Here is a 62,075-nt window from a genome sequence, read left to right on the forward strand (position 1 = left end):
GTTACAGCCTGAATTCAAAATGGATTGTATTCTTGTTCTCACTCATCTACACATAATAACAAAGTAAAAACATGGTTTTTGTGCCCATTTAGTGAAAATTAAATACAGAAATATCACATTTACATAAGCATTCACACCCTTGAGTCAACATATGTTAGAATCACCTCTGGCAGCCATTACAGCTGTGAATCTTTCTGGGTAAGTCTCTAAGAGCTTTGCACACCTGGGTTGTACAATATTTGCACATTATAATGTTTTTAATTCTTCAAGCTCTGTCAAGTTGGTTGTTGATCATTGTATATTTGGCCTTGTGTGTTAGATTGTTGTCCTGCTGAAAGGTGATTTTGTCTCCTAGTGTCTGTTGGAAAGCAGAATGAACCAGGTTTCCCACTCGGATTTTGACTGTGCTTAGCTCTATTCCGTTTATTTTTAGCCTAAAGAACTCCCTAGTCCTTGCCAATGACAAGCATATCCGTAACATGATGCAGCCACCACCATGCTTGAAAAAATGAAGAGTAGTACTCAATGATGTGTTGTTATTTGCCCCAAACATAATGTTTTGTATTCATGACATGTAGTTAGTTTATTTGGCCAATTTTTTACAGTTTTACTTTAGTGCCTTATTGCAAACAGGATGCATGTTTTGGAATATGTTTATTCTGTACAGGCTTCCTTCTGTCATTTATGTTAGCATTACGGTTTCCTTCCTCTCCGGCAACAAGAGTTAGGAAGGACGCCTGTATCTTTGTAGTGACTAGGTGTATTTATACACCAACCTCATTATGTTGAAAGGGATATTCAATGTCTGCTTTTTTTATTTTGACGAATCTACCAGTAGGTGCCCTTCTTTGTGGGGCAATGGAAAACCTCCCTGGTCTTTGTGGTTGAATCTGTGTTTGAAATTCGCTGCTTGACTGAGGGACCGTACAGATAATTCATTGTATGTGTGGGATACAGAAATTACGTGTCATTAAAAAAATCATGTTAAACACTATTATTGCACACAGAGTGAGTCTATGCAACTTATTATGTGACTTGTTAAGCAAATGTTTACTCCTGAAATTATTTAGGTCATAACAAAAGGTTTGAATTGACTCAAGACATTACAGCTTTTCAATTTTAATTAATTTATAACACAATTCTAAAAACATAACTCCACCTTGACATTATGGGGTATTGTGTGTCACGCCAGAGACAAAAAATCTCAATTTCATTCATTTTAATTTCAGGCTATAACAACAAAATATGAAAAAGTCAAGGGGAGTGAACAATGTTCCCTTTAAACTGCGCATGGGCATCCCGCTGATCCGGCACTGCGAAGCAGAAGAACCACCACCCTACGCAGAGAAGGACGAGATTGAACTTCACTTAACTTTCTACAGTTTTTCCCCTTAGTTAACATTTCCCTTTACTGTGGGAAAGTAATTTATTGCATTGAACTACTGTGGGAGTTCAATGCAACATACCGAAACAAAATTAACTATGCAAGACTTAAACGCGTCGGAGTACACCAGTCAGAGCTGCAGATAGCACCAATCAGAGCACCAATCAGCACCAATCAGAGCTGCAGATAGACCAGTGCCATATACGGATCTGTGCCATTCTCTTTAAACTGGACTGTGTTTATAGCATGAGTGGTCGTGAGTGGATGCTCAGTTATAGATACACTATACAGTGCATTCAGAAAGAATTCAGACCCCTTGACTTTTCCACATGTTACAATATTTTTGCAAATGTATAAAAAATAGAAAACTGAAATAACACATTGACATAAGTATTCTGACCCTTTACTCAGTACTTTGTTGAAGCACCTTTGGCAGCGATTACAGGCTCGAGTTTCAGTGGGTATGACGCTACAAGCTTCGCACACCTGCATTTGGGGAGGTTCACTCATTCTTCTCTGCAAATCCTCTCGAGCTCTGTCAGGTTGGATGGGGAGCGTTGCTGCACAGCTATTTTCAGGTCTCTCTAGATATGTTCTCTCGGGTTCAAGTCCAGGCTCTGGCTGAGCCACTCAAGGACATTCATAGACTTGTCCCGAAGCCACTCCTGTGTTGTCTTGGCTGTGTTTTTTGGGTTGTTGTCCTGTTGCAAGGTGAACCTTTGTCCCAGTCTGAGGTCCTGAGCGCTCTGGAGCAGATTTTCATCAAGGATCTCTCTGTACTTTGCTCCATTCATCTATGCCTCGATCCTGACTAGTCTCCCAGGACCTGCCTCTGAAAAACATCCCCTTCACCCTACGGTGAAGCATGGTGCCAGGTTTCCTCCAGACAAAATAGTTATTGGTTTCATCAGACCAGAGAATCTTGTTTCTCATGGTCTGAGAGTCTTTAGGGACCTTTTGGCAAACTTCAAGCGGGCTGTCATGTGCCTTTTACTGAGGAGTGGCTTCCGTCTGGCCACTCTACAGTAAAGGCCTGATTGGTGGAGTGCTGCAGAGATGGTTGTGCTTCTGGAAGGTTCTCCCATCTCCACAGAGTAATTCTAGAGCTCTGTCAGAGTGACCATCAGATTCTTGATCACCTCTCTGACCAAGGCCCTTCTCCTCCGATTGGCTGGGCGGCCAGCTCTAGGAAGAGTCTTGGTGGTTACAAACGTCTTCCATTTAATAATGATGGAGGCCACTGTGTTCTTGGGGACCTCCAATAATGCAGAAATATTTTGGTACCCTTCCCCAGATCTGTGCCTCTACACAATCCTGTCTCGGAGCTCTACGGATATTTCCTTCAACCTCATGGCTTGGTTTTTGCTCTGACATGCACTGTCAACTATATAGACAGGTCTATGCTTTTCCAAACCATGTCCAATCAATTGAATTTACCACAGGTGGACTCCAATCAAGTTGTAGTAACAGCTCAAGGATGATCAATGGAATCAGGATGCACCTGAGCTCAATTTTGAGTCTCATAGCAAAGGGTCTAAATACTAATGTAAATAAGGTATTTCTGTGTTTTATAAATTTGCAAAAAATTCTAAAAAGCCTGTTTTCGCTTTGTCATTGTGGGTTATTGTGTGTAGATTGCTGAGGAATTTATATTTATTTAATCAATTTTACAATAAGTCTGTAACGTCAAGGGGTCTGAACAGTTTCCGAAGGCAAACAACATTTTCAGTCACCTCCTTGTCTGAAGGACAGGTGGATAAACAGGTTAATGTCAAGCCCTGCATGTTTTTTTCAAACGTGTCATGGACTGTAGGCCTACATTGAACACCGCACATTGGCTGCTACTGTAGGCTGAATAGAACAGCTATTTCCATGTTAAAATGTTATGGGATGCATTTTCTCCATTGTTTTTAATGGTAGGGAACTCTGGTAGGCCTACATATGATCAAATAGCTACAGTAGCCTATTTGACCACTGTCTGAAACTGTAACTTAAAGCTGGTACAACTTCAGTGCTTCACAGTAAATGCACGCTGGAAGTTGCATAGAATTTTCACAACGTTCAAGTTTGCTCTCAGCAGACCTGAAAGTTGCTGTGATGAAAGAAATTGAAGGACCATTGGGTTTGAATACCATCTGAGGCACTGTATATCCAATCCTCTCAGATCTCCAAAAGTTCCTAGGGGATAGGGACAAGGGTCTGAATTGTGATTCAGGGTCTCACTTGTAGGTGAGGTTGAAATGCCTCCACTTGTGTCCCAGTGGGTTGATGGCGTAGCGTCTGGAGCGGCTCAGTGACGCTCCAGTCACAGGATGATGCTTCACAGAGCTCAGGGACTCCACAGACCGCCCACCAGCTTCCTGAGAGAGAGGGACAGAAAGAGAGAGATTGTTTGTTTGTTTACTTCACTCTTTAAAAAAAAATTTTTTTAAATCTATTTCACTTGCTTTGGCAATGTTACCATATGTTTCCCATGCCAATAATGCCCTTTGAATTGAAATGGGAGAGAGAGAGATTTTTAGAGATGACAAGAAGAGCATGACATGTCCATGAACAGGTGAAAACAGTGTATGTGTGTGTAGGAGAGAGAGAGAGAGAGAAGCTTTGCACAGTCCGTATGTTGCAGTAGAGAATGGTACAGGGCCTGAAACAAACAACAAATTAGCAGTAGCCTGTAAAACAAGACAGGACTAAAATCCCTTCAATGATGACAAAATGTACAATCTGCAACTGGGAGAGGATTTCAACTCAAAATAGTTAGTCGTTCATTCTATTTCTCCACTTTTTCAGTACTATTTCTTCCACTAGGAGTTAAAAAGGAATAAATGAAAGTCAAGCCATTGCATTTTTCAGGCTTCCTGCCAAAGGGAGCATGTCTGGCCTCTAGGAAAACACACGTGGCACAAGTGCAAAAAGGAACCGAATCACAACTTAATCCTACACAGATGTGGAATCCACCTCTGCTATCATCCCTTGACAGCCCCTGTCCATCTATCAATCTCTCTGTGCTAAAATATCTGTCACCCACATGTGAGCAGAAGCATACTCCTCCAGCCTTCCCCTCACCAGCACCAACACCTTTCTTTTCTTCTTTCCCTCGTGTATCCCCGTTCTCAGCTATTGTAACACTGATCAATGCATTAGTATAGACGGCTATATATATCACTCATCAACAAATAAACATGCACAAATATACATTAGGATCCAAACAGAACTATTTTATAATATGTGTAGCCTACTTAAAACACTTATTTCTTCTGTTAAAAACTATACCAGAATACAATAAATTAATGCGCGCGCGCAGACACGCACACCCTGAATAAAAAAGATAAATAATATATAATTACCGTTTTCCTCCTACACGTCCGGAGTCCTCCGACCTCATCCAACCCTACCAACATCAGCACTAGTAGAACAAGTATTGGACGAGTTCTGCGTATCTCGAACACAGCCACGAAGCCCTTGGGCGAACTCATTAACTTCTGCGTCCTGTGCTCCATTGGAACCTGTAGTAGTTTTACAATTGACAGTCAATGGTAGCCTGCAATCAATGTTGAGAGCACATGGTTCAGCTAAAAGGCAAAGATTGAATACTTGGTATAAAAAGAGATTGATCAGCTCGGATAGGCTTCTTTATTCAGGTGTTTTCATGCAGAAAGCATGAGTAGGCTATCCTTCCTCTGAACCAGAACACGGTGCGTATCACAACGTGGAAACCACATTCTGCAGAGTTGGGATTTGTGCACGGCGCTCCAAATGATCCCTTACCATCAAACTCATATCATTCAGAATCCTGCGCTTTTCCCCTAGGATATAACTGTAAACTCCTACTTTTCCGCCGAGTCCTTCGTTAATTGCATCGCATTTGTATGTTTATTGGATAACTTTGGTACTTCCCTGCCTAGTCCTTGGAGTGACGGAACGGGTCAGCTGTCGGACATCAGTCGAGTGTTGGGGCAGAGAGAGAGAGCACCGCCCAGTCCTAAAACAACCATTTGGCTCTCAGCCTCTGCTCTCCCATTCACTAACGTGCTTTCAAACTTCACCTAGTTATCACCCGGGCGAATAGAGCGTAAAATGGTCAACTGTTTTCAATGAAAGTAAAGTCTTCAAACTATTGTTGAGCTGTAAACTCTTACTAGGCCTAAACAACGACTCGTGCAATGTAATAGTTTATCTAATAGGTTGAGGCCTCAAACCGCTATGGCTAAAACAAATTTTGTAAGTAAGTCATAGACTATTGGCTAAAGCCCCCAAAAAATTAAGGAAAATGTTTTCACATGTATTATAAAGTGTTATTTTACCCCAAAAACGTGACTTCGACACCGGCAACCCTCAAAAATACACCGCAGCAGAGCCGGGGGTTTCTTCACGGTCAGTGCCATCCGGAATCATTGGGATAACAGCTAGACCATAACCTGAACCCCTACCTTCAATGGGGGGTAGGTAAGTCCCAAGGATCCCGCATTGCACGGACCGTTTATTCACCTGTTGACGCGTGTAGCGCGCAGTTCCAACTGTCAGCGCGGGGACCCATTTTCCAATCCATCTGTTAAAACAGGCTCCATTAGTCCACTTCCTGGCAAGTGGCAACTCAAAACGACTAACAAGCATGTAAAAAAAAAGGTTAACTAACTGAAATCATTATTGAAAGCTAGGCATACATCTAGCCTATCTCAACTCTCCCTGAGCCCCATCTAGGTGTGATAGCTCCTCAGCAAATGATGGATCATCCATTGAAGAGGAAGGCTATCATGACTAGCCCACAGTATGCCCCATCCTAGGCTACAGCAATGTGTCACATCTGCAATGCTTTAGGCTTCACCAGGGATTCTTTTCTAGCCTACCTCCCTTCAGTCACCTTCAGAAAGAGCCCACAGTGTCAAATCGAAACTCAACTGCATGTGAAGTGTGCTCTCATAAAAAAACATCCATTGTGCAGAATGAGGTAAAATATTTTTCAATGGAACTTTTTGGCATTGCCCATGGTCTGGCTGGCCAAGTGGTCCACAGTTTCCCCCTATCCCCATCACTCGGGCTGACCTTAGGAAGACCCTGAGACAGCCTATGGTTTTCAATAGAAGAGGACCCCTGTGACTCTTAAGAACATATAGAAAGAATTTGGGGGTTATGTTGCATGATATTTATGGATCAGGCCCAACAAAAATGATTTTGGTGTCCCGTCGTTCCTCCAATAAATTCCCTTACAAAAAAATATTTCCGTTTTGAAACTGCAGTAAAAGTGCAGTAACTGCAATTGGCTGGTATCTTGGACGCACTAATTGCAGAATAATTGCAGTAAAAAAAGTTATTTTTGGCAGTTTTTTGCAGCACTCTAAATGCAGTTATACTGCACTCTGACTGCAATCTTTTTTTCAGAAGAGTTATGATCAATGAATCACTTTTTAACTGAGAAAGTTAGCTAGTTGCAGGCCTACGATTAACTTAAAATTGCCCTGACATAATACCAGAAATGAGAGATGAGGAATACTGAAAGAACCATCAGAGAATATCACACATTTTTAAATGTTGTAAAACTACTTCTCTTTAACACATATCTAAACTATTAACACATTAAAGGTATATATTTTTATTAGTGTTTATATATTGTATGATATCACATTTTCTATACATGTCTGTATGTATCAAGATGTTCAAATTAACCTAAACCTAAAGAGTGTAGCCTTTAGACGTCCACTTTGATTCACATGAGGTAAAAAAAGGAAAAAAATGCTTTCTAGAGACAGACTTTTTAATAAAGGGCACCTGAATGGCAGTCTCATAACTTTCGCCCCTCACTGGACTTGGCCCTGTGCCCAGGGTCTGGCTGCACTCCAGGTGACTGTGGAACTCGGGGCGGCCTGACCCGACGATGTCACCCACCCTGGGAAGGAGCAGAGAGAAAATAGGGAAGGGGTAGTTGAAAAGAGAAGCTGGACAGGAGATCTTTCATTGGGGCCCTGAAAGATGAGAATTTAATTACACATCTCTTTATTCATCTGTCCATCCACACCAACACTGCACAAGCTAACTTTTCTAAACAGCCACCTTCCACACATTTTTCCAGTTAACCCCCTCCCTTTACAACCCATTCAAAGCTTATCCCCACATAGTTTTACTTAAAGCCTTTGCTTATAGCCACAGTTTTACTTTAAAGTCAGTAACACACTATTAGACTTAGCCTACACAACACTCAACCACGCTTAAATATTTACATTTTTCCTTTTAAATTATTAGTCAGAAAAATCACTTTGCTAACACATTGACGTTGATGAATGCACATTAATGAACTGTTCATAAGTAGTGGGTAGGCTACTAATGAGTCCTCCCCCATTTATGAATGGTATATAAGCATTACAATTCATACACATTTGATGTATTATTATATAGTTTATTATAAACTGGGTGGTTCGAGCCCTGAATGCTGATTAGCTGAAAGCCGTGGTATATCGGCCGGCTATGACCAAACATTTATTTTTTTCTGTTCTGATTATGTTGGTACCCAGTGTATAATAGCAATAAGGCACCTCGGGGGTTTGTGATATATGGCCAATATACCACGGCTGAAAGCTGTATCCAGGCACTCCGCGTTGCGTCTTACATAAGAACAGACCTTAGATGGGGTATATTGGCCATATACCACACCCCCTCGTGCCTTATTGCTTAAGTGTAAACATTCATATACAGTGCCTTCAGAAAGTATTCACATCTCTTTACTTTTTCCACATTTTGTGTTAAACTGGGATTAAAATGTGTCATTCTTTGTCAACGATCTGCACAAAATACTCTGTCCAAGTGGAACAAACATTGCAACATTAGTAAAAAAATATATATAAAAATGTAATTAAACACTAATATATCTATATATTAGATAAGTATTTAAGCCCGAGTCAATACATGTTATAATCACCTTTGTCAGCAATTACAGCTGTAAGTCTTTCTGGGTAAGTCTCTAATAGCTTTCAACACCTTCAAGCTCTGTCAAATTGGTTGTTGATCATTGCTAGACAACCATTTTCAGGTCTTGCCATAGATTTTCAAGCATATTTAAGTCAAAACTGTAACTCGGCCACTCAGGAACAGTCACGGTAACAGTCAGTCTTCTTGGTAAGCAACTCGTGTAGATTTGGCCTTGTGTTTTAGGCTAATGTACTGCTGAAAGGTGAATTCCTCTCCCAGTGTCTGGTGGAAAACAGACAACCATGTTTTCCTCTAGGATTTTGCAGGTGCTTAGCTACATTCCGTTAATTTTCTTTTTTATCCTGAAAAACTCCCCAGTCCTTAACCATTACAAAAATATCCATAACATGATGCAGCCAGCACTCTGCATGAAAAAATGGAGTGTGTTATTTTGGATTTTTTGGAATATTTGTATTCAGTACAGGCTTCCTCCTTTTCACAGAAACTCCAATGTTTTTGATCTACCTCAGTTTTTTTCCCGATCACAGCCATTAAACTAACTGTTTTAAAGTCAAATCAAAATCAAATCAAATTTTATGTCACATACACATGGTTAGCAGATGTTAATGCGAGTGTTTAGCTAAATGCTTGTGCTTCTAGTTCCGACAATGCAGTAATAACCAACAAGTAATCTAGCTAACAATTCCAAAACTACTACCTTATAGACACAAGTGCAAGGGGATAAAGAATATGTACATAAAGATATATGAATGAGTGATGGTACAGAGCGGCATAGGCAAGATACAGTAGATGGTATTGAGTACAGTATATACATATGAGATGAGTATGTAAGAAAGTGGCATAGTTAAAGTGGCTAGTGATACATGTATTACATAAAGATGCAGTAGATGATATAGAGTACAGTATAAACATATACATATGAGATGAATAATGTAGGGTATGTTAACATTATATCAGGTAGCATTGTTTAAAGTGGCTAGTGATATATTTTACATCATTTCCCATCAATTCCCATTATTAAAGTGGCTGGAGTTGAGTCAGTGTGTTGGCAGCAGCCACTCAATGTTAGTGGTGGCTGTTTAACAGTCTGATGGCCTTGAGATAGAAGCTCGGTCCCAGCTTTGATGCACCTGTACTGACCTCGCCTTCTGGATGATAGCGGGGTGAACAGGCAGTGGCTCGGGTGGTTGTTGTCCTTGATGATCTTTATGGCCTTCCTGTGACATCGGGTGGTGTAGGTGTCCTGGAGGGCAGGTAGTTTGCCCCCGGTGATGCATTGTGCAGACCTCACTACCCTCTGGAGAGCCTTGCGGTTGTGGGCGGAGCAGTTGCCGTACCCGGCAGTGATACAGCCCGACAGGATGCTCTCGATTGTGCATCTGTAGAAGTTTGTGAGTGCTTTTGGTGACAAGCCGAATTTCTTCAGCCTCCTGAGGTTGAAGAGGCGCTGCTGCGCCTTCTTCACGATGCTGTCTGTGTGGGTGGACCAATTCAGTTTGTCTGTGACGTGTACGCCGAGGAACTTAAGACTTACTACCCTCTCCACTACTGTCCCGTCGATGTAGATAGGGGGGTGTTCCCTCTGCTGTTTCCTGAAGTCCACAATCATCTCCTTAGTTTTGTTGACGTTGAGTGTGAGGTTATTTTCCTGACACCACACTCCGAGGGCCCTCACGTCCTCCCTGTAGGCCGTCTCGTCGTTGTTGGTAATCAAGCCTACCACTGTTGTGTCGTCCGCAAACTTGATGATTGAGTTGGAGGCGTGCGTGGCCACGCAGTCGTGGGTGAACAGGGAGTACAGGAGAGGGCTCAGAACGCAGCCTTGTGGGGCCCCAGTGTTGAGGATCAGCGGGGTGGAGATGTTGTTGCCTACCCTCACCACCTGTGGGCGGCCCGTCAGGAAGTCCAGTACCCAGTTGCACAGGGCGAGGTCGAGACCCAGGGTCTCGAGCTTGATGACGAGCTTGGAGGGCACTATGGTGTTAAATGCCGAGCTGTAGTCGATGAACAGCATTCTCACGTAGGTATTCCTCTTGTCCAGATGGGTTAGGGCAGTGTGCAGTGTGGTTGAGATTGCATCGTCTGTGGACCTATTTGGGCGGTAAGCAAATTGGAGTGGGTCTAGGGTGTCAGGTAGGGTGGAGGTGATATGGTCCTAGTCTCTCAAAGCTAGTACTAGTCTCTCAAAGCACTTCATGATGACGGAAGTGAGTGCTACGGGGTGGTAGTCGTTTAGCTCAGTTACCTTAGCTTTCTTGGGAACAGGAACAATGGTGGCCCTCTTGAAGCATGTGGGAACAACAGACTGGGATAGGGATTGATTGAATATGTCCGTAAACACACCAGCCAGCTGTTCTGCGCATGCTCTGAGGGCGCGGCTGGGGATGCCGTCTGGGCCTGCAGCCTTGTGAGGGTTGACACGTTTAAATGTTTTCCTCACGTCGGCTGCAGTGAAGGAGAGTCTGCATGTTTTGGTTGCGGGCCGTGTCAGTGGCACTGTATTGTCCTCAAAGCGGGCAAAAAAGTTATTTAGTCTGCCTGGGAGCAAGACATCCTGGTCCGTGACGGGGCTGGTTTTCTTTTTGTAATCCGTGATTGACTGTAGACCCTGCCACATACCTCTTGTGTCTGAGCCGTTGAATTGAGATTCTACTTTGTCTCTATACTGACGCTTAGCTTGTTTGATTGCCTTGCGGAGGGAATAGCTACACTGTTTGTATTCGGTCATGTTTCCGGTCACCTTGCCCTGATTAAAAGCAGTTGTTCGCTTTCAGTTTCACGCGAATGCTGCCATCAATCCACGGTTTCTGGTTTGGGAATGTTTTAATTGTTGCTATGGGAACGACATCTTCAACGCACGTTCTAATGAACTCACTCACCGAATCAGCGTATTCGTCAATGTTGTTGTTTGATGCAATACGAAACATATCCCAGTCCACGTGATGGAAGCAGTCTTGGAGTGTGGAATCAGATTGGTCGGACCAGCGTTGAACAGACCTCAGCGCGGGAGCTTCTTGTTTTAGTTTCTGTCTGTAGGCAGAGATCAACAAAATTGGCCTCATGGTGAAATCCCTGATCGGGAACAGATTTAGGAATGATTCCTGTATCTTTGTAGTGAGCAGACCAAGTATGTTTAGGTTAGGTAAAGCGAAAAGTTAGACTAAACAAGTCGGTAGCAGGTACTCTTACATTGAACAAAGTTCTCTATTGAAGTATTTCTTTCATCTCAAACAATCAAGGATGATCTCACAAGGATAACACAAATCTTCTTTTTTACAGGAATAAGGGACACAAGGTGAGTAACTTTTAACTATAACATAAATCACGGTTGTGTCAGCGCCTCAACTATCCATTTGTGGAAAGCTCCTTTCGGGTGGTGGTGCGGATCCGTGGTTGCCATTCCCAAAAGGTCATTTGTCCTCTTCACCCTTCCTTCAGGTAAATCCGCTCCTTTGGAGAATTAATCACTTTTTTTTCCCTCCAGTCTCCCTCACTGCCGGTTCCCTCTTCTCTCTTGTAGGGGGAAGAAAATAGGTGATTAGTACTGTCAGCTGTGCTTAACCCGCCTCTGATCACCTTTACTCACATGCCGGGCTGGGCTACTATCCGTGGGACCAGCCTGCCCCCTGGTGGTCCTTCCACAGTAGTGACTGGGTGTGTTGAGGCCCCATCCAAAGTTTAGTTAATAACTTCACCATGCTCAGAGATATTCAATGTATGCTTTTTTTGTACCCAACCACCAATAGGTGCTCTTCTTTGCGAGGCATTGGTCTTTGTGGTTGAATCTGTTTAAAATTCACCTGCTCGACTGAGGGACCTTACATATAATTGTATGTGTGGGGTACAGAGATGAGGTAGTCATAAAAATAAAACACTATTACTACGCACACAATTAGTCCATGTGACTTGATAAGCACATTTTTACTCCTAAACTTATTTAGGCTTGCCAAAACAGTGGTTATCTTAACACATTTGTTTTTGATGAATAATAAACAAAAAAAACAATTCCAGTGACAAAAAAATACTATTTGAACCCATTTTAAATTCAGGCTGTAACACAAAAAAATGTGGAAAAGGTCAATGGGTGGGAATACTTTCTGAAGGCACTGAAACGGCAAGGCAGAAACTGAACTTCTGCTGCAGAAATAAGTCAATAGACACGATTCCATTGGTTACACCTTTCTTTTTATTGGGATTACCCTGACAGTCACAAAGTTACCAAATGGAGCCCATTGAAACATTGAAGCGGAGTGGGCAAGCCCTCAGGACTCTCCCTCCCCATCTCTCAGGGTGTGGCATGACATAGTGGGCATTGACCAGAGAAAGAGACTAGGTCTGAAATGGCACCCTATTGCCTATATAGTGCACTACTTTTGGCCAGGGCCCATGGGGTTTTGGGAATAGTGTGCCATTACAGACAGCCAGAGAGATAGGGTTTTTCAGAAGTTAGCAGAACAAATTTTAGTGTTAATTAGTAGAATGTAGTGACAGAGAAAAAGAGAATGGAAACTTTGTAGTGTCACTCAGTGTTTGTTGCAACTGCTCAGACAATCTGATAGCCTTTGTTGAATACACACAAAATGCCATGATGGAAGCAGAAGGAATATGGGAAGAGCAATGCTATCTCAAGCCACTCAGTGAAAATTTGGAATGTTTTAAAATGTTAATTTGAAATGCAAGCAGTCCAAGTCTAGTAGGCTGAGAGGAGTTGAGCACTCAGGGCGCCATTTGGGATCGAGACTAAAAGTAATGTACTATACAGGGAGCCATTTGGGATCGAGACTAAAAGTAATGTACTATACAGGGAGCCATTTGGGACACAGCCCATCTCCCGATCTCTGGTAACACACACCATTGTGCCATAAATCCAAACCCTTTCATTAAACGGATTTCAAAATGAAGTTGTAAACAATATTTTTGTATGGGTGGTGGAAAGTCAGTGCACATGGAGTATAGCAGTTTATTGAAGCTTAAAAGGATAGTTCACCCAAATTACGATTTGCTTTTCTTACCCTGTAAGCAGTCTTTGGACACGGTATGAGAACAAGTCATGCTTTGGTTTAGTTTCCCTGGCACCGTTGCTACATGCTAACATTTTAGCATTTGGGCCACAAGTCCCATTGAAGTCTTGGAACCGATATTAGCAATTTTTATGCATATTTTCTTCATTTAACCTTTATTTAACTAGGCAAGTCAGTTAAGAACAAATTCTTATTTATCATGTCCAAATGTATGAACATGATGCATGACAAATGCCAATATTGGTCCCATGACTTGAATGAGATTTGTGCTAAAACGTTAGCACGTGATAACAGTGCCAGGGAAAGTAAACCAAAGCATGTTGTTGTCATACCATAGACTGGCTTACAGGATAGACATGTCCATAGACTGGCTTACAGGATAAGGAAACCAATGCCAGTGTAATTTGAGTGAACTATCCCTTTAACTGAACAAGAAATACACCCATGCTAATGTAAAGCGTATGAGAGGGTCAGAATTCCAGACTCCTAATAGATGTTGAGCAGAACATGGTCCTGGGGAAGAATAGCAACACAGACACACGCAGAGATCCGCTCAACTGAGTCTCTTAAACAGACACCGTCACTAACAGCAGACTCTTGAGACCGTAACAGCTGGCTCTGCTCGATTCATACAATATAGAAATGTGTTTATATATATTTATATTCAGACAGATGTATGCCATTCTCAGTTTGTCAATGAATTTTGTTTGTTCCTAAAACTGACAATTTTGGTCACACAGAATGAATCTCTGCAGCACAGACAGAAAACGACAGGAACCACAGATAAAACATCATTATTATATCTGCGTAAATAGAGGAATCATAAATGACAATGACACGAACTCACAGCTATTGGAAATAGTAGAGGACTTGAGTGTAGGAAAAGGCAGCGAGCGCGATGGAATGGGGGCCAGAGAGCTTTAGAGAAGCACGACAAAGCACTAAATACAAAAACACAAGACGATTCATCACTAATATACTAAAGGGAAGGCGGGGTGTTACAAAAACTCAACGTATAAAATGTATTGGAAATGGCATGACACTTAATGGATGCATCTACACTGCATACTGCTGCACACTACACACTAGGCTAAAGAGGGACTCCACCGGTTGGTTATACAGATACAGGGGCAGGGCTGGGGAGAGAGAGGTAGGACAGGAGAACAGAAGAGCGACACACACTACTACACCAGGATCAAGAGAGGGAGGGTAGCAGTTACCCCTCTGACACATGGTCAGATCTGTGGTTATTGGCAAGGGGTAGTCATCCACTAATTCAGTGCCATGAGGAATAGATGGGTAGAACAGGAATTGTAGACAACTATGGTAATGTAACTTGTGGCTTTAATTTGACCAGAGCCCTATGTTGCTCTGCTCAGTAGTACTATATGAAGAAACTACATTTCATAGGGGGGGAATGGATTTTTTGTTGAGATTAAAAGAGGTCAAAGACCCTTTAGATGCAGATGGTATTTTTTGTACTCCACAGGACGTTTGCATTATCTATACATTTATGTGTTTAATCATTTCATAATTTTCAACACTTTTGAAAGCATGGTCCTGTTTTTAAAATTTGTTTTCATTTGTCAGCCAGCGCATGGGAAAAAAACAGAATCGATGGGAAGGTAGCGATCCCATGTTGTCGTCTTGATCCCATGTTGTTGTCTTTCGCTCCCCACTCCCTGTTGCACCGCTCTTTCTGCCCGATCGCGAGGGGGCGGTTAGCAGCGTGTCTCGTAGATGCCGCTGCGGCCGATGTAGCGCACCCATTTGATGACGTCGTGGTCACTGTAGTTCAGCTTGGGCTCGAACACCTTCAGGTAGCGCACCTTGAGCCCGGACGGAGCAAATGGCACCTGGGAGACCATAACAGAACCATAATGACACCTGGGAGAGAGTTCCATATTTGACAGAACAGAAATGTTTGCACATCTGGGTCATTCAACTATAGGAGTTGGCTATACAGCACAAACTGACCTGGAGCTCAGCTACAGTAGAGATGACTGTGTAAAGGCAATAAAATACCTAATCACCTCAAAGTTCATGGAGATGGGAGGGCGCGCCCACTTCTTCTTGTCGTTGGTGGGCAGCAGCTCGATCTCGGCACTGATCTGAGACTCCTTCATCCCTGCCATACGCTTGATCCTGGAGACACATATACCCACATACAGTTAACACCATTCCACAGCACACACACACACACACTAGGGATGGGCACGGTTAATCCAAATGGTTGTTAGTATTCCAAGTATTAAGAGAGATATACACACACAGACCAGTCAAAAGTTTAGACACACCTACTCATTCAAAGGTTTTTCTTGATTTTTTTCTACCATTTTCTACATTGTAGAATAGTGAAGAGATCAAAACTACAAAATAACACATATGGAATCATGTAGTAACCAAAAAAGTGCTAAACAAATCAAAAATTGATTTTTCAAAGTTTTCTTGATGACAGTTTTGCACAGCTCTTGGCATTCTCTCAACCAGATTCCTTAAGCCATTTTGCCACAACTTTGGAAGTATGCTTGGGGTTATTGTCCATTTGGAAGACCCATTGATTTGCACTTTTCGCATCAAAGTGCGTTCATCACTAGGAGACAGAACGCGTCTCCTTCCTGAGCAGTATGACAGCCGCGTGGTCCTATGGTGTTTAAACTTGCGTACTATTGTTTGTACAGATGAATGTGGTACCTTCAGGCATTTGGAAATTGCTCCCAAGGATGAACCAGACTTGTAGAGGTCTACAAATTTTTTTCCTGCGGTCTTGGCTGATTTATTTTGATTTTCCCATGATGTCAAGCAAAGAGGCACTGAGTTTGAAGGTAGGCCTTGAAATACATCCACAGGTACACCTCCAATTGACTCAAAATATGTTAATTAGCCCATCAGGAGCTTCTAAAGTCATGACATTTTCTGGAATTTTCAAAGCTGTTTTAAAGGCACAGTCAAATGTGTGTATGTAAACTTCTGACCCTCAGCCACACACACAGTCCGGATTAGTTGATAAAAACAAGAGTTTGCAGCTCTGAGGGCCCTGGTTAGCACTCATCGATCCCTCGACCCCGCGTGTCGTGAAAGAAAGTCCCCAATTAAAAACTTTTTTCGGTCAGTAGTTTATAGATGACTGCGAAGCATACACATTCATCAGGCTGGCACATAACCTGGGTGGAGTTCATTAGGCACGAAACAGAAACAATTTACTGAAACAGGGAGGGACTACCTGGACATGTCCAATATGTTTCTATTCCCCCCCCGGTTGCGTTATGTTTTCCAACGTGAGCCCTAATAAACAGGACCCTGGTACGGATAACCTGAGAACGACAGTGAGGAAAACTTACTTCCAGACGATGGCGTTCTCGCTGGCCTTGTACTTGGCCTTGCCCTTCATGCAGATCACCTGGACCCCGCTGGTGTTGAGAGGGGTGGGGATGCGCACCTGGGTAGTAAGAACATAGAAAAAGACATTCAACTCAGTGGATCCATTCCCCATCTACAAACACTCATTCATTAGTTTATGGGGGAGACCAAGGGTGCATCCGAAATGGCTGTTGAGCACTACTACAAAAGTAGGTTATTTCAGGACTTTTACCTGACCACGATGACCACGACCTGGTCAGGTACTGTGTCCAAAGCTATATGCTCATATGGTACCCCTATATCCCTCTGTAGCCATACCTCAATTTTCTGAGCCAGAAGCGAGGGCTTGAAGTTGGACTTAATGACCACCTTGACTTCAAGCTTGGTGCGGCCCACCTCCCTGACAAGGGGGATGACACGGAAGGGTAGGATGATGTCCTTGGTGGTGCGGTACCTGTGGAGAAGAAGAGGCAAACACACACACACAAAACGGACACAAGGTCAGAGCCTGTGTGTGAATGTGTGTGTGCGTGTGTCCGTATCACACAGGCTGGTTACCTCATGAGCTCACACTCTCCGTCCGGAGGAATGAAGCTGATGCTGCGCTCAGCGTCAAACTTGCTGAGACGCACACACTGGTGGAATGTACAGTCGTCAATGGCTATGGATTGCTTACCGCCACCACCGCCACTAAGAGGAAGATAAAGAAGAGAGGGAGGGATGGAGATAAAGGTGTTTAAAGGGGACAAGACACACACACTGGAGGGGAAACCTAAACTAATCATAATACACAGACATTAAAATGTCTGTGTATTACAAAATGGATGACAGTGAGATTAACGTCTAACACAAATTTACAAAGAGTATGAATTTCAAATTTGAGCTGATGCACACACTGAACTCCTTCATACTGAAATCCACACACACACACACACACAAAACAGATACAAATTGCCTGGTCAGTCTGACTTGCATGCCATGTCGCGTTCATAAGGATGCAACATTTGATTATGGACACTACCATCCAATTCTACATGTCAGAAAATCAGACACACAACATTGCTCTGTAGTGAACGCAACCATGTGCAGACAAAACGATGGACAGACAAGACAGACACACACAGAGGCAGATTGAGGCAGACTGAGGATGGAGAGAGCAGTCTGACCGAGTGAGTGATGTACACTACCTGCCCCCCAAATCACTGAGGTCCAGCACAGAGAGAGGGAGAAAATAAAAACACAAATCAAGGGGGAACACACAGAGCTTGACACTGACACTTAAAATATTAGCACTCTAAACATAATGCCAGGAAATAAAAAACTTCATAGAAAAGGTGATGGAAAATGATGAACAAAGTAAAATTTTTCCCACACTGTTACGTTACAGCCTTATTCTAAAATGGATCAAATACAAATATCCCTCAATCTAGACACACTTCCCCAAAAGGACAAAGTGAAAACAGGCTGAGAAATCGTTGCACATGAAGTACAAATAGAAAACAGAAATGCCTTATTTGCATAAGTATTCAGACCCTTTGCTATGAGATTCAATTGAGCACAGGTGAACCCTGTTTCCATTGATCATCCTTGAGATGTTACTACAACTTGATTGGAGTCCACCTGTGGTAATTTCAATTGATTGAACATGATTTGGAAAGGCACACACCTGTCTATATTAAGGTCCCACAGTTGACAGTGCATGCCAGAGCAAAAACCAAGCCATGAGGTCGAAGGAATTGTCAGTAGAGCTCCGAGACAGGATTGTGTAGAGGCACAGATCTGGGGATGGGTACCTAAAAATTGGGGGATGGGTACCTAAAAAAGGTCCCCAAGAACACAGTGGCCTCCATCATTCTTAAATGGAAGACGTTTGGACTCTTCCTAGAGCTGGCCGCCCGGGCGAACTGAGCAATCAGGGCAGAAGGGCCTTGGTCAAGGAGGTGACCAAGAACCCGATGGTCACACTGACAGAGCTCCAGAGTTCCTCTGTGGAAATTGGAGAACCTTCCAGAAAAACCACCAAGCAGGCCTTTACGGTAGAGTTCTAAAATGCTAAAACGTCTAAAACCTGTTTTCTCTTTGTCATTATGGTGTAGTGTGTGTAGATTGATGAGGGGAAAAAAATATTTAATCAGTTTTAGCCTGGTCCCAGATCTGTTGTGTTCTTGCCAAATTCATTGATGTCATTGGCAAGCCAAACATTGTGGAAACAGGATGCACCTGAGCTCAATTTCGTGTCTCATAGCAAAGGGTCTGAATACTTACGTAAATAAGGTATTTCCACTTATGTTTAATACATTAGATTTTTTTTATTTTTTTTTTTACTGTTTTTGCTGTCATTATGGGGTATTGTGTGTAGATTGATGAGGGAAACTTATTATTGAATCATTTTTAGAATAAGGCTGTAACGTAACAAAACGGGGAAAAAGTCAAGGGGTCTGAATACTTTCCAAATGCACTGTATATATATGTTTTAGACCAGAGGAAAGAGTTCCTCCTACTGGCCCTTCAACACCAGTTCCAGCAGCATCTGGTGTCCCATCCAGGAACCAACCAGGACCAACCCTGCTTAGCTTCAGAGGCAAGCCAGCAGTGGGATGCAGGGTGGTATGGCAAATCAATCAAATAAAAGCAGTTCAAATCTAAATATTCAAAGACGGCCACACCCGTTGCCCCCTCACCTTTTGCCCGCCGCCTCCTCGGAGGCGCCCCCCTTGCCCTGTTTGTCGATGACGATCTTGTCGTTCATGCCAAATTTGCACTCCGGCATGCCGCTCAGGTAGCTTTTCATCACCACGCGGCCTGAGACGTGGGCGCTCAGCACCTGGCCTGATTTGAGCAGAGGAAGAGGTTACCACGGAGCAACACGGAAGGCAGGTAACCGGTTCAGGAGAGCTGTCAAGGAGTGGTTTACACATTAAAAACAGGCAGGTGGCGGCCTCTAGTGTCCACACTGGCACTATACCACTCTGCTAAATTTGCATTCATCGTCATATTTATTTAACCTTGATTTAACTAGGCAAGTCAGTTAAGAACACATTCTTATTTACAATGACAGCCTACCGGAGAACAGTGGGTTAACTGCCTTGTTCAGGGGCAGAACAACAGATTTTTACTTTGTCAGCTCGGTGATTCGATCCAGCAACCTTTCGGTTACTGGCCAACGCTCTAACCACTAAAATATAATAATATAAAAATATAATAAATATATTGGCACCTTTGCACTTTTCTTAAATAATTCCCTATTTCTGCTAAAATGTTTGGTTTACACACCTTATTGGATTTTTAACATTGCAGAACCAATTTCTGTGCTACACACAGGATTTATTTGTTTAAATTTTTACATTGTAATTTCAGAAAATGTCCATAACATATCTGCAGTAATAGTGTAATGATAGTGTTTCACAGGTGTTACTTAACCGCCAGCGATATTGGCCTATTGATTTCTCCCACCGGAGAGGCATCTGTTGTCAAAATGGGAAAGCTGTTCTGACTTTGTGGCTGTGTTATCTCGCGGAAATCGCTCTGTCATTTCGATTTAGATGGTACAATGATTCCCTTACAGTATTCAGTGCTTGATTTCTCACAAACAGAAATTGAGCATACAGTGTAGACTATTAGAAACATGGATATAACAGATTTTTCCACTAGATAACACAGCCACAAAGTCAGAACAGCTTTCCCATTTGTACAACAGATGCCGCGTCGGCGGGAGAACTCAATAGGCAAAAATCTTAGGTGTAAGCACCTTTAAGTCTACTCTTTTAATCGTGGGGTTGCTATGCTGCCTCTGGTATTGGGGGTCTTGAATGTGTGCAAGATATCATGAAATCAGCAGATTATCAAGGTGTTTTGGAGTCCAATGTTCAAACCAGTGTCCAGAAACTGGGTCTCCATCAAAGGTTGTGGGTCTTCCAGCAGGACACATATCAAAAAGCAGCCAGGAATGGTTAAAATCACATCCAAAACCTATGGTGAGATCTGGTGGAGGGCACCTCTCAAAAAAGAATTAGAGCAGTTTGTTGCTGCCAAATTGATAGCAGAAAGGTACAGCAAGCTCATTGAAGCATTTGTCTGCAGTAATCTTGGCCAAAGGCTGTGCAACAAGCTCCGGGGTGCTACTAATTTTGTCCATGCCATTTGTCTTTATTTTCTAAACTGAGTTTACAAAAATGCACTTGGTTCTGCAATGCTGAAAATCCAATAACATTGTGTGGAGACAAAGTGGTTTTCCATTTCAACTTATTTTAGAAGAATTAGGGACATTTTTACAAAAAGTGCAAGGTTGACAATATATTTGGCCGCAACTGTAAAGCCTAGTAGCCTAGTCTTTGTAATGTGAGATCATGATAGATCATTGGATCACTGACCTTATCTAGTCTTGGTGATTGTAGATTGTGCATATATAGTGAGCTCCAAAAGTACTGGACAGTGACACATACTTTGTTGTTTTGGCTCTGTACTCCAGCACTATGAATTTGAAACATTACAATGACTATGAGATTAACATGCAGACTCTCTTTTTCATCCATTTTGGGGGAACCGTTTCAAAATTACAGCACTTTTAGTACATAGTCCCCCCCATTTTAGGGGACTGAAAGTATTGGGACAAATTCCCTTGTGTATCAAAGTAGTCAAAAGTGTAGAATTTGGTCCCATATTCCTAGCACGCAACAATTACATCAAGATTGACTCTACAAACTTGTTTCGATTTTTGTGCCCAATACAAATGAACAGTAAATAATGTATTTTGTCATTTCCGAGTCCTTTTTATTGTAAATAAGAATAGAATGTGTTTCTAAACACTTCTACATTAAATGTGGATGATAACATAGTGTCACGCCCTGCTTTGTATGTTTCTATTTTTGTTTGGTCAGGGTGTGATTTGGGTGGGCATTCTATGTTTGTATGTCTAGGTTTTGTATTTCTATGTTTCGGCCGGGTATGGTTCTCAATCAGGGACAGCTGTCTATCGTTGTCTCTGATTGGGAATCATTCTTAGGTAGCCTGTTTTTTCCACTTTTAGTTGTGGATAGTTGTATTTCTGTTTAGTGTTTTTCACCTTGCAGGACTGTTTCGGGTTTTCCTTTTGTTATTTTTGTATTCAGTTCCTTACAATAAAGATGGACATGTATCCCGCTGCATTTTGGTCTGACGATTCCTCTTCTTCTGATGAAAGCCTTTACACATAGTGAATAATGAGTGAGAAAGACGCAGAAATATCACCCCCCCCCCAAAAAAAATGCCAACCTGTTATGTTATTGTAATGGTGAGAGCTTAGCATGTCTTGGTGGTATGATATTTTTAAGTCTAACTTTCTCACTCCTCTCTATTCACAATTCATTCAGGACTATCCGTCATCATGGTAGCATCCACATTAATGTAAAAGTGTTTAGAAACATATTCTTATTTACAATAAAAGTAACTCCAAAATGAAAATACAGTTGAAGTCAGAAGTTTAAAACTAGCTTTTCAACCACTCCACAAGTTCCTTGTTAACTTCTTTGGGACTGGGGGGCAGTATTAAGTAGCTGGAATAAAAAGGTGCCCAGAGTAAACTGCCTGCTACTCAGCCATAAGAATATGAATAGAATTGGTAGATTTGGATAGAAAACACTCTGAAGTTTCTAAAACTGTTTGAATGATGTCTGTGAGTATAACAGAACTCATTTGGCAGGCAAAAACCTGAGAAAGAAATCCAACCAGGAAGTGGGAAATCTGAGGTTTGTAGTTTTTCAAGTCATTGCCTATCGAATATACAGTGTATATGGGGTCATATTGCACTTCCTAAGGCTTCCACTAGATGTCAACAGTCTTTAGAACTTTGTTTGATGCTTCTACTGAGAAGGAAGGGGGAATGAGAGCTGAATGAGTCAGAGGTCTGCCAGAGTGCCATGAGCTGACCACGCGGCGTTCACGTGAGAGGTAGCTTGCGTTCCATTGCAATTCTACAGACAAATGAATTCTCCAGTCGGAACATTATTGAAGATTTATGATAAAAACATCCTAAAGATTGATTCTATACATCGTTTGACATGTTTCTACGAACTGTAATATAACTTTTCGTCTGAACTTTCGCTTGGACGTGAGTTTGGATTGTGTACTAAATGCGCAAACAAAAAGGAGGTATTTGGAAATAAATGGACTTTATCAAACAAATCAAACATTTATTGTGGAACTGGGACTCCTGGTGAGAGTGCATTCTGATGAAGATCATCAAAGGTAAGTGAATATTTCTAATGCTATTTCTGACTTCTGTTGACTGCACAACATGGAGGATCTGTATGGCTGTTTTGTTGTCGGAGCGCTGTACTCAGATTATTGCATGGTGTGCATTTTCGCTAAATCTTTTTTGAATTCTGACACAGCGGTTGCTTTAAGGAGATGTTTATCTAAAGTTCCATGCATAACACTTGTATTTTCATCAATATTTATGATGAGTATTTCTGTAAATTGATGTGGCTCTCTGCAAAATCACCGGATGTTTTGGAACTACTGAACATAACACGCCAAAGTAAACTCAAATTTTGGGATATAAATATGAACTTTATCGAACAAAACATACATGTATTGTGTAACATGAAGTCCTATGAGTGTCATCTGATGATGATCATCAAAAGTTAGTGATTAATTTTATCTATATTTCTGCTTTTTGTGACCTCTCTTTGACTGGAAAAATGGCTGTGTTTTTCTGTGACTTGGTGCTTACCTAACATAATCCTTTGGTGTGCTTTCGCCGTAAAGCCTTTTTGAAATCAGACACTGTGGATGGATTAACGAGAAGTTTATCTTTAAAATGGTGTAAAATACTTGCATGCTTGAGGAATTTTAATTATGAGATTTGTTGTTTTGAATTTGGCGCCCTGCACTTTCGCTGGCTGTTGGCGAGGTGGGACGCTACCGTTAACAAACTATAGTTTTGGCAAGTCGGTTAGGATATCTTCTTTGTGCATGACACAAGTAATTTTTCCAACAATTGTTTACAGACAGATTATTTCACTTATAATTCACTGTATCACAATTCCAGTGGGTCAGAAGTTTACATACACTAAGCTGACTGTGCCTTTAAAACAGCTTGGAAAATTCCAGAAAGTTATGTCATGGCTTTAGAAGCTTCTGATAGGCTAATTGACATCATTTGAGTCAATTGGAGGTGTACCTGTGGATGTATTTCAAGGCCTCTTTGCTTGGGAAAATCAAAGAAATCAGCCGAGACCCCAGAAAAAAATGGTACACCTCCACAAGTCTGGTTCATCCTTGAGAGCAATTTCCAAATGCCTGAAGGTACCACATTCATCTGTACAAACAATAGTACGCAAGTATATATACCATGGGACCACGCAGCCGTCATACCGCTCAGGAAGGAGACGTGTTCTGTCTCCTAGAGATGAACGTACTTTGGTGCGAAAAGTGCAAATCAATCCCAGAACAACAGCAAAGGACCTTGTGAAGATGCTGGAGGAAACAGGTACAAAAGTATCTATATCCACAGTAAAACGAGTCCTATATTGACATAACCTGAAAGGCCGCTCAGCAAGAAAGAAGCCACTGCTACAGGACAGCCATAAAAAAGCCAGACTACGGTTTGCAACTGCACATGGGGACAAAGATCTTACTTTTTGGAGAAATGTCCTCTGGTTTGATGAAACAAAAATAGAACTGTTTGGCCATAATGATCATCGTTATGTTTGGAGGAAAAAGGGGGAGGCTTGCAAGCTGAAGAACACCGTCCCAACCATGAAGCACGGGGGTGGCAGCATCATGTTGTGGGGGCGCTTTGCTGCAGGAGGGACTGGTGCACTTCACAAAATAGATGGCATCATGAGAAAGAAAAAATATGTGGATATATTGAAGCAACATCTCAAGACATCAGTCAGGAAGTTAAATCTGGGTCGCAAATGGGTCTTCCAAATGGACAATGATCCCAAGCATACTTCCAAAGTTATTGGAGTGGCCATCACAAAGCCCTGACCTCAATCCCTTAGAAAATTTAGAAAATTTGTGGGCAGAAATGAAAAAGTGTGTGCGAGCAAGGAGGCCTACAAACCTGACTCAGTTACATCAGCTCTGTCAGGAGGAATGGGCCAAAATTCGCCCAACTTATTGTGGGAAGCTTGTGGAAGGCTACCCAAAACGTTTGACCCAAGTTAAACAATTTAAAGGCAATGCCTCCAAATACTAATTGAGTGCATGTAAACTTCTGACCCACTGGGAATGTGATGTAAGAAATGAAAGCGGAAATAAATCACTCTACTATTATTCTGACATTTCACATTCTTAAAATAAAGTGGTGATCCTAACTGACCTAAGACAGGGAATTTTTACTGGGATTAAATGTCAGGAATTGTGAAAAACTGAGTTTAAATGTATTTGGTTAAGGTGTATGTAAACTTCCGACTTCAACTGTACATTATTTATCATTAATTTCTATTGGGCACAAAATAATCTGAAACAACCAAAACAAACAGCAAATGCAGACAACAGTTTGTAGAGTTACAAGCTTGATATAATCATTACATGCTAGGAATATGGGCCAAAACTATACTTGACTACTTTAATACACTTAAGTGAATTTGTCCAAATACGTTTGGTCACCTAAAAACGGGACCTATGTAAAAAAAAAAAAGTTTTAAAAAAAGTGTTTTATTTTTTTATTTTTTATATTGTAATTTAAACGGTTTACCTGATATGGATGAAAATACACTACAATTAATGCTGACAGTCTGCACTTCAACCAGTCTGTCATTATTCCATTTCATATCCAAAGTGCTAACATACAGAGCCAGAACTAAAAAAAAGTATGTTTTGTAGATCACTGTGTTGTATGTATTTTCCAAAAGTATCGAATGTGAAGTGCCTTTGAAGTGCTTAATGCACAGCCAGTCTTGCCCAAACGGTCCATTCTTGCTGCCCACGTGATAACGAGGACCAATATGGAAATAAGTTGGAAGACTTCATTGTTTTTGTTGTCCTCACATGAATTAGTCACCTCTATATGCATTTTAAACATGTCCAATAGAATGTATTAATTCAAGCAAGGCCCAAGACCCGAGTCCAGTGTACGTTTGTCTTTGTTGATTTGTTTCAGTACAGCAGTGTTACAAAGTCCTTGCTGCAAAACACACACATCGGTTTTACCTTGTGGGGACATCAGCAGGTTGACGCTCTCCAGCACATCCAGGAAGAGCTCGTTGCGACGGTACTTGATGCCCTCGCGACGCCAGCCGATCTGCCCAGTCACCTGACTGGTGATCTGAGACTGCTCCTCCTTGGACTGGAGACAGAGAGATTGAGAAAAGGGAGGGATAGACAGAGGAAAAGGACAGGGAGGAAAGAGAAACAAGTGGTTGATAAAGAGAGGAAAAAGACAAGGAAAGAGGGTCAAAAAGGAGGGATGGACAGAAAGGAAAAGGACAGGGAGGAGTAGAGAAAAGGGATGACAGAGAGGACAAGGAGGAGGAAAGAGAGAGGAAGGATTGACAGAGAGGACGAGGAGGAAAGAGAGAAGAGGGATGGACAGAGGGAAAGGACAGGGAGGAGTAGAGAAAAGGGATGACAGAGAGGACAAGGAGGAGGAAAGAGAGAGGAAGGATTTACAGAGAGGACAAGGAGGAGGAAAGAGAGAGGAGTGATGGAGAAAAAGAGAAGAGGGTAAAAGGACAGTGAGGAAGAAAAGTAGGGACAGAGATCGGGGAGAGAGAAAATGAGAATGTCATTTATTTATTTATTTAACCAGGCAAGTCAGTTAAGAACAAATTCTTATTTACAATGATGGCCTACCGGGGAACGGTGGGTTATCGGCCTTCTTCAGGGGCAGAACGACAAATGTTCACCGTGTCAGCTTGGGGATTCAATCCAGCAACCTTTCGGTTACTGGCCCAGCGATCTAACCATTAGGCTACCTGTCGCCCCATGCCAGATTGTTATGCCTGTTAACACTTTTCACCTGGGTAATTCTAACGACAACTCAATCTGTAAAGTTGGACTCTGCAATATGTTGGTCATATATCCGTAAGGAGACAGTCACCCCTCTGTGCAAGTTGTTAAACAGCCGAGTCTGCCTTTAAACAACCAATCAAAAGGGAGAGTACTCACATGGTGCTGGAGAATGAAATGACCAAGGGATAAACGGCAGCCACGTAGCACAAAGACAGAGAGACAGACACCGAGAGACAGAGAGACAGAGACACACACAGAAAGCGAGCCAGCAAGAGAAAAATACATTACACAAGTCTACATCGAATTCATCACTGTCATCACCTCTGATCGAAGCCATCCCTCATACCCAACATCAACAGCTGAAAAGGTATACTATAGTGTGACTACCACACAGTCCAAACTGGATGAGAGAACTTAAAATAATGATCATGGTGCCCACCTGGCTCTTGATGCCCGTTTGAGTGATGAAGGTCTTCAGTGCGCCAGTCTCCGAGTTCTGGGGGTAGCCAAAGTCCAGGATCTCTACAAGGGACAAGGGGACCGTGAGACCACACACTTCTGCTATGAGCTCACCAGATGGGCTCACAAAGAAACACCATCTTATTTTATGTAACCCTTATTTGACCAGGTAAATTCAGAGACCGTGTTGAACATGAGTGACGATCTGGGAAATGGTTGCAGGGGAGGGGTTGTTTCCAACCGTTACTCTCATGAAGTAAAAAAACAATATTGTCTTTCCCAAACATCATAGATCAGAAGAAAGTTGTACTTGTATGTTTTTAAAACATTTCCACTGCCTGCATTTTCTGTATATTGCTATTCACCTAAAGAAAATGAATATGTGGCCTGGCTGGTCTAGAGGTAATGCCGCAGCTTCTGGCACACATGCACAGGCAGGGCATAGGTTTTAAATCTGGCCAACTGCCTTAGACACAACCTCTCCACCTTTCACCACTATAATTCTGTCACTATCTGTATAAACATTTATTTAAAAAAAAAAATAAAGTCATTTTTGAAAAGAAAAGCAATCATAATAATATCACCAATATCTTGAGTGGATATTAGCAAGTCTGCAATGTCTGTCACCGTCACACAGCACACCTCGACATCTGCCGGCGCTATATTTTCTTTAGGTTGAGATTTTCTTGCTTAAAAGTCACAAAAATCTAAACCTAAAAAAACAACAGCACAGCAGAAAGGCTGACCGCAGCACGAGAGAATCACTTCAAGATGTGGCATGACGATTGTGTGGAATTCCTGTAAAGTTTATTAGGTTGTTGTAAAACGATTGGGGAAATAACATGCTGCAAATGAGAGCACACACACTAGGGATGGGCACAGTTATTAAACTATTCTAATATCTGAACGGATTTTAGTATTCGATTACTTTTTGGGGGAAAAAAGCCTTTTTTTCCCCAATGAAAATAAATGAGTTTGGAGTGTGACTTTTTGAGGTTGTGGACAGGTGTCTTTTATACTGATAACAAGTTCAAACAGGTGCCATTAATACAGGTAACGAGTGGAGGACAGAGGAGCCTCTTAAAGAAGAAATTACAGGTCTCTGAGAGCCAGAAATCTTGCTTGTTTGTAGGTGACCAAATACTTATTTTCCACCATAATTTGCAAATAAATTCATTAAAAATCCTACAATGTGATTTTCTGGAATTTTTTCCCTAATTTTGTCTGTCGTAGTTGAAGTGTACCTATGATGAAAATTACAGGTGTCTCTCATATTTTTAAGTGGGAGAACTTGCACAATTGGTGGCTGACTAAATACTTTTTTGCCCCACTGTATATATATATATATCATATTTAAAACATGCATTTCAATTATCGGGATATCCACATTTTAAAAAATATATTATTTGAATACGGCAATCAATTCAAATGCCCATCCCTAACACACACACACACACACACACACACACACACACACACACACACACACACACACACACGATGATTGACACATCAGCTCTGCTCTTTCAAGACGACTCTTTCCAGACGATATCCTAAAAGGAGAGGCAAAAGAAAAGGCTTCCTTTACCGTCCAGCAGCTCGTAGATCAGCACAAAGTTGTTCTTGATGTTCTCCTCGCTGATCTTGCCGAAGTAGGCTGTCATGACGTCGCACATCTTAAGATGAGATAAAATAATACAGTTATTTATTAATCCCCAAGGAAGAACATTCTATTGCGCCAGCCAATACATACAACACGAATAAATATACCTTGTAGAGGAACTCGAACACCATGGCGGCGTTGACATTCTGCTTGGTGACCGCCGCCAGCCAGATGTTGGAGCGCTTGACGTGGAAGAAACTGGTGCGGGCGATGTTGGTGACTGGCGAGCGCACCTGCTGCCGTGCATGGATCACGTTCACGCGGAACGCATCCACCGCGTTGCGCCTGGATACACAAATACAGAAAAGAAAGGGAGGGGGTTGTTAGAGACATTAAAAAGCTAGACCTTGAGCAGCAAGCAAACACACGGAAGAGGAACAAAGTGTTAGAGACATTTACAGTGGGGAGAACAAGTATTTGATAACCTGCAAAATCGGCAGTTTTTCCTACTTACAAAGCATGTAAAGGTCTGTAATTTTTATCATAGGTACACTTCAACTGTGAGAGACGGAATCTAAAACAAAAATCCAGAAAATCACATTGTATGATTTTTAAGTAAATAAATTGCATAAGTAAGTAAATAAATACATAAGTATTTGATCACCTACCAACCAGTAAGAATTCCAGCTCTCACAGACCTGTTAGTTTTTCTTTAAGAAGCCCTCCTGTTCTCCACTCATTACCTGTATTAACTGCACCTGTTTGAACTCGTTACCTGTCCACACCTGTCCACACACTCAATCAAACAGACTCCAACCTCTCCACAATGGCCAAGACCAGAGAGCTGTGTAAGGACATCAGGGCTAAAATTGTAGACCTGCACAAGGCTGGGATGGGCTACAGGACAATAGGCAAGCAGCTTGGTGAGAAGGCAACAACTGTTGGCGCAATTATTCGAAAATGGAAGAAGTTCAAGATGACGGTCTATCACCCTCGGTCTGGGGCTCCATGCAAGATCTCACCTCGTGGGGCATCAATGATCATGAGGAAGGTGAGGGATCAGCACAGAACACGGCAGGACCTGGTCAATGACCGACAGAGATGGCCGCCTCGCTTCGCGTTCCTGGGAAACTATGCAGTTTTTTGTTTTTTTTACGTGTTATTTCTTACATTGGTATCCCAAGTCATCTTAGGTTTCATTACATATATTCAGTAGTTCTTCTTGACTGTAAGAGCAGCGTCAACTCACCATCAGTACGATGAAGAATATGACTTTCGCGAAGCGGATCCTGTGTTCTGCCTTTCACCCAGGACAACGGAATGGATCCCAGCGGGCGACCCAAAAAAACGACTTCGTAAAAGGGGGAAACGAAGCGGTCTTCTGGTCAGACTCCGGAGACGGGCACATCGTGCACCACTCCCTAGCATTCTTCTCACCAATGTCCAGTCTCTTGACAACAAGGTTGATGAAATCCGAGCAAGAGTAGCATTCCAGAGGGACATCAGAGACTAACGTTCTTTGCTTCACGGAAACATGGCTCACTGGAGAGACGCTATCGGAGTCGGTGCAGCCAGCTGGTTTCTCCACGAATCGCGCCGACATAAACAAACATCTTTCTGGTAATAAGAGGGGCGGGGGCGTATGCTTCATGGTTAACGAGACGTGGTGTGGCCACAACAACATACAGGAACTCAAGTCCTTCTGTTCACCTGATTTAGAATTCCTCACAATCAAATGTCGACCGCATTATCTACCAAGGGAATTCTCTTCGATTATAATCACAGCCGTATATATTCCCTCCCAAGCAGACAAATCGATGGCTCTGAACGAACTTTATTTGACTCTTTGCAAACTGGAATCCATATATCCGGAGGCTGCATTCATTGTAGCTGGGGATTTTAACAAGGCTAATCTGAAAACAAGACTCCCTAAATTGTATCAGCATATCGATTGCACAACCAGGGATGGAAAAACCTTAGATCATTGCTATTCTAACTTCCGCGACGCATATAAGGCCCTGCCCCGCTCTCCTTTCGGAAAAGCTGACCACGACTCCATTTTGTTGATCCCCGTCTACAGACAGAAACTAAAATAAGAAGCTCTCGCGTTGAGGTCTGTTCAACGCTGGTCCAACCAATCGGATTCCACACTCCAAGACTGCTTCCATCACGTGGACTGGGAAATGTTTCGTATTGCGTCAGACAACAACATTGACGAATACGCTGATGATTAGGTGAGCGAGTTCATTAGAACGTGCGTTGAAGATGTCGTTCCCATAGCAACGATTAAAACATTCCCAAATCAGAAACCGTGGATTGATGGCAGCATTCGCGTGAAACTGAAAGTGCGAACCACTGCTTTTAATCAGGGCAAGGTGACCGGAAACATGACCGAATACAAACAGTGTAACTATTCCCTCCGCAAGGCAATCAAACTAGCTAAGCGTCAGTATAGAGACAAAGTAGAATCTCAATTCAACGGCTCAGACACAAGAGGTATGTGGCAGGGTCTACAGTCAATCACGGATTACAAAAAGAAAACCAGCCCCGTCACGGACCAGGATGTCTTGCTCCCAGGCAGACTAAGTAACTTTTTTGCCCGCTTTGAGGACAATACAGTGCCACTGACACGGCCCGCAACCAAAACATGCGGACTCGCCTTCACTGCAGCCGACGTGAGGAAAACATTTAAACGTGTCAACCCTCGCAAGGCTGCAGGCCCAGACGGCATCCCCAGCCGCGCCCTCAGAGCATGCGCAGACCAGCTGGCTGGTGTGTTTACGGACATATTCAATCAATCCCTATCCCAGTCTGTTGTTCCCACATGCTTCAAGAGGGCCACCATTGTTCCTGTTCCCAAGAAAGCTAAGGTAACTGAGCTAAACGACTACCGCCCCGTAGCACTCACATCCGTCATCATGAAGTGCTTTGAGAGACTAGTCAAGGACCATATCACCTCCACCTTACCTGACACCCTAGACCCACTCCAATTTGCTTACCGCCCAAATAGGTCCACAGACGATGCAATCTCAACCACACTGCCCTAACCCATCTGGACAAGAGGAATACCTATGTAAGAATGCTGTTCATCGACTACAGCTCGGCATTTAACACCATAGTGCCCTCCAAGCTCATCATCAAGCTCGAGACCCTGGGTCTAGACCCCGCCCTGTGCAACTGGGTACTGGACTTCCTGACGGGCCGCCCACAGGTGGTGAGGGTAGGCAACAACATCTCCACCCCGCTGATCCTCAACACTGGGGCCCCACAAGGCTGCGTTCTGAGCCCTCTCCTGTACTCCCTGTTCACCCACGACTGCGTGGCCACGCATGCCTCTAACTCAAATCATCAAGTTTAAGGACGACACAACAGTGGTAGGCTTCATTACCAACAACGACGAGACGGCCTACAGGGAGGAGGTGAGGGCCCTCGGAGTGTGGTGTCAGGAAAATAACCTAACTCAACGGGAGATGATTGTGGACTTCAGGAAACAGCAGAGGGAACATCCCCCTATCCACATCGATGGAACAGTAGTGGAGAGGGTAGTAAGTCTTAAGTTCCTCGGCGTACACATCACAGACAAACTGAATTGGTCCACCCACACAGACAGCATCGTGAAGAAGGCGCAACAGCGCCTCTTCAACCTCAGGAGGCTGAAGAAATTTGGCTTGTCACCAAAAGCACTCAAACTTCTACAGATGCACAATCGAGAGCATCCTGTCGGGCTGTATCACCGCCGGGTACGGCAACTGCTCCGCCCACAACCTTAAGGCTCTCCAGAGGGTAGTGAGGTCTGCACAATGCATCCCCGGGGGCAAACTACCTGCCAACCAGGACACCTACACCACCCGATGTCACAGGAAGGCCATAAAGATCATCAAGGACAACAACCACCCGAGCCACTGCCTGTTCACCCCGCTATCATCCAGAAGGCGAGGTCAGTACAGGTGCATCAAAGCTGGGACCGAGAGACTGAAAAACAGCTTCTATCTCAAGGCCATCAGACTGTTAAACAGCCACCACTAACATTGAGTGGCTGCTGCCAACACACTGACTCAACTCCAGCCACTTTAATAATGGGAATTGATGGGAAATGTAAAATATATCACTAGCCACTTTAAACAATGCTACCTAATATAATGTTTACATACCCTACATTATTCATCTCATATGTATACGTATATACTGTACTCTATATCATCTACTGCATCTTTATGTAATACATGTATCACTAGCCACTTTAACTATGCCACTTTGTTTACATACTCATCTCATATGTATATACTGCACTCAATACCATCTACTGTATCTTGCCTATGCCGCTCTGTACCATCACTCATTCATATATCTTTATGTACATATTCTTTATCCCCTTACATAAGGTAGTAGTTTTGGAATTGTTTGCTAAATTACTTGTTGGTTATTACTGCATTGTCGGAACTAGAAGCACAAGCATTTCGCTACACTCGCATTAACATCTGCTAACCATGTGTATGTGACAAATAAAATTTGATTTGATTTGACCTGAAGAGAGCTGGGACCACAGTCTCAAAGAAAACCATTAGTAACACACTACGCCACCATGGATTAAAATCCTGCAGCGCACGTAATGTCCCCCCATCTGAAGTTTGCCAATGACCATCTGGATGATCCAGAGGAATGGGAGAAGGTCATGTGGTCTGATGAGACAAAAATAGAGCTTTTTGGTCTAAACTCCACTCGCCGTGTTTGGAGGAAGAAGAAGGATGAGTACAACCCAAAGAACACCATCCCAACTGTGAAGCATTGAGGTGGAAACATCATTCTTTGGGGATGCTTTTCTGCAAAGGGGATAGGACAACTGCAACGTATTGAGGGGAGGATGGATGGGGCCATGTATCGCGAGATCTTGGCCAACAACCTCCTTCCCTCAGTAAAAGCATTGAAGATGGGTCGTGGCTGGGTCTTCCAGCATGACAACGATCCACAACACACAGCCAGGGCAACTAAGGAGTGGCTCCATAAGAAGCATCTCAAGTTCCTGGAGTGGCCTAGCCAGTCTCCAGACCTGAACCCAATAGAAAATCTTGAGGGAGCTGAAAGTCCGTATTGCCCAGCGACAGCCCCGAAACCTGAAGGATCTGGAGAAGGTCTGTATGGCGGAGTGGGCCAAAATCCCTGCTGCAGTGTGTGCAAACCTGGTCAAGAACTACAGGAAACGTATGATCTCTGTAATTGCAAACAAAGGTTTCTGTACCAAATGTTAAGTTCTGCTTTTCTGATGTACTTATGTCATGCGATAAAATGCAAATTAATTACTTAAAACCTGTTGATCCTACCCCCTACTTTTTCGAACATTCTGTTAAAAATCGCGCAACATTTCGGCGTCCTGCTACTCATGCCAGGAATATAGTATATGCATATGATTAGTATGTGTGGATAGAAAACACTCACGTTTCTAAAACTGGTTAAATCACGGCTGTGACTATAACAGAGCGTCTGTTTCATCGAAAAGCGCAAGAAAAACTGATCACTGAAAACTGAAAAAAATATCCATGCGCCACTTGCATGTATTGTCCAAGGGGCACGAAATTAAATGGGGCCGAGATTGCAAGTCCTACAGCTTCCACACGATGTCACCACTCTTGTCAATTGCCTTCTCGTTGTTTCTTGGTCAAGCGAGGAAGAAAGACCACTTTCCATCCGGTCTCTAACAGGAAGTTTTGGAAGTGAGTTTTCGGAAGATGATTTGAAGACGTGGAGCTATTGAATACACATCGCCTCGTGATCAATTTGATAGATTATTAACGTTTACTAATACCTAAAGTTGGATTACAAAAGTATTTCGAAGTGTTTTGTGAAAGTTTATCGTCAACTTTTTTAATTTAAAAAAATGACAGCGTTTCGAAACAGTGTTTTTTTCTGAATCACACAGTTTCCATAGATGGATATTTTGGGTATATATGGACCGATTTAATCGGAAAAAAAAGACCCAATAGTGATGTTTATGGGACATATAGGAGTGCCAACAAAGAAGCTCGTCCAAGGTAATGAAAGTTTTATATTTTATTTCTGCTATTTGTGTAGCGCCGGCTACGCTAATTCTTTTGTTTACGTCGCCTTCAGGTATTTCGGGGTGTTGCATGCTATCAGATAATAGCTTCTCATGCTTCTCATGCTTTCGCCGAAAAGCATTTTAATAATCTGACTTGTTGGCTAGATTCACAACGAGTGTAGCTTTAATTCAATGCCCTGCATGTGTGTTTTGATGAACGTTTGAGTTTTAACGAGTGCTATTAGCATTTGGCGTAGCGCATTTGCATTTCCAGATGCCTAAATGGGACGTCTGCGTCTCAGGTAGACGCAAGAGGTTAAAAATCATACACTGATTTCTGGATTTTTGTTTTAGATTCCGTCTCTCACAGTTGAAGTGTACCTATGATACAAATTACAGACCTCTACATGCTTTGTAAGTAGGAAAACCTGCAAAATTGGCAGTGTATCAAATACTTGTTCTCCCCACTGTAACTATTAGGCAAGTAAAGATATGAGATGATTGAACGTGAAAGAGGGGGAGAGTGAAAAAGGACCATGAGATGCACGGAAGAACCGGTAAATGGGAATGTAGCCTACATCCGGAGAAAAAGAAACCTGGCTTTAATAGGGGGTTGTCACTGCAGCTGGCAGGCCCGGCAAGACACTTGCAGTCAGGACATGATCAGTTGCCAAGCAAGCATATCATCTTACCTATTCCTACGGTAGCCAAATGGACAAGACGATGGACATGGAGAGAAATGGTACCAGCAAAAAGAGTGGAGAGAAACAGAAAAGATGAGGAGGAACAGAAGAGGGAAAGGAGATGGATAATGAAAATGGGAATCAGGGCAGAGGGTTAGGGAGAGATACACGAAAGGCAGGTGCAAGCACACCAGTGTTTCCATTAGCCGGTGTTGGGTTCTGAGAATTTAAATATACTTCTTCATGTCACTGAGGGAGAAAGGGTAATGTATAACGTTTACATGATGTCAGCATATGTTATTGTTCGCCATCAGGGATCATATGGGAGGGATCCTCTGGGAGAAGAGAAAGTCTGGTACCAGTCACCATGACAGCCGTGAGTTGGAGGAGTGAGCCGTTTGGGCAGAGGTCAGATGAAGTGAGGAAGAACAGATATCACTAAGGTTCTGTCTAGCAACAGAGATGCATTGGCTGTTCAGATGTGCAGGAGACTCAGCATAGGAGAAAGGATTCAATATCAGTGCTTGTGTGAATATGTCTTTGTCTGTTCAACTGTTCGATCCTTTGGGATGGATAAACTTGGTTAAAGCTTTCATAATGTCCGTTGAGTTCTTACTCTGATATTTAGAACCTAACACCGGCAAAACAAAGAAAAGCTATGAAATAAAATTGTAGCAGGCATCCCGATGTCATGCTTAATTAAGCACCATTCTCTCACTCCTTATGCGCTGTCTTACGTGCATGCTGTGAGAGAGAGAGAGAGAGAGAGAGAGAGAGAGAGAGAGAGAGAGAGAGAGAGAGAGAGAGAGAGAGAGAGAGAGAGAGAGAGAGAGAGAGAGAGAGAGAGAGAGAGAGAGAAGCCCTGGCCTTTTTCATTGAGCAAAAACAAAAGACAGAGGGGGGTGGGTATGCCTATAGCCTAAGAGGAATGTAGTGGACAATATTGTAGTGGGCATTTATTTTCATTATTATTATTGTAAGCCTATTTATTAATCTAAACCAGCTTTTAAATATGCACTTGTGTTTCATTCTGTTGAGACATTTTTGTTGGCAAAATTAAGTGAGATCTGTCTTTTTAATTGTTTGCTCCTTATTAAGTTATATGAAAGTCAGTTGTAAATAAATAACATTAACCGATTGCTGTCATTTTTTGGGTACGGTATTTGTTGGTAATTGCTGCAATACACTGAGTGTACAAAACATTAGGAACACCTGCTCTTTCCTTGAGAATGAAAAGGTGAATCCGGGTGAAAGCTGTATTGATGTCACCTGTTAAATCCACTTCAATCAGTGTAGATCAGTGGTCACCAACCGGTCGATCTCCAAAGCATTCAGTCGATGGCCAACGATAAAACCTAGCGTTACAATTATTTTTTTATTTATTAGTCTCATGCGGTTGGGTGCACCTGATTCAGCTGTCCTGACGCCGGGTAGGCAACGTGTGCCCATTTTACAATGAATGAGTAGGAAAGTGTATCTATTGTTGTTATTAGCAGCTTGGGCCTTTTTTATATTAAGGAATATTTAACTTTCTCTGGTCATAGGAGTAACAACATGAATTTGTGCATGACGCAGAAATAATGCGGTGCGACTCGAGTTGCCATCAGCTAGAAGGCAGTGTCCCCTTTTAGTCAGTGTCAACGGAGGACTCAAAAAGTGATTGACTCAAAAAAGGTTGGTGACCACTGGTGTAGATGAAGGGGAAGAGACATGTTAAAGGATTTTTAAGCCTCGAGACATGGATTGTGTGTGTGCCATCCAGAGGGTGAATGGGCAAGTAAATATTTAAGTGCCTTTGACCAGAGTATGGTAGTCCAGTGGTTGCTCCTTAAAAGTTGTCATACTGCAGCACACCTTGCGTGCTGCTGCAGCATTCTGTAGCAGGTTATTTAATTCTCAGACATTTCTTCTGTTATTGCAAGTTATTGCTAGTTTGACCACCAGAGGGCATATTTGAGAAGCATTTGATAGTCTTCCATATTGGCATTACCAGAGAATTTAAAACCTTCCTTGTAATTACATATAATTACATAGTATATGGGATTGATTTTAAGAAATTTGGCTTTAAGAAATTGATTAATACCATGGTGTTTCTATTCTGAGAAAAATGAAACCCTCAGGGTTTCTGCTAGGATGGAATGGAAAATATGGCGCTGTACAACGTGACGATCAGGAGTAGGCTACAGTATTGGAGGATTCTAAATTGTTTGCCTTCATTAGACAACTTTGTTCCAATATTTCTGTAAAATCAGTGATATTTATTCACATAGTAATTTGTTATGGATCCATAACTAAATCAACATCTGGATTTTGAAAGAGTATTTATAATTATTTTATAACGAAAGCATAAAGATGCTGATGACGAAATACAGTACTGTACAGTATATGCTTTTACATTTGGATAATAAAGCATTTTGAAGATATAAGCAACCTGCACTTGTTTATTAGGCTACTGTGCAGTCTGACAAGTAAACATAGCCTACAATACATACTGCAGTAAACATGGGCAAGTGCCTAATTCCTTACATAAGGGAGAGCAGGCCATGTCTGTATTACAGAATTCGGGCACATGGGAGACCGGGGTTCAATTCCCCGACAGGGAGGAAGGAGTAGGCTGTCCTGGAAAATAAGAATTTGTTCTTAACTGATTCCATTTGTTATTTCATAGCTGTGATGTCTTCACTATTATTCTACAATGTAGAAAATAGTAAAAAATAAAAGACAAATTCTGGAATTAGTAGGTGTCCAAACTTTTGACTGGTACTTGCTTAATTAATTCAATTAACATTATAGTGTTTCTATTCCAAACAAAACGTTTCCGTGAGGATGGAATGTAAAATATGTACAACGTGACGTTGGGCAGTACAGTACAATATTTAGCTAAGAATCCCTGTGTCGTGCGGTCAGGGCACGCGGAAGACCGGGGTTCAATTCCCCTGACAGGGAGGAAGGAGTAGGCTGTCCTTGTAAATACATATTTGTTCTTAACTGACTTGCCTAGTTAAATTCAATCTGGAGTGCCTGCGCTCATAAATTCAGAGCGCTGTCAGATTGTCCGTTTGTAAATTCTCGGAGCGCACACTGGACATTCGGGCCGAGGAGTAGGGTTGATTTGAGCGTTCTGGCCTTACAACGGCAGTCAAGCACCCAAGATGACATTGGCGCTCTAACCACTAGGCTACCCTGCAGACAACCCTGACCATTTTACTCGCCCTAGCAGAGCTGGTTTGGCAGTTTTTGTGTTAACCAGAGCATTGGTGACTAACTGTGCGGCTGGAAACAATTTAATTCTGATTTTTTTGCCGACGTTTACTGACTCCAGCCATTTTCAACGGGTGTCAAGCGCTCGTAAATGATTTATTCTGCACTCTGGTACACCCAGACGAGAGTGCTCTGAAATCGGAGTAGATAGCCAGAGCGGATTTACGAAAGTACCCAAATGTCCATTGCGAACACACAACGACTATACTATTTAGCTAAGCTAACAATGCCGGGAATAATCAAGTCAATAAACGTTGGTTAGTTAGATAGCCTGTAGTTAATGTACTGGCAAGTTTGATGTATAACTACTAACGTTAGGTAGCTAGCTAACATACCGGTATATACTGCTGTAATGATATGCTATGTGGTTCGCAAGGACAGCGTAGCTAACAAATTGTCATCCAACATAACGTGTAAGGTAACTTAATTGAACAGTCATTACTTTATTACATTGAGTAGCAAGCTACTGTGAGGATGCGCTCTATCGACTCTGCGGCTTGAGCATGCTTTGTGCACAGTCGATGTCCTGTGCGCTATCGGGAAACCTGCTCCCTGCTTGTTTCATTTGAACTCGTGCACAATTATCAGTTTATTATTTGGTTTAAAATGCCCATGCATTGTCAGTTAGAGACACAGTCGTGCATTGGGACCCAAAAGAATAATCAGTGCACTAACTCCCCCTTGGTCGTTAGGGCAAATCTGGTCTGTGAAAGGACGGGGGGTTTTCACACCTAGCTCGGCTCTTAGACTATTCTTTAGTAAAGGTTGAAGGGTCTATTGTTAAGCTATTATCCCCCCTCTCCAACTTGCAACAAACTGATGTTACTCCCATCTCGTTCCTCGCCCTCTTTTGCGCGTCATTCTCCACCCGAGTGGCTTGCTTGTGGGCATGCTGGCAGGATATGGCAGCACCTTCGGTTGTGCGTCAAGAATTCTGCATAGCAAGTTTGTATGAAGGCCTGGTTATTCACGGGCAAATTGTTATATTTTGTGGAGGTACACTTATGTCTTTTTGTCAAGAGCAAAACATTTTACATTACAATCAAAAATAATTGTTCAGGCCTCCCGGGTGGCGCACTGGTCTAAGGCACTGCATAGCGTCCCAGTGCTAGCTGTGCCACCAGAGACTCTGGGTTCGAGCCCAGGCTGTGTCACAGCCGGCCGCGACCGGGATGGTCCATGGGGCGACGCACAATTGGCCTAGCGTCGTCCGGGTTAGGGAGGGTTTGGCCGGTAGGTATATCCTTGTCTCATCGCGCACTAGCGACTCCTGTGGTGGGATGGACGCAGTGCGCACTGACCAGGTCGCGAGGTGCACGGTGTTTCCTCCGACACATTGGTGCGACTTGCTTCTGGGTTGGATGCGCGCTGTGTTAAGCAGTGCGGCTTGGTTGGGTTGTGTTTCGGAGGACGCATGGCGTAGTGTGTTACTGATGGTAGGCTTTGTTACTTTGGTCCCAGCTCTCTGCAGGTCATTCACTAGGTCCCCCCGTGTGGTTCTGGGATTTTTGCTCACCGTTCTTGTGATCATTTTGACCCCACGGGGTGAGATCTTGCGTGGAGCCCCAGATCGAGGGAGATTATCAATGGTCTTGTATGTCTTCCATTTCCTAATAATTGCTCCCACAGTGATTTCTTCAAACCAAGCTGCTTACCTATTGCAGATTCAGTCTTCCCAGACTGGTGCAGGTCTACAATTTTGTTTCTGGTGTCCTTTGACAGCTCTTTGGTCTTGGCCATAGTGGAGTTTGGAGTGTGACTGTTTGAGGTTGTGGACAGGTGTCTTTTATACTGATAACAAGTTCAAACAGGTGCCATTAATACAGGTAACGAGTGGAGGACAGAGGAGTCTTAACTTCTTGGATATAGGGGACGCTATTTTAATTTTTGGATGAAAAACATTCCCGTTTTAAACAAGATATTTTGTCACGAAAAGATGCTCGACTATGCATATAATTGACAGCTTTGGAAAGAAAACACCGACGTTTCCAAAACTGTAAAGATATTGTCTGTGAGTGCCACCGAACTGATGTTACAGAAAAAAAACTCAGATAAAAATCCAATCAGGAAGAGCCGCATTTTTTGAAACCGCCTCATGCCAATGACTCCTTATATGGCTGCGAATGGGCCACGAATGAGCTTAGGCTTTCTGTCGCTTCCCCAAGGTGTCGACAGCATTGTGACGTATTTGTATTCATATCATTGGAAGATTGACCATAAGAGACTACATTTACCAGGTGGTCGCTTGGTGTCCTCCGTCGCAATTATTGCGTAATCTCCAGCTGCAGTATTTTTCCGTTTGCTTCTGATGAGAAGCCAACTGCCACCACTGAGATTATCGAATAGATATGTGAAAAACACCTTGAGGATTCTAAACAACGTTTGCCATGTTTCTGTCGATATTATGGAGCTAATTTGGAGAAAAAAGTTTGGCGTTGTAAGTGACTGCATTTTCCGGTCTTTTTCTTAGCCAAACGTGATGAACAAAACGGAGCTATTTCGTCTACACAAATAATATTTTTGGAAAAAATGAACATTTGCTATCTAACTAAGAGTCTCGTCATTGAAAACATCTGAAGTTCTTCAAAGGTAAATTATTTTATTTGAATGCTTTTCTTGTTTTTGTGAAAATGTTGCCTGCTGAATGCTAGGCTTAATGCTATGCTAGGCTATCAATACTCTTACACAAATGCTTGTGTAGCTTTGGTTGAAAAGCATATTTTGAAAATCTGAGATGACAGTGCTGTTAACAAAAGGCTAAGCTTGTGTTTGAATATATTTAATTCATTTGATTTGCGATTTTTATGAATAGGAAACGTTGCATTATGGTAATGAGCTTGAGGCTATGATTACACTCCCGGATACGGGATTGCTCGTCGCTAGAGGTTAAAGAAGAAGTTACAGGTCTGTGAGAGCCAGAAATCTTGCTTGTTTGTTATTGACCAAATACTTATTTTCCACCATAATTTGCAAATAAATTCATTAAAAATCCTACAATGTGATTTTCTGGATTTTTTCCCCCTCATTTTGTCTGTCATAGTTGAAGTGTATCTATGATGAAAATTACAGGCCTCTCATCTTTTTAAGTGGGAGAACTTGCACAATTGGTTGCTGACTAAATACTTTTTTGCCCCACTGTATATCCACAGTAAAATGAGTCCTATATCGACATGACCTGAAAGGCCGCTCAGCAAGGAAGAAACCACTGCTACAAAACCGCCATACAAAAGCCAGACTACGGTTTGCAACTGTACATGGGGACAAAGATCATACTTTTTGGAGAAATGTCCTCTGGTCTGATGAAAGAAAAATTTTGTTTGGCCATAGTGACCATTGTTGTGTTTGGATGAAAAGGGGGATGCTTCCAAGCCGAAGAACACCATCCCAACCGTGAAGCATGGGGATGGCAGCATCATGTTGTGGGGGTGTTTTGCTGGCATCATGAGTTAGGAAAATGATGTTGATATATTGAAGCAACATCTCAAGACATCAGTCAGGAAGTTAAATCTTGGTTGCAAATGGGTCTTCCAAATGGACAATGACCCCAAGCATACTTCCAAAGTTGTGGCAAAATGGCTTAAGAACAACAAAGTCAAGGTATTGGAGGGGCCATCACAAAGCCCTGACCTCAATCCTATAGACAATGTTTGGGCAGAACTGAAAAAGTGTGAGAGAGCAAGGAGGCCTACAAACCTGACTCAGTTACACCAGCTCTGTCAGGAGGAATGGGCCAAAATTCACCCAACTTATTGTGGGAAGCTTGTGGAAGGCTACCTGAAACATTTGACCCAAGTTAAACAATTTAAAGGCAATGCTACCAAATACTAATTGAGTGTAAGTAAACTTCTGACCCACTGGGAATGTGATGAAATAAATAAAAGGCTGAAATAAATCACTCTACTATTATTCTGACATTTCATGTTCTTAAAATAAAGTGGTGAGCCTAACTGACCTAAGACAGGGAGTTTTTACTAGGATTAACTGTCAGGAACTGTGAAAAACTGAGTTTAAATGTATTTGGCTAAGGTGTATGTAAACTTCCGACTTCAACTGTATGTTACTTCAGCTGCATCTCCTAACACTAGCTAGCTTGCTAATGTAGCGATTTTCGCAAATTAACTTTATGACAAAATAATATGCACAAACGTTTGTCTCTACATTAATAACCTCTCTGGGATATGCGTCCCACCTGGCCAAAAGCCAGTGAAAATGCAGAGCGCCAAATTCAAATAAATTACTATAAAAATCAAACTTTCATGAAATCACACATGTAAAATACCAAATTAAAGCTACACTTGTTGTGAATCAAGCCAACATGTCAGATTTCAAAAAGGCTTTTCAGCGAAAGCAAACAATGCTATTATCTGAGGGTAGCACCTCCGTAAACAAAGAGAGAAAACATATTTCAACCCTGCAGAAATAAAAATATAAATCATGCCGTACCTTTGACGACCTTTTTTGTTGGCACTCCAATATGTTCCATAAACATCACAAATGGTCCCTTTGTTCGATTAATTCAGTCGATATATATCCAAAATGTCAATTTATTTGCCGCATTTGATCCAGAAAAACACTGGTTCCAACTTGAGCAATGTGACTACAAAATATCTCAAAGGTTACCTGTAAACGTTACCAAAACATTTCAAACTACCTTTGTAATACAACTTTAGGTATTTTTTTACGTAAATAATCCATAAAATTGAAGACGGGATGATCTGTGTTCAATACAGGAGGAAAACAAACTGACGCCTCTATCTAACAGTACACTTGAAGTGACCCTCGTTTTGAACAGGGCTACTTCTTCACTACACAAAGGAAAAACCTCAACCAATTTCTAAAGACTGGTGACATCCAGTGGAAGCGGTCGGAACTGCAAGAAGGTCCCTTAGAAATCTGGATTCCCAATGAAACCTCATTGAAAAGAGTGACCCCCCCCCCCAAAAAAAAATCAGAATGGTTTGTCCCTCAGGGTTTTGCCTGCTAAATAAGTTCTGTTTTCTCACAGACATGATTCAAACAGTTTTAGAAACGTCAGAGTGTTTTCTATCCAAATCTACTAATAATATGCATATCCTATCTTCTGGGGATGAGTAGCAGGCAGTTGAATTTGGGCATGCTTTTCATCCGGATGTGAAAATACTGCCCCCTGTCACCAAGAAGTTAACTAACATATTCCTCTCAATTGTACATTTTTTGCTTGACTTGTTATGACGTTATAATTACTTACATTTGCTTCCACCGTAATGTTTTGTCAGTCATCTTTGCTGAAGAAAAGTCACCAGCGACGGGTGGCATAACGTCAAATTCGTCATTGGAACCACTCGATATGATTGGTCATATGAAAACCTAGGGACCCAAATGCATAATGAGTGCTCTAACTCCCCCTTGTGGTGGTCTGGAGCAATGAAGCCGTGACACTGGGTACCTCTAAGTCCCGCGGTGTAAGCTCAAAGCTTTTAAAGGAGGAACCACTGTAGGTGCCAGGTGCACCGGTTTGAGTGTGTCAAGAACTGCAGCGCTGCTAGCTTTTTCTACGCTCAACAGTTTCCCGTGTGTATCAAGAATGGTCCACCACTCAAAGGACATCCAGCCAACTTGACACAACTGTGGAAAGCATTGTAGTCAACATGGGCCAGCATCCCTGTAGAACGCTTTCAACACCTTGTAGGGTCCATGCCCTGACGAATTGAAGCTGTTCTGAGGGCAAAAGCGGATGGAATGCAATATTAGGAAGGTGTTCCTAATGTTTTGTACTCAGTGTATAACTTGTTTTAAACCATTCTGTTAAGACATTATTTTTTGCCAAATTGAGTTCCATATGTAATGTTGTGTTTGCTGCAATATAGTCTGCTTGTATTGTCCCTATAAACAATGGACTTGACTTACTTTTGATATTACCCTAATAAAGTTTGAAACTTTTGTGACGGATTTGTCTGGTGTGGCTATAATTAGTCTATAGCCCTACTGCAGGCCTATGATATGAAGACAGTTGGAGTGCCGGGGCCCACTGACTCTGACAGTTGAACTTGAGGTGAGGAAGACCCGTTCAGGCCTACCAGAGTTACTGCTATAATCTAACAATATAATGCTTATCATTAAAAAAAGATATTTGGAAAGAAAATGAACGAATTAGCCTCCGTCTGTACGCATATATCTGTAAAGCAGACGCAGTAGCCTATCTGACAAGTGTAAAGAAATGCCTGTCGGTGTCGTAGCATGCTGTCAGCATATCTCTATCTTTCTGGGGCTAGCCCTAAGCTTCTCTTACTATTTCTTTATATTACTACCATACATTACCAATTTTACCAATCTAACTACTAAATAACATAATGGTCATTTATTTGATGTATCTACTGATAAACTGGGTAAATCAAGATGTTGCCTAGGTCTATTCATAATACAGGTAAATGCATATTATTCAATAGGAGTCTATGCATGCATCGAGTTATGGAGCTTGTTTGAGCCGATTTCGTGGGGCTACAAACGACAAACAATCCCTTCCTTCCATTTAGGACTTATTTGATTGGCAACTGCTAGGAGAACATTATTTTATTGTACTGATCAACATTTGCATAGAAGCAGCAAGCTCTTCTTTTATAAAAGTTTGCGTTGTCTCTAAGAAAGTAATGACGTCCTTCACAAGGCAGAATGTGGCTATGGAATCTATTGGAAACCAGGCGGGAGGTGAGGGAGACGAAGAAGTGAATGAGTTTTTGAAAAAGTTTATTAACAATGTTTTTGGTGACAATTAGCTTTGAAATCAGTATATTTTGCGTTATCACAAACAATATACTAGGTTAGTGAATTCAGCTGTAAGCTAGCAAGGAAAGTAAGCCTACAATTAAAGCAGGAAGCTACCAGTATAGTCTTGCATTGTAAAAGTGTTCTAGCCTGTATGGACATTGTTTTGCAAACAGTAATTAACAGTTTCAACTTTTCTACATCTTCCATTATTCAAGTGTTTGTGCAGCATGGGTGGTGAGCTAACAATGCAGCCCACACAACCTAGCAATGGCATGACTAAGAGGAGCAGGCACTTTGCCCTTGCGCTATAAAGGGGATGGGAAACCAGACGCTGCTGGAAGTGGTGTTGGAGGGCCAGTAGGAGGCACCCATTCCTATGGTCTAAAAAAATATCCCAACGCCCCAGGGCAGTGATTGGGGACATTTCCCTGTGTAGGGTGCTGTCTTTTCGGATGGGAAATTAAATGGTTGTTCTGACTCTCTGTGGTCACTAAAGAGCCCATGGCACTTATCGTAAGAGTAGGGGTGTTAGCCAGGACACCGGGGTTGAATTCCCAATATATATATATTAATAGAAAGGTACTGAAGTTTCAGTATACCGTGCTCCACTACTCTGTGGACTTACCCTATGTCATCGCGGTAGACGCGGGAGATCAGCACCTCCCCCTTGTGGTTGTAGATGAACAATCCTCCAATCATGATGGCAGCCTCTCAGTCATAACAGGCCATGAGGATGACTGCATGGGGGAGGGAGAGAGAGAGCGAGAGAGAGAAAGAGAGAGTAGGGAAGTGATCAGCAGTCAGGACAACAATATAAAAATCAGAGGGGGAAAAGGCTTCTTTTGGAAACATCTTGAGTCAGGAGGAATTCAGAAATAAAATCACATATCTGACTAAAGAGGCACAGAGACCTACTACATTCATCTAGATTCTACTAGGCAGGAAAGGAGGAATAGTTTAAGAAAGTGCATGATACACAACAGGAAAAGCCCTCGATAAACTAATCCTCTTCCTTCCCATTCCTCAGGAAGACCAATAAAATAGGCCTATACCAGATTACTGCTCCTACTATAGTTAACACACAGAAACAAGGAGGGGAATCAGGGTGGTGTTCATTAGGTCCCAAAATGAAGAAAGCATACAAACAGGGAGGGACCTACCTAAAAAGCCAATAATTGATACATGTGTTTTGTGCAAATAGTTTAAAACATTTTCCATTATGCGCCCTAATGAACACTACTTAGAGGAGCGATGTCATGTAGGCAAATTTGTTAACGAATTAAAAACATCTGCCATTTCATTTGACCTTCAGTTGCCATAGGAAGCACATTTCCAATTCATGTCATGATTGAGCTGAACTCTGCTCAGATTGAAGGACCCACTCCACCCCTGTTCGCCTCTCTGCCCCTCAGTATATTCAGAAGGACACATCCAAAAGCTTGCAAGGGTCCAGAGAACTAATTTGACATATCTATTCAAACATAAAGCCAGACTGATAGGGTTGAGATATGCAAGTCAGCGTAATAGCCTAGTGTGTGTAACTGTGTGTTCCACAAGATCTGGCCTTAGGTCTCTCTCACTTCAAGGTCAAAGCATAGGAAGCAGAAAATAATGCTTGATTGGATGACTCATCTAGGCCTCTGACAGACAGTACATTGACGATTAGCCTGACAAAATGGCAAGATCAAGACACCTTTCAACAGATCCTTATATAAACAGACAAAACATCTATGGGCTTTAGAGCAGAGAGCTGGCTAAAGGCCTTTGCAGACTGCACGATTTTAGCCGTCTAATGTCACGATTTTGATGTCCTAGACAACTTCCACGTAGTAGGCAAATTCTTAGGACGTAAACGATTGTCGGACATCTTGGCTCGTTCAGTGTGACCGGGTTTAGGTCTGCCGATTAATTACCGATACGTACGGTCGTAGGCCTACCAGTATCAGATTTGTTTTGCCTTTATTGTGTTAAGCCAATCCTGGTGAATGACAAATAGGAAAATGGCCTGCATAGAGTGTGTGTGAATAGTCAGATTAATATACAGTGGGGCAAAAAAGTATTTAGTCAGCCACCAATTGTGGAAGTTCTCCCACTTAAAAAGATGAGAGAGGCCTGTAATTTTCATCATAGGTACACTTCAAGTTTGACAGACAAAATGAGAAAAGAAAATCCAGAAAATCACATTGTAGGATTTTTAATGAATTTATTTGCAAATTATGGTGGAAAATAAGTATTTGGTCAATAACAAAAGCTTTTCTCAATACTTTTGTTATATACCCTTTGTTGGCAATGTTAGAGGTCAAATGTTTTCTGTAAGTCTTCACACACTGTTGCTGGTATTTTGGCCCATTCCTCCATGCAGATCTCCTCTAGAGCAGTGATGTTTTGGGGCTGTTGCTGGGCAACACAGACTTTCAACTCCCTCCAAAGATTTTCTATGGGGTTGAGATCTGGAGACTGGCTAGGCCACTCCAGGACCTTGAAATGCTTCTTACGAAGCCACCCCTTCGTTGCCCGGGCAGTGTGTTTGGGATCATTGTCATGCTGAAAGACCCAGCCATGTTTCACCTTCAATGCCCTTGCTGATGGAAGGATGTTTTTCACTCAAAATCTCACGATACATGGCCCCATTCGTTCTTTCCTTTACACGGAGCAATCGTCCTGGTCCCTTTGCAGAAAAACAGCCCCAAAGCATGATGTTTCCACCCCCATGCTTCACAGTAGGTATGGTGTTCTTTGGATGCAACTCAGCATTCTTTGTCCTCCAAACACGACAAGTTGATTTTTTTACCACAAAGTTATATTTTGGTTTAATCTGACCATATGACATTCTCCCAATCTTCTTCTGGATCATCCAAATGCTCTCTAGCAAACTTCAGACGGGCCTGGACATGTACTGGCTTAAGCAGGGGAACACGTCTGGCACTGCAGGATATGAGTCCCTGGCGGCGTAGTGTGTTACTGATGGTAGGCTTTGTTACTTTGGTCCCAGCTCTCTGCAGGTCATTCACTAGGTCCCCCATATTTTGAAAATGTGGTTCTGGGATTTTTGCTCACCGTTCTTGTGATCATTTTGACCCCACGGGCGAGACCTTGCGTGCTCACCGAGCCCCAGATCGAGGGAGATTATTAGTGGTCTTGTATGTCTTCCATTTCCTAATAATTGCTCCCACAGTTGATTTCTTCAAACCAAGCTGCTTACCTATTGCAGATTCAGTCTTCCCAGACTGGTGCAGGTCTACAATTTTGTTTCTGGTGTCCTTTGACAGCTCTTTGGTCTTGGCCATAGTGGAGTTTGGAGTGTGACTGTTTGAGGTTGTGGACAGGTGTCTTTTATACTGATAACAAGTTCAAACAGGTGCCATTAATACAGGTAACGAGTGGAGGACAGAGGAGCCTCTTAAAGAAGAAGTTCTGCGAGAGCCAGAAATCTTGCTTGTTTGTAGGTGACCAAATACTTATTTTCCACCATAATTTGCAAATAAATCCATTAAAAATCCTACAATGTGATTTTCTGGATTTTTTTTCTCATTTTGTCTGTCATAGTTGAAGTGTAACTATGATGAAAATTACAGACCTCTCTCATATTTTTAAGTGGGAGAACTTGCACAATTGGTGGCTGCCTAAATACTTTTTTGCCCCACTGTAAGTTTGGTTTAAATGCTTAGCCTATATGCTGTGCAAGAACGATTTCCCAAATAAATCTTGTTTACATGACACATCTGAAATTTTGCTGCCTGATGGGATTTTATTACTCGAAACAAAACTTTCTATCGTGTTATTTTGGGGAAGCATATTTGATTTTGAGTTCAGACAAAGTTTCTATGTAAAAACTATTTCTAAAGATGCATACTTGGTAACATCGCACAGTGTGACGTGATAATTGTAAAAGAATGAATCCTACGTACAGTCTGCAAAGACCTTAATAAGATGACAACCAGCGTGGGCTGTCCGCCTCTGCTCCCTATAAATGGGCAACAGTAATAGTGAAACAGTTGTCATGTGGCCAGCCACACACAGTCAAGCTTGTGTACAGAGCTGGTACATAAGTATGTGTGTGTGACATTATGTAAAAAACACTGCTTGCTTAGAGTACCTGTTCCTCTCGATTCAGCTCGTACAGAGGCTCAAACCCGGGACTTTTGCCTCAAAAACACACGTGACTGCTCTCTCTGGGCGCCAATTTTTTTACATTTTTATATAACTAGGCAAGTCAGTTAAGAACACATTCTTATTTTCAATGACGGCCTAGGAACGGTGGGTTAACTGCCTCGTTCAGGGGCAGAACGACAGATTTTCACCTTGTCAGCTCGGGGGATCCAATCTTGCAACCTTACAGTTAACTGGTCCAACGCCATAACGACCTGCCTCTCTCGTTGCACTCCACAAGGAGACTGCCTGTTACGGTGGTAGGCAGAAGCAGACGCGTAAACATTCATTCAAACAGCACTTTCGTGCGTTTTGCAAGCAGCTCTTCGTTGTGCGTCAAGCATTGCGCTGTTTATGACTTCAAGCCTATCAACTCCCGAGATGAGGCTGGTGTAACCGAAGTGAAATTGCTAGCTAGTTAGCGAGCTAATAGCATTTCAAATGTCACTCGCTCTGAGCCTTCTAGTAGTTGTTCCCCTTGCTCTGCATGGGCAATGCTGCTTCGATGGTGGCTGTTGTCGTAGGGTTGCTGGTTCGAGCCCAGTAGAGGAGCGAGGAGAGGGACGAAAGCTATACCGTTACACTGGCAATACTAAAGTGCCTATAAGAACATCCAATAGTCAAAGGTTAATGAAATACAAATGGTATAGAGGGAAATAGTCCTATAATTCCTATAATAACTACAACCTAAAACTTCTTACCCGGGAATATTGAAGACTCATGTTAAAAGGAACCACCAGCTTTCATATGTTCTCATGTTCTGAGCAAGGAACTGAAACGTTAGCTTTCTTACATGGCACATATTGCACTTTACTTTCTTCTCCAACACTTTGTTTTTGCATTATTTAAACCAAATAGAACATGTTTCATTATTTATTTGAGGCTAAATTGATTTTATTGATGTATTATATTAAGTTTAAAAAAGTGTTCATTCAGTATTGTTGTAATTGTCATTATTACAAATACATTTTTAAAATCGCCCGATTCGGTATCTGCTTTTTTTGTCCTCCAATAAATCGGTATTGGCGTTGAAAAATCATAATCGGTCGACGTCTAGTAAATATATATATATAATTGAGTTAATAAAGCCGCATGCACATGGTCTCTTTTTTTGTTTTCTTGAGAAAGGCAGCTACAAAATGCAGGTGTTTCAGCCTTGCTTTCTGTGGTGGTGTGGCGAGTCAGCAGAAAATAGGAGCATTGCGCCGTAATGGGCTCAGTGTTCTGTCACTCATGGGGACACTACGTCATCGCCAAGTTTAAGTCCTTAGTAAGGGTAGACATCCAAAATTTCAGCCCTTTGGGTCCTGCCATACACTTATATTACAAGTGCCCTTCCTAGAAGACTCAAGGTCATTGCCCACAGATAAAATTACGTCAAATCAAATCAAATGTATTTATATAGCCCTTCATACATCAGCTGATATCTCAAAGTGCTGTACAGAAACCCAGCCTAAAACCCCAAACAGCAAGCAATGCAGGTGTAGAAGCACGGTGGCTAGGAAAAACTCCCTAGGAAGAAACCTAGAGAGGAACCAGGCTTTCTGGCTGTGCCGGGTGGAGATTATAACAGAACATGGCCAAGATGTTCAAATGTTCATAAATGACCAGCATGGTCGTATAATAATAAGGCAGAACAGTTGAACAGTTGAACAGTCAAATCACGTTATATGTACAGTCGTTTTGATTGGACTGATCAAATCAACATTATCTTTCAAAGCCTTAGCTAGCAGTCATCATCATGAATCAAGTCGACAATCTACTGGCAAATCCTTTTTTATCCTTGTCATATGAAGAGAATTAATGAAGAGAAATTATAGATAAAATGTATCGGTGCTCATCGGCCATTGGAGATAAAGATTACACAATAAGTTGGAAATCGCAAATTCAACAATGAGTCGTTTGGAAGGAATGAGCATTGCAAAGCAACCACTAGCCTGCTATTCAATGGAGTGGCTGTGTTTTTTTCTAAGTTCCCACCATATATCCAGAGAATGCCAGACTTTGATGACAAAGTTTGATGACAAAATGTGCCCACAAAGGACCCGTGGGCCACCTTCATGTTTAAGTGAGCGCATCACAAGCCAAGGGGATTCCAAAAATGTATTATATGCTGCTGCAAAAATCATGTAATATGCCAGGGAGATATGTATACTTTGGCTAAGAAAGTAATACTAAGTGTATGTTGTGTAGTAAGCTGTTAGTAGCCTATGTGCCTCACCCTAACAATTTGGTATATTTTCACCTCTTAATTTCACCTAACGTTACTGTTCTGACTCGGTGGTGCTGCACATGTAGCCTATAACCTGTTTTTGAGAACTGTCATCATCTAATATTGTAAGAGCTTTCATTGTTCGCCCCATTTATTTATCCTGAGGTTCTGACTTGGTGTGCAGTGAAAATACTGTAAGAGCAGCCCATGTTCTGCATTCTGTCGCTGTACATTTCAAAAGTGCTGAACACATAGTTATATTGACTACGCCCGTCTTAGTTCGCTCTTTAATGTCTTAATCGAAATTATGGAATGCCTATTATCCGCTCATCGTTCTCTCATGCCATAGTTTGTACATCTCAATTGTCAGTAGAAACCACATTTGTTTAAGAAAGTCAGCCATATCAGCTGTTTTTTTTTAAGGCAGTAAACAAAGCTGAATGAATTGTTGCATTGCCAGATAAGGCTCCGCTGACAGCCAGGTGTAGCGGTGGTAAGGATGAACTCCATGGTGCTGAAAAGAAAGCTCTGCTGTTGGGACAGCTTTATGTAGGCCCTAACAGTTTGTGGGCACCGCTTGTCGCTGTTATAGTGCAATGAATGTATAGTTTAGTGTTGCGTTGTGTCTTTGTTGGCATGCATCTAAAACATTTTTTTGAGTTTGCCCCACCAAGATTTTACATGCTAAAATCGCCACTGGTCACACCAGATACTGACTGGTTTTCTGATCCACGCCTCTCCTTTTTTTTATTTATCTGTATTTCCAGATATGAGAAATCAATTGATTTAGGGCCTAATGAGTTTATTTCAATTGACTGATTTCCTTATATGAACTGTAACTCAGTGAAATTGTTCCATTTATATTTTTGTTCAGTTATAATTTGCACATTTTCTTCATTTTTAAATCTGCATTGTTGGCAAAGACCTCGTAAGTAAACTGTTGTATTCGGCGCATGTGACAAATCAAATTGAATGATTCATCCATTCAAACTGTATCAACACAAATCCTATTAAATTACTAATTTCATGCACCAACATGTCTTCAGCGGTCTAGAATAGCCTAGCAGTTAACGTCAACCATAGTAACTACTTTCAAGGCATTTGGTTTTGTGTCCATTTTGACAACTTGACATTGCAATGGCCTGTGAACATCATTAGTGCCAAAGGGCGCTGACACATGAAATACGAGTTATAATATCGTTGTTACGTCGATTCCGATGGGGATGGAGCAAACCAATGTACTTAGCTTGCTAATGTCAGCTGACGTAAGAGGTTTTGAAATTAGCTAGCCAACGTTACTACAGCTAGACGTCTGCCTGACCGGAAAATTTGCTAACGTTAGCTTATCACCGAAAACTAGCTATCAATTTTTGTACCTATCACCGTTAAGGTATTCTGTCCTATTGTGTATTTCTATAACCATGTCCCTTTTTCCAAATCACTGAACACAACACTGTTCTTCGTTTCAAATGGCCTTTTCTAATCAACTTGCTAGCATGCGAAATGTGTCTGTTAGCTAGCTATCAAGGTACTGCAAGGTTGTCACGACTCGTTCGCTCTCGTCTCAGTCAAATTGTACTGCATTGCTACTGTTCCCAGCGGTCTCCCTCGAACTCACCTGAAGATGCACAGGCCCGTTTAGATCACAAGACTTTGCTACGTGTCCTGAAAGCAATACTTTTTAAACAGTATGGTTAAGATCAAGGTTTTGTATTATTTCACTTTCTTATTCCAATTCAAGATGTCGACCGTTTCAAATAGCCTCTCTGTCACCTGACTCTGACGCGGATATAGGGAAGTGAGAACACCCACCACTACTAGCTAGCACTGCTGGATTTATATATTAAAACGGTCGTATGTTGCTGTCAAGAATTATCAAGACTAGTATATACATTTCGTTTGGTGGAATAAAGCACACTATTTTTTTTTATTGTGTATTATATAAAACAAAATCAGGCCCAGTGGGAAAAACCTGGTTGAAAAATGATGTTTTTTTACGTTTTTTTTTTGACCAGAATATTACGGTTTTTTTCTAACTACCATACTACCAATTTGTCATAATTGTAACCTATCTGCATCTGGTCATAATTCTGCCCACTATACTATGTGCTATATTATGAAGCCTACTGGTCATAGTTAAAGATGCAATATTCAGAAATCGGTCCGCCATTTCCTGGTTGTTAAAATTCTAATAGTTAGCCTAATTTCAGTTTATGTGACAAAACAAGCAGTCATTGTGTAGAGAATCATTGTACCATCTTAACCGCTGTTAAATATGCTGTTCATAACCAAAAATATTGTATTTTTAGCTGTTTGAAAGTGGTGTACAAAAAGTAAAAGACAAAAAACTGAAATGTAAAAATGAGAAGCATAGAAATAGAGCACATAGAACAGATCTACCACTCACTTGTCTATATGAATTTGGTCGGGTCGCCCTACAAGTTACATATTGCTGATTTAAGACCTCATCATAACCTGGTAATAAAATCAAATCAAATGTTATTAGTCACATGCACCGAATACAACCTTACAGTGAAAAGCTTACTTATGAGCCCCTAACCAACAATGCAGTTTATAAAATAGGAACAAGAATAAGAAATAAAAAAGTAACAAGTAAATAAAGAGCAGCAGTAAAATAACAATAGTGAGTCAATGTGCGGGGGCACCAGTTAGTCAAGGTAATTGAGGTAATATGTACATGTAGGTAGAGTTATTGAAGTGACTATGCATAGATGATAACAGAAAGTAGCAGCGGTGTAAAGAGGGGAGGGGAAATGCAAATAGACTGGGAAGCCATTTGATTAGATGTTCAGGAGTCTTATGGCTTGGGGGTAGAAGCAGCTCCGGTACAGGGGACTGAGCACCCACTCCTGAGGGGCACTCGTGTTGAGGATCAGCATCAGTTGGATAATGACCATTTTTAACTCTAAATGGTGAAGTTCTACTTAATCCTAATACATGTTGTAATATTCAAACAACTTTTTATATACACAGCGCTCCATAATTCTGAGGACATTGTCTCGGCCAGAGGTTCCCCCAATTGAGGACATCTTGGCAGTCTTAAAATAAAGCTAAATGCAAAAATGTAAGTATGTGTAAAGAGGAAATAAAAAGAAACAAAATATTATCTTGTTCAAAAGTTATGTCTGTCATATAATTCCTGCAACAAACATTGTTAAAATGGGTGTAATTGGCAAATCTGTTCCTCTTCTCTGCAACAAACATGTGTGTGAGTTTGAGTGAGTGACAGGGAGAATGAGCAAGAGAGAAATGGGATAAACTTTACATGACTCACCAAGGGAGGTGTTTGTTGAATCAGGACACAAGGATTTTGCACCTGCTTTATGAGAAGCGATGCTATTTCAATTGGATCCACTTGCTGTAGTACACTACACTCTTAGAAAAAAGGTTTCAAAAAGGGTTATTCTACTGTCCCCATAGGTAAACCCTTTTTGGTTCCAGGTAGAACCCTTTTGGGTTCCATGTAGAACCCTTTGTGGTAGTCTCCTTCCCTATGAGCTGTTCCGGCACGCACAAGCCTTGGCTACTTACTTTCATCCGCATAACTAGTACAAAGCTGGTTAGTAGGAATCAATACACATTGAAGATCAGAGTTTCAAACAGAAAAAACAACATGTTGCACACAACTTGCTGTCAATTACTATGGATTTAGGGAGGGGTGGTTCTGTGCTCTCCTTTCCCTGGGATGTGACAGAATAGGTCACTAGTAACTGAGTGGGTGGCCAAGCACTGCTGTAGAGGCCATGCATCAGGTCACTGACATGTTTCAGGAATGGAGAGAGAGAGACAGCAAAGCATAAGCTATTTACATTTATTAGTCAGCAGGCTGGAGAACATATATACTCCTGCCCTTTGCTCCCTCCTCCATCATTCCATCCAAACTAGAAGATTCCTGCAAAAAAACAGAATCAAGAATTGAAAAAGGCAGTTGAGAGGTGTGTGTTGAGGGATAGGCCAAATGTATTGTATTGTAAAATACAAAATACACAAAAATACAAGGATCTTTGATCAATCAAGAAAATTTTCACTTTCATATTGCAGGGTACATGTTTCAAGAATTAGGCTAGCTTACTGTCTCTCGAACTCGAACACACACACACAATCAATGTTTCCTATATACAATACCATTCAAAAGTTTGGACATACCTACTCATTCAAGGGTTTTTCTTTATTTCTACATTGTAGAATAATAGTGAAGACATCAAAACTGTGAAATAACACATGGAATCATGAACCACCAAGACCCTTCCGAGAGCTGGAAGCCCGGGCAAACTGAGCAATCATGGGAGAAGGGCCTTGGTCAGGGAGGTGACCTAGGACCTGATGGTCACTGTGACAGAGCTCCAAATCAAATTTTATTGGTCACGTACATGTTTTTAGCAGATGTTATTGCGGGTGTAGTGAAATGCTTGTGCTTCTAGCTCTGACAGTGCAGTAATATCTACCAAGTAATATCTGACAAATTACACAACATATACCCAATAAGTATATATGTATATATCCATATATATAACAACAACATATATAAGTATATATCCATATATATATGGAGGCGCTACCAGGACACAGGCCAGTACATCAGGAGACGTGGAGGAGGCCGTAGGAGGGCAACAACCCAGCAGCAGGACCGCTACCTCCACCTTTGTGCAAGGAGGAGCACTGCCAGAGCCCTGAAAAATGACCTCAAGCATGACCAGTTTGGCGGTGGGTCAGTCATGGTGTGGGGTGGCATTTCTTTAGGGGCCGGCACAGCCCTCCATGTGCTCGCCAGAGGTAGCCTGACTGCCATTAGGTACCGAGATGAGATCCTCAGACCCCTTGTGAGACCATATGCTGTGGCAGTTGGCCCTGGGTTCCTCCTAATGCAAGACAATGCTAGACCTCATGTGCCTGGAGTGTGTCAGCAGTTCCTGCAAGAGGAAGGCATTGATGCTATGGACTGGCCCGCCCGTTCCCCAGACCTGAATCCAATTGAGCACATCTGGGACATCATGTCTCGCTCCATCCACCAACGCCACGTTGCACCACAGACTGTCCTGGAGTTGGCGGATGCTTTAGTCCAGGTCTGGGAGGAGATCCCTCAGGAGACCATCCGCCACCTCATCAGGAGCATGCCCAGGCGTTGTAGGGAGGTCATACAGGCACGTGGAGGCCACACACACTACTGAGCCTCATTTTGACTTGTTTTAAGGACATTACATCAAAGTTGGATCAGCCTGTAGTGTGGTTTTCCACTTTAATTTTGAATGTGACTCCAAATCCAGACCTCCATGGGTTGATACATTTGATTTCCATTGATCATTTTTGTGTGATTTTGTTGTCAGCTCATTCAACTATGTAAAGAAAAAAGTATATAATAAAAATATTTCATTCATTCAGATCTAGGTTGTGTTATTTTAGTGTTCCCTTTATTTTTGTGAGCAGTGTCTATACGGACGAGTGATATCAGAGCGATATGGACTAAGATACAGTAGAATAGTATAGAATACAGTATATACATATAAGATGAGTAATACAAGATATGTAAACATTAATGCTGGTATTTCTGGTGAGTTACCGCCGCTCTAATATCCAATAGTTCTTCCTGGCTGTATCCAGAGTTCCTCTGTGGAGATGGTCATCCTTCTGGAAGGTTTTCCCATCTCTGCAGCACTCCACCAACCTTCATGATAGATTGGCCAGACAGAAGCCACTCCTCAGTAAAAGGCACATGACAGCTCGCTTGACACCTAAAGGACTCTCAGACAATAACTAACAAGATTCTCTGGTCTGATGAAACCAAGATTGAACTCTTTGGCCTGAATGCCAAGCGTCACGTCTGGAGGAAACCTGGCACCATCCCTACGGTGAAGCATGGGGGTGGCAGCATCATGCTGTGGGGATGTTTTTCAGCGGCAGGGACTGGGAGACTAGACTAGCAAAGTACAGAGAGATCCTTGATGAAAATCTACTCCAGAACGCCCAGGACCTCAGACTGGGGCGACAGTTCACCTTCTAACAGGACAAAAACCTTAAGCATACAGCCAAGACAACGCAGGAGTGGCTTCGGGACAAGTCTCTGAATGTCCTTGAGTAGCCCAGCCAGAGTCCGGACTTGACTCTGATTGAACATCTCTGGATAAAAAGCTGAATACTTATGTAAATGTGATATTTCCATTTGCTTTTTTTTTTATAAATGTGCTTAAATGTAGCTTTGTCATTATGGGGTATTGTGTGTAGATTGATGACGGGGGGAAAAAACGATTTAATTCATTTTGCAATGAGGCTGTATTGTATCAAAATTTGTGGAAAAAGTCAAGGGGTCTGAATACTTTCCAAAAGTAGCTAATTTCAGCTCGTTATTGATACCATGTCTTGTTTTGAGGTGTTTTGAATGATTTAATGTCAATGCTAATATGACAAGATCTGAAACATAACCTGATCAAGCCGCACTGCTTCTTTGACATAATGCCCACTTAACCCGGAAGCCAGCGGCGCCAATGTGTCAGAGGAAACACCACACACCTGGCGACCGTGTCAGCATGCACTGCACCTGGGCCACCATAGGAGTCACTAGTGTAATGGGACAAGGACGTACCTGCCGGCCAAACCCTCCCCTAACAAGGAAGACGCTGGGCCAATTGTGCACCGCCCCATGGGTCTCCCGGTCGCGGCGACCAAGCCTGGACTTGAACCCAGAATCTTTACTGGCACAGCTAGCATTGCTATGCAGTGCCTTAGACCACTGCGGCCCTCGGGAGGCCGTGTCCAAACTTTTGACTGGTACTGTATGTACATGTTAAGTTGACTATTGTTTTTGTCAATGTATGTTTTTGTTTGTCAAAAAAACAAAGTAAAATAAAATATTATAAAATAATTGTCTACTTTACTACAGATTGCCCAGGGCTTCTACATTTTAAACCCGGACTGCTCGGGGAAACTCACGGATAACTTGATAGAGGTCTTCAAGGACAAAACTTTGCTTCGCCAGCCCAGAGAAAAGTTGGCCCAAAATCTTCTCTTCAAAGTGTATTTTTTATTCCTGAAACAATCAAGTTATTCACTAAACATTCTTCTCTCCAGATACGCAAGGGAACGTTGCTTTAAGACTTCTGCCAGTGTCACATCTGTTCCTGCAACGCCTTCTACTGCTCATCCTGTGTCTCCTTGACCTGCCGCCACTCCCCCAGTACTCTCTCCCTCTCTCGCTGTGTGTGTGTGTGTGTGTGTGTGTGTGTGTGTAGGGACAGGTGTGCTGGAGTCAGAACAGATCCCCACCAGCTGCAACCTGTTTCATAATCAAGACTTCTACAAATACTCAGCCCTGCCACTTCCACACTGCCAGATCGTAATCTCTGCTCAGTCAGTCTACGGTTCTAGCCATTTGTTACTATTTAGATCCTGTTGTGCCCGTTTTCCTTGCCTGACACTGTTTTCCTCTCCGCTACAGTTCTGCCTGCTCTGACTCTGGTCCCTGTCTCCAGTCCCACATCTCGTCATCCTGCTACTCTGTCCTGGATTCCCCACTCTACTACTCCCTTGGATACCCCTCCGAACATGCTTACCCTGTCTCACCCCCTCTTGCCTCCGCACCTGGTTTCCTGCAACCCGCCCAAGCTCCCCGACCTGTACTCCATCTTCCCCGTGTTTCAATAAATACCTTGGTTACTTCATCCCAGTCTCCTCGTCTGAGTCTGCTCTTGGGTTCCCCTGTTCCACTCAGCGTAACAAGTAGTCCTCCAAACACCAGTCTAGACGGGCAGAAAGACTTTCTGACCCAGCTTCAATGAGACCAGAAAGTAAATTGACTTGCAGCCTGTAATTTATATAGTGGATAGGCATAGAGAGATTGATGGGGAAATTAGATGGCATTTTGTAAACCTTGAATGAAAGGAACAACAAAACTGCACACTCCAAGACATGAAGGTTTCCATCAAATTTGAGACAGACTTTTGTGCAAATATTCTAAAATCTGCATTAAAACAATATTGTGCATTTACCAGAGATGTGGACTCCAGTCACGTGACTTGGACTCGAGAACTACTCAGGTCGCAGATGTTGTGACTTGACAAAAAGAAAACACGCTTGCCACTCAACTTCAGAATCAATGACTCATGACTAACTTCCAGATGAGCTTCAATGCCATACAATGTCATTTACAAAATGGCCTCCAACAAATTGTTTACCCTGGGGCTCTGAGCTTTTCCTAACCAGGTAACCCTATAGGGCCTGACAGTGATGAATTATTAGTTGTAAAAACAAAAAAGTATTTATATGGGCAATGAGACCAGATTTACATTTTAGGAACTCTTACCCAGAGCAATTAGGGTTAAGTACCTTCCTCAAGGGCACATGTTTCATCTAGTCAACTCAGGATTTGAACCATTGATCTTTCAGTTTAATGGCCCAACACTCTTAGCCACTAGCCTATGCTACCTGCCGCCTAGGTATACAGATATATTTGAAACAGGTCACAATGTTTTAAAGAAATGGCCCTAGGGAGGATGAAAACAGTCAAACTGCAGCAACCTTGTGTTAAAATTAATTATATTTTAAAACATTCCTTTTACACAGACACTGCAATTGGACAATAGAACCCACTAGGCTGAGCTTGCTTTAAGCAAGTTTGCGTCATACAGGCCTATGCAACTGCAATTAAAAAGCAAAACAGTCTATTTATGTAATCAGTATTGTTTTTTATTTATTTCAGTGAATAATTTCAGGAGTGATGTGTTATCATGTTTGCTAAATAAATACCGGAGGACAATAGAGTTATGCTCGCTTTACTCGATGATGTGCTTTGTGCCCGGCCTGCGAAACCTGTGATTTCCGTTCATTTGATTGGTCAAGACAGAACAGAATGCACAGAACCTGCATCATGCCGATATAAAGGACAGAGATGACAAATCAAGTTGAGTCACACAGTTCAAATTTGAAAAATATATATATTTAAACTTTATTTAACCAGGTAGGCTAGTTGAGAACAAGTTCTCATTTAAAACTGCAACCAGGCCAAGATAAAGCAAAGCAGTGCAACACAGAGTTACATATGTAATAAACAAAACAGTCAATAACACAATAGAAAAAGTCTATGTACAGTGTGTGCAAATTAAGCTCTGACAGCTGGTGCTTAAAGTTAGTGAGGGAGATATGAGTCTCCAGCTTCAGTGATTTTTGTAATTCATTCCAGTCATTAGCAGCAGAGAACTGGAAGGAAAGGCGGCCAAAGGAGGAATTGGCTTTGGGGGTGACCAGTGAAATATACCTGCTGGAGCGCGTGCTACGGGTGGGTGATGCTATGGTGACCAATTCACAGTGGTGGGTAGTGTATGGGTCAGTTTTACGACGGTATGTTTAGCAGCATGAGTGAAGGAGGCTTTGTTGCGGAATAGGAAGCCGATTCTAGATTTAATTTTGGATATGCTTAATGGGAGTCTGGAGAGTTTACAGTAACCAGACACCTAGGTATTTGTAGAGGTTCACATATTCTAAGTCAGAACCGTCCAGAGTAGTGATGCTGGACGGGCGGGTAGGTGCGGGCAGCGATCGGTTGAAGAACATGCATTTAGTTTTACTTGCATTTAAGAGCAGTTGGAGGCCACAGAAGGAGAGTTGTATGGCATTGAAGCGCGCCTGAAGGTTAGTTAACAGTGTCCAAAGAAGGGCCAGAAGTATACAGAAAGGTGTTGTCTGAATAGAGGTGGATCAGAAAATCACCAGTAGCAAGAGCGTCATCATTGAAGTACACAGAGAAAAGAGTCAGCTCGAGAATTGAATCCTGTGACACCTCTCTATAGACTTCGAGGTCCGGACAACAGGCCCTCTGATTTGACACACTGAACTCTATCTGAGAAGTAATTGGTGAACCAGGCGAGGCAGTCATTAGCGAAACCAAGGCTGCTGAGTCTGCCGATAAGAATGTGGTGATTGACAGAGTCGAAAGCCTTGGCCAGGTCGATGAATATGGCTGCACAGTATGGTCTTTTATCGATGACGGTTATGATATCGTTTAGGACCTTGAGTGTGGTGCACCCATGACCTGCTCGGATTGCACAGTGGAGAAGGTACGGTGTGATTTGAAATGGTCGGTGATCTGTTTGTTAACTTGGCTTTCGAAGACCTTAGAAAGGCAGTGTAGGATAGATATAGGTCTGTAACAGTTTGGGTCTAGAGTGTCTCAGCCTTTGAAGAGGGGGAGGACCGGGGCAGCTTTAAAATCTTTTGGGATCTCAGACAATAATAAAGAGAGGTTGAACAGGTGTTGCAACAATTGTGGTGGATAATTTTAGAAAGAGAGGGTCCAGA

General features: G+C 42.2%; 2 protein-coding genes across 5 annotated transcripts in view; both read right to left on the reverse strand.

Annotated features, from left to right (window-relative positions):
• Positions 1-5,427, reverse strand: part of LOC112236847 (matrix metalloproteinase-23-like) — a 20,283-nt gene extending 14,856 nt beyond the window's left edge. Inside the window, exons 1-3 of the mRNA XM_024405444.2 lie at positions 5,153-5,427; positions 4,732-4,890; positions 3,608-3,744 (exon numbers count right to left, since the gene is read on the reverse strand). Of these exons, the coding sequence (XP_024261212.1) occupies positions 3,608-3,744; positions 4,732-4,890; positions 5,153-5,164 (308 nt within the window). The 5' untranslated portion in view covers positions 5,165-5,427. The remainder of the gene's footprint in view (positions 1-3,607; positions 3,745-4,731; positions 4,891-5,152) is intronic.
• A 7,046-nt stretch (positions 5,428-12,473) lies between these two features.
• LOC112236852 (AP-2 complex subunit mu) lies at positions 12,474-53,567 on the reverse strand. Of its 4 annotated transcripts, XM_042300020.1 has the most exons (14): positions 53,389-53,567; positions 46,035-46,146; positions 28,855-29,032; positions 28,673-28,760; positions 27,065-27,147; positions 26,782-26,787; positions 25,825-25,960; positions 19,368-19,515; positions 17,874-17,888; positions 17,245-17,376; positions 17,005-17,140; positions 16,668-16,765; positions 15,360-15,471; positions 12,474-15,182 (listed from the first exon to the last, which is right to left on the reverse strand). In XM_042300020.1, exons 2-14 carry the CDS (start codon positions 46,106-46,108, stop codon positions 15,048-15,050), a joined length of 1,341 nt encoding a protein of 446 aa, XP_042155954.1. In that variant the 5' UTR covers positions 46,109-46,146; positions 53,389-53,567; the 3' UTR covers positions 12,474-15,047. The 4 variants fall into 4 exon arrangements, with proteins under 4 accessions (XP_042155954.1, XP_042155955.1, XP_042155956.1 ...); XM_042300021.1 differs by lacking the exon at positions 26,782-26,787 and having other exon boundaries at positions 53,389-53,566; XM_042300022.1 differs by lacking the exon at positions 17,874-17,888 and having other exon boundaries at positions 53,389-53,565.
• Positions 53,568-62,075: the final 8,508 nt, after the last annotated feature.

The sequence above is a fragment of the Oncorhynchus tshawytscha genome, linkage group LG17 (assembly GCF_018296145.1).
Source record: "Oncorhynchus tshawytscha isolate Ot180627B linkage group LG17, Otsh_v2.0, whole genome shotgun sequence".
NCBI classification, from domain to species: Eukaryota; Metazoa; Chordata; class Actinopteri; order Salmoniformes; family Salmonidae; genus Oncorhynchus; species Oncorhynchus tshawytscha.

Excerpts from the sequence above, each read along its gene's own strand:
- LOC112236852 (XM_042300020.1), bottom strand. The coding sequence starts at position 46,108 with ATGATTGGAGGATTGTTCATCTACAACCACAAGGGGGAGGTGCTGATC. Across the intron at positions 29,033-46,034 it reads GTCTACCGCGATGACATAGG|GCGCAACGCGGTGGATGCGT; the intron begins GTAAGTCCACAG and ends TTGTGTATCCAG. Across the intron at positions 27,148-28,672 it reads GATCTACGAGCTGCTGGACG|AGATCCTGGACTTTGGCTAC; the intron begins GTAAAGGAAGCC and ends TGTCCCTTGTAG.